General features: G+C 49.8%; 1 long non-coding RNA gene across 1 annotated transcript; it reads left to right on the top strand.

The window, feature by feature from the left end:
• Window positions 1-28,475: 28,475 nt before the first annotated feature.
• Window positions 28,476-59,369, top strand: LOC115475166. The gene is made up of 2 exons (XR_003942959.1): window positions 28,476-28,604; window positions 59,255-59,369. It is a non-coding gene; the product is annotated as an uncharacterized LOC115475166 (long non-coding RNA).
• The last annotated feature ends 12,366 nt before the right edge of the window (window positions 59,370-71,735 follow it).

The following is a 71,735-nucleotide window of genomic DNA, read 5'->3' as shown; positions in this document are numbered from 1 at the left end:
AAATATATTTTTTATCAACCTGAGCAGTTGAAGGCATTTATAAATATAAGAAACTTGGTCAACCGCCGATCTAGATGAGATATTTGAATTAATAAGATAGGTAGCATGCAATGCATATTACTACTTAATTTTTTTCCTCCTTTTAGCAGTCTTCTTAATTTTGGACTAACTCCCCCATTATAGTGGTCTAAAGAAGAGAGAGAGAGAGAAAAAAAATAATTTTTCCTCTTTATTTTTCCTTAGGGAAAAGTATGTTTTCTTACAAATATTGTTTGTCTGTATTACCTGTTCAAATGTAACAAATGTTTAATTTGATTTAAAATGAATAAACAAAAACAACAAAAAAAAGAATATGGATTCCTTCTTCAAACTAACATTAGACGTGGAGGGGAATAATCGAATGGCGCCGGCGAAATACATGGCCGGCGATGTATTTTTTGGTGGCGCCGCAAACAGCTGGCCAGACCCGTATTTTTGAAAAAGATCGCCGGCCATCTTTTATTTCGATAATATGGTTCCGGCCAGCCAAATGCATTGGATTTGGCCGGGTTTTGAGATGGCCGGCTTCGTTTTTTAGCAATAATGGAAAGTTATGTCGGCCATCTCAAACCCGGGCCAAATTCAAGGCATTTGGCTGTGGGAGGAGCCAGCATTTTTAGTGCACTGGCCCCCCTGACATGCCAGGACACTACTACTACTACTACTTAACATTTCTAAAGCCAACCGGGCTCCCTAGTGGTCACTGCGGTGGACTTCAGAAAAGCTCCCACTTGCATAGCTCCCTTACTTTGGGAGCTGAGCCCCCCAACCCCCCCCCCAAAACCCACTACCCAGAAATGTACTGCACCCACTAAAACTGCTCCAGGGACCTGCTTACAGCCTCTAGGACTTATTGCTGCTGTATAACTTTGGCACACCAGTTCACACCTGAAGACTAATCTCTCTAAAAAAGTCCTCTTTTGAAATAACCACGTTTACTCACAGTTAACTGCAGATCAGAGGTTGTGCCCCACTGGCAAAGAGTCCCCTGGTACTAAGATTAGCAGTAGGTCAGAGCTGGCACAATGGTGTACAATGCCCTCTTTCAGCACCGTTCAAGGTAAGAACTACGTTCTCTGAAGTGGGTAACACAGGAAAGGGATCTAAAACTGTCTTACAAAAATGGCCACTACCGCTTGGACTACAACAGGAAACAAAACAAGGCACACTCTGACCCAGTAAGCAGGGGGAAAAGCAGAGCCTACCAACTACCAATATCTATACCCACCACAATGCATTGCTGATGTGACTCTTTAGTGCAAATAACAGACAAGGTGCCACACTCACCCCAGAGCCACATCACAAACAGGTAAAGGCTGTCGGAGGACAGAACACATTCTGCTGTCATGGAGGTGGGTACGGCATTTGAGGCTGGCATAGAGGCTGGCAAAAAAGTATTTGTAACCTGTTTTTTATGCTGGGAGGGGGTTGGTGACCACTGGGGGAGTATGGGGAGGTCATCCCCGATTCCTTCCGGTGGTCATGTGGTCAGTTCGGCCACCTTTTTGAAGCTTGGACCTGAAAAAAAAGGGACCAAGTAAAAGCGGCCAAATGCTCTTCATCGCCGGGTTTCTTTTTTCCATTATGGGCTAAAGCCGGCCATTTCGTAACCCCGCCCATGCCTGCCCGTGTCCTGCCTTCGCGTCACTGCCAACACGCCCCCTTGAACTTTTGCCGGCTCTGTGACGGGAAAGCGGCGATGGTGTCAAAATAGCGGCTTTCGATTATACCGATTTGGCCGCCTTTGCGAGATCGCCGGCCATCTCCCGATTTGTGTCAGAAGATGGCCGGCGATCACTTTCGAAAATGAGCTGGTTAGTCAAACACTATGTACTAAAATATGTATCCTCTCAATGTATACTTGACTCATATCCCAGCTACCTCTTAAAATCAGCTCTTGAACTATGCATACAATGCTTACAATCAAATATAACATTTATGCTATCTCATGGAATTCTTCCTTTAAAAAATTGAAAAATAATCATAACCCCCATTCCCAAAAACCCCCACAATCCAGCTTGAATGAAATTTCAAACTACAGGCCTGTAGCTTCTATTCCACGTTTAGTTAAAGTAATGGAAGGCCTGGTTACCCACAACTCTTTCGCGATATTGCATACCTGCCAATCAGGTTTCAGGTCTTCTTACAGCACCAATACAGTCCTAACAATGCTTAAGGCCGAAAGATCATCATCTTACAATTCGATATGTCCAGTGCTTTTGATACAGTGGACCATGTCATTCTACTCAGTCTTTTAGAATATATTGGTATATCCGGCAATGTGGTTCAAGGGCTTTCTCACCTCTAGACTCTACCAAGTAAAACAGCCAGGCCTCATCTCAGATCCCTGGTCCCATAATTGCAAAATGCCACAAGGCTCTCCTCTCTCCCCCATCCTGTTTAATATAATGATGGTGTCTCTAGGTTATCTAGCACCTCTTCTCGTCTGTCCATCCCCCCTACTCTAGGGCCAGTGTCTGTCCCTCTCTCTTCCATTCTATCCAGTATTTTCCCTGTCTCTTCTCCCCTAGTCCAGCCTTTTTTCCTGTCCCTTCCCCACCCCAGTCTATGACAGCAGAGCACAGAAACAGTTCTGAGCCTTGGCACATGGGCAGGAGAAGCTATGGCTGAGTTCAGCTAGCTAGGGGGCCCTTTTACTAAGACACGTGGAGGGGCATAATCGAACGGGGCCGGCCATCTATATGGGTGGCCATCTCTAAAGGCAGCCCCAGAAAGCAGCATACCCGACCATATTATCGAAACAAGATGGCCGGCCATCTTTCGTTTCGATTATACAGTCAGGGCCAGCCAAATCTCAACATTTGGGCCAGCATTAGAGCTCGCCAGCGTTAGAGATCGCCGCCATTGGTTTCCCACCGATAATGGAAACTAATGGCGACCATCTCAAATCTGGCCAAATCCAAGGCATTTGGTCGTGGGAGGAGCCAGCATTGATCTGTTTAAGTGCAATTCTGTAAAACATTTGTATATTAGAAGCTCTCAATTTTTCAGCTAACTAACTTACACTGTAGCCAATGCATGCATAAAACATTCTTTGGTGCAGGGGTTCCCAAATTGTGACCTACAGGCTACACCAATACCGTAGAGCTTTGAGGCCCACAAATCAAGTTTTATTTTTTTTTTCCCCCAGCCCTCCTCAAATACACTGCACAGGTAAATGCAGCAAGGCTGTTCTTGTTAGATTCTCTCATTTCTCTCCTCACAAATACACTGACTGTGCACACAAGGAAGGATGGGAAAGCAGACTGGTACGTTACAAGGATGTCTCCTCTCATAGCACCACCATGCCTCCACAAAGCGTTGCAGAAACCCGGCAGTGGAAAAAAATCATCAGAGGAACGGGAAAGCTGGTGGGGGAAGAGAGATTCATGTGGGGAAATGCCAAAGGGGCTCCAACACTCCTGAAGGAGTAGCCTAATAGAGCAGCAAGCTATAGTCCAGGGAAGCCCAGTTCAAATCCCACTACAGCTCCCTGAAATCTTGAGCAAGTCACATAATACTCCATTGCTGCAGATACAAATTTAGAGGCCCTTTTACTAAGCTGCGCTAAAACAGTGTCCTGCACTACTTTTAACACATGGGTTTCCCATGCACTGATACCACTTTTACTTCGGCAATAAAATAGTCGCATTTGTCTTTTTTCCCATAATGGCCACATGCTAATTTTCCAATTAGCGCGGGATCCCTTACCGCCACCTATTTACTAGATGGAAGGGCACCTGTGCTAATCCCATGCTAATTGGGCAGCACACGGCAATATACACGTGCTACCTGATTAGCACAGGGCACGCCTACTCTCCGTCCATAAACACACCTCCTGCACCAAAAAGTTAAATCTAATTTTAGCACGGGATTAGAGCATGATGATCGGCACTCTACTGCAGGATACCTCAGCACATCCCGCAGCAGTGTCTACCGTGGCTTAGTAAAAGGGTCCCTCAGATTGTAAGCTTTCCAGGGACAGGAAAATATCTACTATACCTGGATGTAACCCACTATGAGCTACAACTGAAAAAGGTGTGCATAAAATCCCTTTCAATGATTTGAAGTTTTCCCTATTTTTAATGCACACTTTGTTGAGCTATTGCTTACTTGTTTTGCATCATGCATTAATGTTTCTTTGTTCAATTTATGAAAATGCATAGCTTGAAACTTTGGAGCAGCTACAGCTTGTGCAAGTGCAGGTACAGATTTGGTGGTACTTAAGCAGATGTTTGTAAAAAGCATGCTTTTAGTGTCATCTTGTGGCTATTTCATATATTACATGAGTCACTGTGGTACACAGGCACTAATGTATCAAAATAATTGGGGGTGCCAACACAATACAAATTATTCCTCTTTGGGCATAAATGAAGGAGCTTGCTCAATAATGGGGATGCTTAGCACCTACAAAGCTGGCTTCTGTGCTGTTGTACTAACAAGTCAGATCTGGTGGGAAAAAAATTCCCCCCCCCCCCCCCCCCCCAAAGCACATAACAGCAGCCATGTAACAAATCCCTGGGAAAAATGTTTTATGTATTTATTTTTATTTATTTGAAAATATTTATGGCCCTCATTATTTTACAATCTAGCAGCCTGATGGTCAATTTCCCTGCAATCTTCAAAACAGCACTGCAAAATTAGCGCTGGAACAGCGTAGGGAAATAACTCCCCTATGATCGAAGCTAATAGCATGCAAATTTAGGCACGCTATTAGCTTTGACCATGGGGAGAAAGTGCACGAGGATTGTGCCTACCAGTGTTAACAGGTTTGGGCTGTCAAAAAAAAAAAGCCCGGACCTGTTAAACAGGAGGGTCTCCTCCCCCCCCCCCCCCCCCCGCACCCTGCAGGCAAGTGGCTGGAGGTCTGCTAGACCTCAAGCCACCCTAACCCCAACCAGGGACAAGTTGCCCTGGTGACCCAGTGGCCTTCTCCTCATACCCCCTCGGACACGGGGGGGTGGGGGAGGTTGGAGATCCACTAGACCTCCAGTCCCCCAAACCCCCAACCACCAACACAAGCGCTCAAGGGGGCTGGAAGTCTGGTGGACCTCTAGCCCCCCTAACCCCAACACAAAAAAACTCCCTGGTGGCCCAGTGGGCAACCATACCCCCTACCCCCCTGGTGATCTAGCGCCCCCCAAACCCCCTCCCCGTATCTTGCAATTATGGAGGGAGTAGGACTCCCTCCTCCTTCCAGCACCGCCTCCAAAATGCCCAGTGCATTCTGGCATGCGCTGGATATGGCTTCCCCACCATATAAGCACGAGGAAATTGATCATTGGGCTGTTAAGATCTGCAAAGTTCCACAGATTACTATTAGGCTTATTTTCGAAAGAGAAGGGCGCCCATCTTTCGACACAAATTGGGAGATGGGTGTCCTTCTCCCAGGGTTGCCCAAATCAGCATAATCGAAAGCCGATTTTGGGCATCCTCAACTGCTTTATGTCGCGGGGACGACCAAAGTTCACAGCGGCGTGTCGGAAGCATAGCGAAAGGCAGGACTGGGGTGTGCTTAACACATGGGCGTCCTCGTCCGATAATGGAAAAAAGAAGGACGTTCCTGATGAACACTTGCCCCTAAATCTAATCCCGTGCTAAAATTAGATTTAACTTTTTGGTGCAGGAGGTGTGTTTATGGACGGAGAGTAGGCGTGCCCTGTGCTAATCAGGTAGCACGTGTATATTGCCGTGTGCTGCCCAATTAGCATGGGATTAGCACAGGTGCCCTTCCATCTAGTAAATAGGTGGCGGTAAGGGATCCCGCGCTAATTGGAAAATTAGCATGTGGCCATTATGGGAAAAAAGACAAATGCGACTATTTTATTGCCGAAGTAAAAGTGGTATCAGTGCATGGGAAACCCATGTGTTAAAAGTAGTGCAGGACACTGTTTTAGCGCAGCTTAGTAAAAGGGCCTCTAAATTTGTATCTGCAGCAATGGAGTATTATGTGACTTGCTCAAAGCTTCCAAAGCAGTATGGCAAACTGCAATAGGAATAACATGAACTTTCCTCACAGCGAACGATGGCCCCTTAACAAGGGCATAAACTCCAAAAAAGGGGGGAATGAACTCATCCTCCTAGAGGAAATAAACTCGTCCTCCACTTTGTATAAACGGAGGGAATACTTGCATCCTCCTGGAGGGAATAAACTCATCCTCCCAAAACATGAACTGGAGGGAATGAACTCATCCTCCTATAACTGTAACAAGAATCCTGAAGACTGTTTTCCGACTCCCCAAGGAAAGAATATAACTTCAGGAAACAAGAACAGCACCTAAAATCAGAATCACTGCAATACAGACAATCATACAGGGAGAGCTCATGGCTTCATCTGCTATGACTAAAGGAAAGAAAATTATCATGGTAAGAACCTAATTTTCCCTTCCTTGTCATCAAGCAGATGAAGCCATTACGTATGGGATGTAACAAAGCAATCCCTAAATAGGGTGGGACCAAGCCACACCACGCGCTAGCACCTGTGCTCCAAAACGCGCATCCCTCCTGGCAGCCACATCCAGCCTGTAATGTCGGGCGAAAGAGAGCTTAGAAGCCCATGTTGCAGCACTGCAAATCTCATGAAGAGATAGTGCTCCAGTTTCCGCCCAGGAAGAGGAAATCGCTCTTGTGGAATGTGCCTTAAAGGCTTCAGGTGGAGCCCGACCAGACAGCAGATATGCTGAAAAAATAGCTTCTTTGAGCCAACGGGCAATAGTGGCTTTAGACGCTGAAGACCCTCTGCGAGGACCTGCAAACAGCACAAAAAGATGATCAGAGGTCCTGAAAGAATTTGTAATTCGCAGATACTGCAATAGAGTCCTGCGCACATCCAAAAGGTGCAACTGCCCAAATGAATCTGGAAACTCCTCCTCAACAAAGGAGGGAAGAAAAACAGACTTGCACGTTGCTCTGACCTGCAATGTAAGCTGCTGACAGGGACTGTAGATGCAGCTCGGCCCAGTGGCAAATTTGTTCGGCCTGCGCGGCTAGAGCTCTGCACTGAGTGCCGCCTTGTGGATTTATGTAGGCCACTGCTGTCGTGTTGTCCGACATCACTCGGACAGCCAATCCTTCCAGGGTCACTTGAAAGGCCAGAAGAGCCAGAAACACTGCTTTCAACTCCAGGCGATTGATAGACCACTCCGACGCGTCGGGCGTCCAGAGACCCTGGGCATGCTTCCCCTGGCAATGTGCACCCCAGCCCTTCAGGCTGGCATCTGTCACCACTAGGCACCAATCGGGGAGCGCCAGCGGCATTCCCCGCCGCAACATGCTGTCCGAGAGCCACCACTCCATACTGAGGTGGGCCGCAGGGAGCCAAGAAAGTCTGCACTGATAATCCTGAGATACTGGAGACCATTGTTGAAGTAGAGAATACTGTAGAGGTCTCAGGTGCGCTCTCGCCCATGGCACCACTTCCAAGGTGGCCGTCATCGATCCCAACAGCTGGACAATGTCCCAAGCTCGCGGGTGGGGCATCCTCAGGAGCAGACGGACCTGATTCTGAAGCTTGCACCGCCTTTGCTCGGGAAGAAACACATAGCCCGAGGCTGTGCCGAACCTGGCCCCCAAATATTCTAGAGATTGTGAGGGGGTCAGGTAACTTTTGGCCATATTGACGACCCAGCCCAGAGATTGAAGGACTGAAACCACTCTGGCTGAAGCAAGATGACTCTCTTTTTCTGAGTCTGCTCTGATGAGCCAGTCGTCTAGGTACGGGTGACCCCGGATACCCTCTCACCTGAGAAAGGCAGCTACTACCACCATTACATTGGAGAAGCTTCGGGGAGCTGTGGCGAGGCCAAAAGGCAAGGCCCGAAACTGGAACCCAACACCGCAAACCGCAGAAACTTCTGGTGCGGGGGCCAAATTGGTATATGCAAGTAAGCTTCTTTCAGGTCCAAAGATGTGAGAAACTCTCCTGGCTGTACCGCCGCAATGACGGAGCGCAGGGATTCCATGTGAAAATGCCGCACTCTTAAGGACTTGTTTAGCTCTTTTAAGTCCAGGATCGGGCAAAAAGACCCGCCTTTTCGTGGCACCAAAAAGTAAATGGAGTAGCGGCCTAGACCTTGTTCGGCGGGAGGCACCGGGGTCACAGCCCCTATCCGGCACAGACTGTGCAAAGTCTCCTCTATCGCCGCCCATTTGGCGGCAGAACCGCATCGGGACTCCACAAACACGTCTCTCACCGGGGCATTTAATTCTATTCGGTATCCGTCCCTGATCAGGTCCAAGACCCACTGATCTGCGGAGATTTTGGCCCACTCCTCGAAAAAGAGGAAAAGTCTTCCTCCGATGACAGGAAACGAGGAAGGGGCCAGCGCACCATCATTGAGAGGGTCGCCCCTGAACTCCAGGCCTTGAACCGGCAGCTGCGGAACATTTGTCCGAGTGAAAGGAGTTTCTCTGCTGAAAGCGGGCACGCGAAGTGAACCCAGCAGCACGCCCCAGGCGGTACCCTCTAGCTTCACGGAAGTGAGGTCTGTAAGAGGAGCGGACCGCCTGACCCTTAGAGGAAGGCTTTGGCCTATCTTTGGGCAAGTGCTGAGGTTTGGAATCCCCCAGGCCTTTAACAATGTTTTCCAGCTCCTCACCAAACAGGAGAAGGCCTTGAAAGGGCAACTTCATCAACCTTTGCTTAGAGGCCATGTCCGCCGCCCAATGTCGTAGCCAAAGAGTGCGGCGAGCCGCCACTGCTACAGCCATTTGTTTAGCCGAAGCTCTGACCATATCATAAAGGGCGTCAGCCAAAAAGGACAAGGCCGACTCCATCCACGGAGCCACTTCATCACCGGGCTGTTCCACTGCCTGCTGTAACCAAGCCAGGCAGGCTCTAGCAGCATAACAACTGCATGCAGACGCCGGAACAGTGAGACCTGCCAAATCAAAGGACCGCTTCAGAGCTGAATCAAGCCTGCGGTCTTGAATATCCTTCAGGGCAACACCTCCTTCAACAGGGAGGGTAGTTCTCTTTGTCACAGCCGTGACCAGGGCATCCACTTTAGGCATTGCAAAGCGAGCCAAATGTTCCTCACTCAGAGGGTATAATCGCCCCATAGCCCTGGCAACCTTCAAAGGTCCCTCAGGGTCAGCTCATTGAGCCGAAATAAGCTCTTGGATGGAGTCATGCAAAGGAAAAGCTCGAGCAGGCTTTCTTGTACTAGCCATCCTTGGATTAACAGAGGAGGCTGTGCCACTCCCAGGATCTTCAATCGAGAGGGCTTGTAAGGCATCTGAAATAAGCGCTGGCAGCTTCTCGCGGTGGAAAATCCTCACCGCAGACGGATCATCAAGCTCCTGTGGCAATTCTGCACCCGACTCTGGCTCCTCAGCCCAAGAAGTTCTGCCAGACCCCTCAGAATCCTCGTAGCCCGACCACGGGGAGGGGGGAAGGGGGTGCGCCACACTCAGAAGGGGAATTAGCCCTTCTGCGTTTATCAGGAGGATAAGAAACAGGCAAAGCCAACACCAAAAGGCCAGGATCCACCGGGGGGGGGGGGGGGGGGCAGGCAGAGGGTCCGAAGAACCCTGTGGAAGAGCTCTTTTAAGCATGTACGCCCTATGCAGCATTAAAACAAAATCAGGGAAGAAAACCGCTCCCTGACCGCCTGGATCCTGCCCAGGGCCATCAGCTCTATTATTAGCCTCACTCAGAGGACCCCTCCCCCGGATTCAGGGCTCTCCGTCGCAACAGAGGCCGCGCCATGTGGAAAATCCAAAATGGCGTCCGCTGCCAGCTCAGAGCGCAAAAGATCACCGCTCGCCATGCTCGGGCCGGCTCTACCGTCTGTACAGGATAAATTACAGAGCCCCGCTGCTGATTTGCGCTTGCCACATTTAGAACAGCGCTTTACAGTCTCTGCAGCCATCGCCGAAAACGGCGGTAAAATTCAAAAATGGCGGTTTGCGCCAAAAACGTCCCGATCGCGGGCCCACCCCGGAGGAGTCAGAAAACACTCTTACCTCACTAGACCGAGTATCACAGATCCGGTCCTGCAGAAGAATCTCAAGAAAAAAAACCTCTTTTCTTTTTTTTTTTAACGCTGTGAGGAAAGCAGAGGCAAAAAAGGTAAATAAAAACACTCCGGAGGCTCAGATAAGTGGGAAAGGCGAACCAATGTGCCTGCATCCACTGAGTGGGAAAGGACAGGGAAAAGCAAGCTAATATGTCCACATCCACGGGGGCATGGGTAAGGCAGGGAAAGGGCTGACCTATGTGCCTTCAAAGTGAAGCTGCTATAGCCTCTAACACCCCGGCTAACAACTGGCAAGCCAGGAGCCACCCCCAGGCAGATTTTTGATGGAGCTCGAAGAAGCTGCAGCCACCCTGCTTGGGGAGATAGAGAATACTGAAGAGGCAGTGGAGCTAGCTGGCCATGAGGCACTGTGAAAAATTGAGTGCTCTCTATCTCCCCCTGCTGGTTGATGGACACAACCCATACGTAATGGCTTCATCTGCTTGATGACAAGGAATTTGCTGATGACACAAAGTTATTCAAAGTCGTTAACTCGCGACAGGATTGTAAAAAATTACAGAAGGACCTTACGAGACTGGGAGACTGGGCGGCTAAATGGCAGATGACGTTTAATGTGAGCAAGTGCAAGGTGATGCATGTGGGAAAAAAGAACCCAAATTATAGCTACATCATGCAAGGTTCCACGTTAGGAGTTATGGACCAAGAAAGTGATCTGGGTGTCGTCGTCAATAATACACTGAAACCTTCTGTTCAGTGTGCTGCTGTGGCTAGGAAAGCAAATAGAATGTTGGGTATTATTAGGAAAGGTATGGAAAACATAGTAACATATAACATAGTAACATAGTAGATGACGGCAGAAAAAGACCTGCACGGTCCATCCAGTCTGACCAACAAGATAAACTCATATGTGCTACGTTTTGTGTATACCTTACCTTGATTTGTATCTGCCATTGTCAGGGCACAGACCGTATAAGTCTGCCCAGCACTAGCCTCGCCTCCCCCCACCGGCTTTACTACTACTACTACTACTCAACATTTCCAAAGCGCTACCAGACTCACGCAGCGCTATACGGCCACCCAATCTCAGCTAAGCTCCTGAGGATCCCTTCCTTCTGAACAGGATTCCTTTATGTTTATCCCACGAATGTTTGAATTCCGTTACCGTTTTCATCTCCACCACCTCCCGCGGGAGGGCATTCCAGCTCAGTTGTTGGCTAGTCCTTGACAGAGGAGGAAGTGCTGCCGGAGGCTCTGCCAGTACCAGGAGGGAGGGGAGCGGGGCCTAGCTCCTTCCCCAGCAATGAGGAGGGTCCCTGGGGAGAAGTCCTCAGGAAGGTCCCAGGCCATGGGGCCTACTGGGGCCAGGGACCAGAAGGCCCGGAGGAGTAGCTCTCTTTTTGGATCAGCCCCAGAGAGGAGGGAAAGGAGTCCTGTGGACCGCAGAGTGCAGAAGTCCAGGGGTGGAAGCCGGATCGTTACCCCCTCCACGACTCAGCTGCTCATGGAAGGTGAGCGTGAAGAATGTGGAGAGGGGAGGAAGTTGGTAAAGACCCCTGAAAAACTCTCTAAGGGGATGGTTGGAGAGGAGGGAATGGAGGTGAGCCAGGAGCCTCTGCCTGTTCCTGATCAGGTAGAGAGCGAGGATGGCTGGTCAGAGGAGGAGGAAGAGGAGGAGGTCCAGTTAGAAAGCTGTGATCCAGAAGACACGGCTAAAGGCGTGGTAGAGAGGGTCAGGAAAATCAAGGCCCTGGAAAAGGAGTGTGCAGAGCTGGGGAAGAAGCAAAAAATGGCTAAGGCTTTGAGCAAGTTAGCCCCAGCTGAACACAGGAAGGCTTACAAGAAGGAGGAAGTCCGACTGGTAAAACAGCTACAGCAGAAAGAGAAGCTGTTGGGCTCCTTAAAAAAAGGCAGTGATAATCCCTTGAGGGAGCTTTATTTGAATCAGGAAAGAATGGCCTCTGCTTCTGAACATTTGTGTCCTGAGAGAGAAGTGTGCCAGAAAGAGGCTACAGTGTCTATGAAAGCAGGAGAAAAGGCAGAGTCTGGCTCTGCTTGTATGTTTAAACGTCAGCCTGTAACAGAGGACTTGTCAGGGTCTGATAATCAAGCTACTTTAACTTTTATGAAGGCTTTGGCAAGCCAGCCAGATGTACTCACTGTGGAAAAAGGCTCCAGACAGGAGGTGGTTGGACTTGGTTCTGGTGTCTTTTCAGAACCTGTGATACCACCTAAGGGACAAGAATCTGAAACAAGACAGATTCCTAAACTGGTGCACATTGTAGAAACTGAGAAAGGAGACTTGGGAGACAGTCTGCTTTCCAAACAGGTGTTAGTAGAAACATCCAGTAAGGAGGAAAGCAGTTTACATGTTAAAGGAGTGGATACAGCTTGTGCAGAGATGGCAGGAGGACTGCAGTACTCTGGAAGGCTGGCTCAGGTGCAGCCAGTTGACTCTCTGATTGCAGCAACCGATTTTTCTCAGTCAGGTGTTCAGCTTGCTGTGCAGCCAGGTTCTGAGGAGCTACGCCCCAGAGGGTTGGATGGACAGGAGTTCCCATCCAATCAGGAGGAAGAAGGGGGAAAGCCTAAGGTGAAACTAACTACCAGTCTCCTGCAAGACCTGCCTGTGTGGAGAGGACAGCATACAGACAGCCAGCAGGGGTCAGAAGATGCTCTGCAGACAGAACTAAACACCAGATCTTCAGCCCAGGCCTGTGGGGTTTTGCTGCAGGATAAGGACAGCTCTGTAGGGGGATTGAGTTTGGACTTGGGGGGGAGGGTTGCTATGGATAGAGAATGTTTGAAGGAGGGGGGCATATCTGATGTGATAAATATGTGTATTGATAAGAGGGGGGAGGGGGGTGAAGGGGTATTTTCTGAATTGATACATTTGTCTGTTGGGGAAAAGGGAGGTGGGGATCAAGGGGGAGGGGGCACGGCACGGCAGGGGGGGGAGGGTGAGGCAAGTGAAGGGATAGCAGGGGGGCAATCGGAGGGGGGGACGGTACGAGATGGGCAGGATGCACTGAGTTCAGGGAAAGGTGGGAGAGGGCGGTGGGAGCAGGGGGCTAAGTCCTTTGCTGCTGTAGTAGGTAGTGGGGGGAGAAGAGAGGGGGGAGGGTTTCCATGGGGTGGTAGGGCGGGGGCAGGTTTTGGGGAAGAGGGGAGAGGTCGTGGGCAAGTACCCAGGAGGCGGAATGTGGTACAAGTTAGATGGGTGGGGGAGGGGGGGATGCCTTCCAGGGACACAGTATTGAGGTTGGTTTTGGGGCTAGGGTTTATCCCAGAGGACCTTTATGCATGCATACATCCGGTGAACATCCCGGAGTACGATGTCAGTTTCTTGACACAGAGAGGAATGGAGGTCTTCTGGGAGAGGTATGAAGGGGTAAGGGGGAGAGGGGAGTGGAAAAATTATAAAGTGGTCCCGATCAGCAGACCTGACCTGGTGCAGGTGACTCTGTTGGTGCGGAACGAGTCCATTTCAGGGGCAGACCTGGCTTTCTGGTTACAGAGGTATGCAGAGTTGAGAACTCCGTTGACTAAACTCCCGGACCCCAGTAGGGTATGGGCGGGTGGATGGGGGGCTTTGGTTAAATTAAATCAAGTGGACCAGGTGATACAGCACATTCCCTCAGCGGCGTTCATAGGGAGGGACAGAATTTTGTGCTTCTATAAAGGACAGCCGAGGCAGTGTTTTAAGTGTGGGTCCTTTCGGCACTTTAGCATGTCCTGCCCAGTAATGCAGTGTGCAAAATGTGGGGCCAAGGAGCATTCCACGGAGGATTGTACCTCCGTTAGATGCAATCTTTGTGGGGGTCTGGGGCACGCATTTAGAGATTGTCCGCAGGCTTCTCATAATGGGGGAGAGGATGGCACGGGAAGGGATAGTCAAATGCAGGAGGGGGGGAGGGGAGAGGAGGGACAGGGGACAGGGGTCCAGGGTACGGATGGTGTGGAGGAAGAGTTGACAAGTCAGGGGGGGGAGAAACGGGGGGGAGCTCAGAGGCAGGAGGGTGAGGACGAAGGATGGTTACGGGTCTCAAAGAAACAAAAGGGAAAGGGAAGGGGGATGGGGATGCGGGTAGCTGCTGGGAGGGGGTTAGAGCAAGGGATAGAGGTTGGGAATAAATTTGGGGGTTTGGAAGTAGAAGGAAGGGAGGAAGAGATAGTAGAGGAGGGAAGAGGGGATAATAGAGGATGGCAGGAGGGGGAAGGAAGCAGGCAGGAGGCAGTGAGGGAGGGAGGGGGAAAGGTGAGGGGTAGGAAGAAGGGGGGAAAGGTTAGGATGGAGGAGGGTTGCTTGGAAGAGGGGGGGGATATGGAAGTTGAGAGTGTGGAGGAGGGAGGGGGGAGGGGGGAAGGGGGTATAGGAAGGGGAGAAGGGGGGAAGAGGAAATCTGGAAGAAATAGTGTTTTTCAAGCAGTAGATAAGGGGGGGGAAGGGTCGGAGGACGAAAGAGAGGGGGAGGAGGGTGGGGAGGAGGGGGAGCGGGGAGATGGTTGTGCCTTAGGGGGAGGAGGGGTTGTAGGTGAGGAGAAGAAGAAGAAGGGGAGGAAGAAAATAAGGGGGGAGGGGGGAAGGAAAGAGAGGATTTTTGAATTTGGAGTGAGGGACTGGGCGGAGGAGGAAGATGTGGGGGATGGTAAGGTACAGGATTTAGGTGGCGGGTTAGAGCAGAAGGAAGGGAAGAAGGAGAAGTTTGTGCAGGGGAGGCGTTTCTCTAGATAGAGGTGATGGCGGGAGTGCTGTTATTCTTTGCCACGCTTAATGTGGCTAGTGTCTCCTCCCAGAGGGCGAGATGTGTGGCCTTCGATGGCCTCTCTGCTATACAGGCAGATTGTTTCTTGATTCAGGAGACGAGATTGCAAACATTGGATGCTGTCAGGCGGGCGAAACAGGCATGGAGATGGGGTCCTTCAGTTTGGGGGCTGGCAGGGGAAAGGTATGGGGGGGTAGGTATTTTGTTCAAGACACATAAGGTGGTAATTCAACGGGTGGTGGAGTTAGGGGTAGGGAGGTGTTTGGTGGTGGATGTGTTATTGCACGGGGTGGCTTTAAGAATTATTAATATCTATGGGCCCCAGAGTAAGAGGGGGAGGTCACTGTTGTTCGGGAAAATCAGGCCATATCTGTATACGTCCCGTCAGTTGGTGTGGGGAGGGGATTTTAATACGATCCTGAGGAAAGAAGATAGTGGGGGTAGGTCAGCACAGGTGCGTTATGATGGGGTGAGGTTGGCATGGATCATGAAGGGAGCAGGGTTGGTGGACGTGTTTTTGGAACATTTTGCAGGAAGGGAGGGTTTTACGTTTTCCAGGGGTAGTTGTAGAAGTAGGATAGATAGGTTTTTGGTTCGGGGAGGGGCATGTGGGCAGGGGCCTAGACTGGTGGAGGTGGATTTTTCAGATCACAAGTTGGTGTTAATTAAGTTAGGAGGTGCGGGAATTCACAGGTCAGGAAGGGGTATGTGGAGACTAAATTTAAAATGGCTAAGGGAGGGGCCGGTACAGAGGGAATTTTTGGAGTTTCTGATAGATCAATCGTCTTTACAGGGTATTTTTTCATCTCCAGGGGATTGGTGGGAGGAAGTGAAACGGCGCACGAAGGTCTTTTTCATACGTCAGGCGAGACGGGAGGGACGGGAGGTAACCCGGCTAGGGATGGCATTAAAGAAGAGGAGAGATAATTTAATTTCTAGAGGGGGGAGGAGGGAGGATATAGAGGTGGTGCAGTCAGAAATGGAGAAGGTGCAATATAACAGGTACGCCTCTTTGGTGTACGAAAGGGATTTTGGGAAACTGTTGAGCCCAGATCCTTTCGTATGCTGCAAGGAGAGAAGGGAACATAGGATAATAGAGGGGTTAAGGGATGAAAGGGGGGTCATCAGAGATTCAAGGGAAGGGATCCTGGGGGTGGTGGGGGATCATTTTGAGCAGTTTTTTTTCTGATCAGAATTTGGACAAGGAAGTCATGAAGAAGTATGTAGAAGGGACCCCGGGGGTGGGAAACTGGGGGCCTCATCTCCAGGTTCTGGAACAGCCCTGGACGTTGAAGGAAGTGGAGGAGGCCATCGGGGCCTTGCGGAGCAGGACCTCGCCGGGACCTGATGGGCTCCCAGCGGAGTTTTATCAGGCATTCAAACACCAGCTGGCTCCGATTTTGTTGGAGGTCTGGGAGGTGGCACGGAGGACGGGTTCCTTGCCAAAGTCTTTTTCAGAGTCAGCACTGGTTCTCCTTAGTAAAGGCAAAGATTCTCGGCTTATGGCTAATTGGCGGCCTATAGCATTGTTAAATAGCGACCGGAAGGTCTTTGCGCATATGCTCTTAGCACGGATGAGACAGGTATCTGGGGGGGTGCTGGCGATCTCACAAGGTTGTGGGGTTCCGGGCAGGGGGGTGTTGGAGGCAGTGGCATGGGTACGGGAGGGTCTGGAGCGCAGTCGGGAGGATCAGAAAGGGCGGTTACTGGTAGCCCTGGACCAGGACAAAGCCTTCGATAGGGTACAGTGGGATTTTTTATGGGAGGTGTTAATTCATTATGGGTTTCCAAGGGGATGGGTAGAACAGCTTCGGTTATTGTATACCAATGTGCGGTGTTTTCCATTGGTGAATGGCTGGAAGGGGAAGGATTTTGGGATTACGGCAGGAGTGCGACAAGGGTGTCCCTTGAGCTCTCTGCTGTATACCTTCGCCATTGACCCATTTGTGCGGCGTTTGGAGTTGAGTGGTGAAGAGGGATTGCAAGGGGTGGAGGTGAGCAAGGGGAAGCAACTACGGGTGGTGGCCTATGCGGACGATATTACGGTCTGGGTAGCAGATAAGGCAGAAGGCAGGAAATTGCAAGGGATGATTTCAAGGTATTCGCAGGCGTCAGGATCGCGGGTGAATTATCAGAAATGTAAAAGCTTATGGGTGGGACCGGCAGGGGCAAGGTTTGAATTGGAGGGTGGGTTCCCACAGGCTACAGAGAGGATAAGGGTTCTGGGGATACAGTTTGAGGCAGGGGACTATGGATTGATTAATTGGAATCAGAAGATTGAAGAGGCAAGGGCAAAGGTAGAGAGGTGGAAGGGCTGGAGGATGTCGATGGCAGATCGGGTTCGTTTGATCAAATCCCATGTAGTGCCAATGTTTTTATTTTTAAGTTACATCTGTCTGTTACCAGAGCGTTGTTACACGGCACTTTACAGTGTGTTTTTTCAAATGTTATGGGGTAACCGGATGAATCCAGTCAAAAGAAACATCACATACTTGCCAAGGAATGAGGGAGGGGTAGGTATGGTTAACCCAGTGTTAGTTTTCAGTTCTTTGTTTCTTCAATTTAATTTGGGTCGGGCAGTAGATCAAGAACCCCCGGGGTGGGCAGAGAGTGTTATTCAGTGGTGGAAGGAATATTGGGTCCCCTGGCTGGGAGGGGGGAGGGTGAGGGTTTTGAGGAAAGGCTTTCCGGAGGGGGTAGGGTATTATCGGACCCTGGTCAAGTTAGTACGGTTGTGGGGTGTTATGGTAGAGGAAATAAAGGAAGGGAGGAGGGAGGATTGGGTGGAAAGGGTGCGCACTCAGAGATTTTCTTCTCCACTGGTACTTAGGGATGCTCCTGGGCCGGTATTGGAGCGGGGTTTGCGGTTAGTGTCATCAGAAAGGATCCCACACAAGTACAGGGACATTGCTTGGCTGTCCTTGCATGGAAAGCTATATGTAAGGGGAAATCTGAAGGACAGGAACATGAAGGACCGTGACTGTCCGAGGGGGGAATGTGTTGGAAAGGTAGAAACCATGAACCATTTTTTAAAGGAATGCCCTTTTTCCATTCAGGTGTGTGACAGAGTGGCTTCTCTGTTACAAATTCCTAGTTTTCGATCTTACACCTACGCGGATTGGGTTTATGGGAGACAGCAGGGGAAAGGGCAGCTGGAGCCGGTAACGGGGTTTCTGATCTCTGTCATTGTCAGGTTCTGTCTTTGGATGGCGCGCTGCGGGGTTTCCCTGCGTCAGGAGTACAGGTCTGTTGAGGGGGTCAGTTGGGATATAGTAAGGGCGGTCCAGGAGGTAGCACGGTGGGAAAGGGCGGAGGTAGGGATTGGTAAATTTTTTATTTGGTGGAAGCATGTTAAGTTAAAACTGTCATGATTTTTTGGTTTCAGATGGGTATTGGTTTTATTAGGGTTCCCGGGTAGGGGGGGGGGACTTGTGAATATGTATATAGTGGGCTGATTTGTATTTATGTATTTTTAATGTACGGTTGTCTATTGATTTCCGTCTCTATAAATAAAAGAGTTCTCCAAGTATCCACCACTCTCTCCGTAAAAAAATACTTCCTGACATTTTTCCTGAGTCTGCCCCCCTTCAATCTCCTTTCATGTCCTCTCGTTCTACCTCCTTCCCATCTCCGGAAAAGGTTCGTTTGCGGATTTATAACTTTCAAGTATTTGAACTTCTGTATCATATCACCCCTGTTTCTCCTTTCCTCCAGGGTATACATGTTCAGGTCCGCAAGTCTCTCCTCATATGTCTTGTAACGTAAATCCCATACCATTCTCGTAGCTTTTCTCTGCACCGCTTCTATTTTTTTTACATCCTTCGCAAGATACGGCCTCCAAAACTGAACACAATACTCCAGGTAGGGCCTCACCAATGACTTATACGGGGCATTAAAACAGGTGTGAGGATGTTATAATGCCGTTGTATCACTCCATGGTGCGACCACACCTTGAGTATTGTGTTCAATTCTGGTCGCCGAATCTCAAGAAAGATATAGTAGAATTGGAAAAGGTGCAGCGAAGGGCGACTAAAATGATAGTGGGGATGGGACGACTTCCCTATGAAGAAAGACTAAGGAGGCTAGGGCTTTTCAGCTTGGAGAAGAGACGGCTAAGGGGAGACATGATAGAGATATATAAAATAATGAGTGGAGTGGAACAGGTGGATGTGAAGCGTCTGTTCACGCTTTCCAAAAATACTAGGACTAGGGGGCATGCGATGAAACTACAGTGTAGTAAATTTAAAACAAATTGGAGAAAACTTTTCTTCACCCAATGCATAATTAAACTCTGGAATTCGTTGCTGGAGAACGTAGTGAAGGCGGTTAGCTTAGCAGAGTTTAAAAAGGGGTTAGACAGTTTCCTAAAGGACCAGTCCACAAACCACTACTAAATGGCCTTGGGAAAAATCCACAATTCCAGTAATAACATGTATAGAATGTTTGAATGTTTGGGAACCTTGCAACATGGTGAAGACTATTATTAAGAACAAAATTACAGAGCATATTCAAAATCATGGATTAATGAGACAAATTTTTAGTGAAGGGAAATCTTGCCTCACCAATCTACTACATTTCTTTGAAGGGGTGAACAAACATGTGGATAAAGGTGAGCCAGTTGATATTGTGTTTCTGGATTTTCAGAAAGGCGTTTGACAAAGTACTTCATGAAAGACTCCAGAGGAAATTAGAGAGTCATGGGATAGGAGGTAGTGTTCTTTTTTTTTTTTTAATTTCAACGTTTTTTATTGATGACAAACCAAAATAGGAAGCATTCAACATTTGACAAAAAAAAAAAGAAAACCAGAGTTGCCAACAGCAAAACAGTCATAAACATATTAACTGTGATAGTTCATCATCAAACATTTTAGCAATTTTCTCCCCACCCAGGAGGTAGTGTTCTATTGTGGATTAAAAACTGGTTAAAAGATAGAAAACAGAGAGTAGGGTTAAATGGTCAGTATTCTCAATGGAGAAGGGTAATTAGTGGGGTTCCCCAGGGGTCAGTGCTGGACCGCTGCTTTTTTAACATATTTATAAATGACCTAGAGATGGGAGTAACTAGTGAGGTAATTAAATTTGCTGATGATACAAAGTTATTCAAAGTTGTTAAATCGCGGGAGGATTGTGAAAAATTACAGGAGGACCTTACGAGACTGGGAGACTGGGCATCTAAATGGCAGATGACGTTTAATGTGAGCAAGTGCAAAGTGATACATGTGGGAAAGAGGAACCCGAATTATGGCTATGACATGCAAGGTTCCACATTAGGAGTCACGGTCTAAGAAAGGGATCTAGGTGTCGTCGTTGAAGATACGTTGAAACCTTCTGCTCAGTGTGCTGCTGCAGCTAAGAAAGCAAATAGAATGTTAGGTATTATTAGGAAAGGAATGAAAAACAAAAATGGGGATGTTATAATGCCTTTGTATCGCTCCATGGTGCGACCGCACCTCGAATACTGAGTTCAATTCTGGTCACCGCATCTCAAAATAAAAATATTGTGGAATTAGAAAAGATGCAGAGAAGGGCAACGAAAATGATAAAGGGGATGGGACGACTTCCCTAAGAGGAAAGGCTAAAGCGGCTAGGGCTCTTCAGCTTGGAGAAAAGGCGGCTGAGGGGAGATATGATAAAGGTCTATAAAATAATGAGTGGAGTTGAATGGGTAGATGTGAAGTGTCTGTTTACGCTTTCCAAAAATACTAGGACTAGGGGGCATGCGATGAAGTTAAAATGTAGTAAATTTAAAACGAATCGGAGAAAATGTTTCTTCACTCCACGTGTAATTAAACTATGGAACTCGTTGCCAGAGAATGTGGTAAAGGCGGTTAGCTTAGCGGATTTTTAAAAAGCTTTGGATGGCTTCCTAAAGGAAAAGTCCATAGACCATTATTAAATGGACATGGGAAAAATCCACTATTTCTGGGATAAGCAGAATAAAATGTTTTGTACTTTTTTGGGATCTTGCCAGGTATTTGTGACCTGGATTGGCCACTGTTGGAAACAGGATGCCGGGCTTGATGGACCCTTGGTCTTTCCCAGTATGGCAATACTTATGTACTTATGTAGTGTATATCAGCTGTGCTTGCTGCCAGTGAAGATCTGCTATTTAAAATGCATGTGGGGGAGGGGGGACGGCAGAGAGTTGTTTGAGAGTCTGTATTGCATGTGGGCAGGCGGGAGAGACTGAATTGCCTGTCAAGTAACATACTTAGAGGCATATTTTCAAAGCACTTTGGGAGGCTAAGTTCCATAGGTTTCTATGGAACTTTGGGAGGCTAAGTGCTTTGAAAATGAGCTTGCTAGTAACATAGTAGATGACGGCAGAAAAAGACCTGCACAGTCCATCCAGTCTGCCCAACAAGATAACTCATATGGTAAAATTATGTATCATACCTGATAATTTTCTTTCCATTAATCATAGCTGATCAATCCATAGACTGGTGGGTTGTGTCCATCTACCAGCAGGTGGAGATAGAGAGCAATCCTTTTGCCTCCCTATATGTGGTCATGTGCTGCCGGAAACTCCTCAGTATGTCGATATCCAAGCTCCATCCGCAGGACTCAGCACTTAGAGAATTACACCCACAAAGGGACACTCTGCCCAGCTCACCACCGCCGAAACGGGGGAGGGGAATTAACCCAGCTCATCCCCACACAAGTGGGAGAGGGGAATCCGTCCAGCTCATCCCCGCGGAGCGGGGGAGGGACACCACCCCGCCGATGCAGGGGGATCTGGCTTATCCTGCAACCGCAACCGCGGGAGGAGCTGACTGACCCTAACGCCGCCGAAGCGGGAGGGGTACAAAGCTGCCCTACAGCCGCCCGAAGCGGGAGGGAGCGCCGGCAGAATTTATGTCTCAATCCAGCCCCGTAAGACGGAGGGGAGAGGAATGCAGCAGCTCACTGTAACACAAACTCGTCTCAACTCTTGAAGAATCCAATTGAAAAAACTTGAACACGAAGTCCTCCTGAACAGGAACTGAAGACTAAACTTGAACCTGAAATGCAACCAGAATATAAACAGTACAGATATCTGGGAGGGGCTATGGATTGATCAGCTATGATTAATGGAAAGAAAATTATCAGGTATGATACATAATTTTACCTTCCATATCATCATGCTGATCAATCCATAGACTGGTGGGATGTACCGAAGCAGTACTCACCCAGGGCGGGACACTGAAATCCCTGACCGCAACACTGAAGCTCCAAACCGGGCCTCCGCCCGAGCAGCCACAGTCAAGCGGTAATGCCTGGAGAAGGTATGGGCCGATGCCCAAGTTGCCGCCTTGCATATCTCTTCCAAGGAGACGGACCCGGCCTCTGCCATCGAGGCCGCCTGAGCTCTAGTGGAGTGAGCCTTCAGCTGAATAGGCGGCACCTTCCCCGCGGCCACATAAGCCGCTGCAATGGCTTCCTTGACCCATCTTGCCACTGTAGGCTTAGCAGCCTCCAGACCCTTACGAGGACCTGCAAACAGGACAAACAGATGATCCGATTTCCGGAAATCATTGGTCACTTCCAAGTATCTGATGATGACTCGTCTCACATCCAGATATTTGAATATTCCTCTGGGTAGTCCTCCCTATGAAAGGAAGGGAGACAGAGCTGCTGATTCACATGGAAGCGAGAAACAATCTTGGGCAGGAAGGAAGGCACTGTGCGAATAGTCACTCCTGCCTCAGTGAACTGCAGAAAAGGCTCTCGACATGAGAGTTCCTGGAGCTCGGAAACTCTTCTGGCTGAAGTGATAGCCACCAAAAAGACTGCTTTCAACGTCAGGTCTTTCAGAGATGCCCTCGACAAGGGTTCAAAAGGCAGCTTCTGCAAGGCTCTTAGCACCAGGTTGAGATTCCATGCAGGCACCACTGAGTGCAGAGGAGGGCGCAGGTGATTAACTCCCTTGAGAAAACGTACCACATCTGGCTGCAAAGCCAGGGAAGCTCCCTTCAGGAGGCCCCTGAAGCAAGTCAGAGCCGCTACCTGGACTTTAAGGGAACTGAGCGACAGGCCTTTCTCCAGACCTTCTTGCAGGAACGCCAGCACTGAAGAAATTGGAGCAGTGAAGGGAGAAAGTGAGCCTGCTTCACACCACGCTGCCAAGGTACGCCAAACCCTGGCATAAGCAGTAGAAGTAGAGCGCTTCCTCGCTCTCAGCATAGTGGCGATGACCTTGTCTGAGAAGCCCTTCTTCCTCAGACGCTGCCGCTCAATAGCCAGGCCGTAAGACCAAAGGGGGAGGGATCCTCCATCAGCACGGGACCCTGATGCAACAGGCCCTGCTCCACTGGCAGCCGCAGAGGGTCGTCCACTGAGAGCCTGATCAAGTCCGCATACCAGGGACGTTCCCGTCCTCTGCAGAAAAAGTGCTGCACTTGGCAATTGGCCGATGACGCCATCAGATCTAGGCTCGGCTGGCCCCAGCGCTTCGTGATGTCCAAGAACGCCTGAGCCGATAACTGCCACTCTCCGGGATCCAAGGTATGGCGACTGAGAAAGTCCGCCTTGACATTCATGACTCCGGCAATGTGGGCCGCTGACAGCTGTTCTAGGTTCGCTTCCGCCCACTGGCATAGATTCATGGCTTCCTTGGCTAGAGGGGCGCTCTTGGTACCTCCCTGGCGGTTGACATAGGCCACAGCCGTGGCATTGTCCGACAGGACCCGTACTGGTTTCAACGCCAGTACCGGGAGGAACTCCAAAAGCGCCAACCGAATGGCTCTGAGTTCCAGGAGGTTGATAGACCACTTTGCCTCTGCAGGATACCAGAGCCCCTGCGCTGTCCTTCCCAAGCAGTGGGCTCCCCAGCCCGTCAAAGAGGCGTCCGTCGTGACGACAATCCACTCCGGGGTCACAAGAGGCCTCCCTGCAGACAACTTGTCTGTCATCAGCCACCAGCTCAGCGCCTTGCGCACTGCTGGGTCCAAGGGAAGGCGCACAGCATAATCCTCCGACACCGGAGTCCAGCGCTGCAGCAGAGAGTGTTGTAGTGGTCTCATATGAGCCCTGGCCCAGGGCACTACTTCCATCGTGGCCGTCATAGAGCCCAACAGCTGCACATAGTCCCAAGCCCGAAGCGGAGAGGCTACTAGGAACTGGTCCACCTGAGCCTGAAGTTTGACAATCCGATTGTCCGGCAGGAACACTCTGCCCACTTGGGTGTCGAATCGAACTCCCAGATACTCCAGGGACTGAGTCGGGCGCAGCTGGCTTTTCTCCCAGTTGATGATCCACCCCAGGGAGCTCAAAAGAGCAATCACCCGGTCCACAGCTTTGCCGCACTCTGCATAAGAGGGGGCTCGGATCAACCAGTCGTCCAGATAAGGATGGACTTGTACTCCTTCCTTTCGCAGGAAGGCCGCGATGACCACCATTACTTTGGAGAAGGTCCGCGGAGCAGTAACCAACCCGAACGGGAGGGCTCTGAACTGGAAGTGTCGGCCCAGGACTGCAAAACGCAGAAAGCGTTGATGAGGAGGCCAGATGGGAATATGCAAGTACGCTTCCTTGATGTCCAAGGATGCCAGGAACTCCCCTGCCTTCACTGCCGCTATAACAGAGCGGAGAGTCTCCATGCGAAAGTGCCGAACTTTCAAGGCCCGATTGACCCCTTTGAGGTTGAGGATAGGCCGTACAGAACCTCCTTTCTTTGGTACCACAAAGTAAATGGAGTAACGTCCCTTGCCAAGCTGATTTTCTGGCACCGGAACGACCGCACCCAGGCGGATCAGATTGTCCAAGGTCTGCTGCACTGCCACAGCTTTGACCGGAGACTTGCAGGGAGAGAGTACAAACTCGTCTCTTAAGGGTCGGCAGAACTCTAGCTTGTAGCCGTCTCTGATGACTTCCAGCACCCAAGCGTCTGAAGTTACCCTGGTCCACTCGCCCAGAAACGAGGACAGGCGTCCTCCAATCTGCACTGGGCCATGGACCCGGACCCCGTCATTGGGTACGAGACCCTGGGGAGGACCGGAGGGCGCACCTCCGGGACGGCGGTCTCTGCGAAAGGAATGCTGCTTGGGGGAGAAGTTCCTCTTGAAGGAAGAGGGGGCAGAGGAGCCCGACTTGCCCGGGCGGTACCGACGGGCTTCCTGAAACCGTCCTCTGGAGTTACCGGGGCGAGCACTGGCCCGAGCCCTGACCTCTGGTATCCTCTTGCCCTTAGACGTGCCGAGATCGGTCACAATTTTGTCCAGCTCGACCCCAAAGAGCAGCTTGCCTTTAAAAGGCAACTTAGCCAGGCGGGACTTAGAGGCGTGGTCAGCAGACCAATGTTTCAGCCAAAGCCACCGCCGCGCAGAGACTGTCTGAGCCATACCTTTAGCCGAGGCTCTCAAGACATCATACACAGTAAGTCTGCCAAATAAGCCAAGCCCGATTCCAGGGCCGGCCAATCAGCCCTTAAGGAAGGATCCGAGGGGGAAGCCCGCTGCACAATCGTCAGGCACGCCCTGGCCACATAGGAGCCGCAAACTGAGGCCTGCAAACTTAAGGCAGCCGCCTCGAAGGACGACCTTAAGGCCGCCTCCAATCTTCTGTCTTGGGCGTCCTTTAGGGCCGTGCCACCTTCCACCGCCAACGCCGTTTTCTTAGTCACCGCAGTGATTAAAGAATCCACGGTAGGCCAAAGAAAGGCCTCACGTTCACTTTCAGGCAAAGGATAGAGGCGGGACATAGCCCTAGCTACTTTGAGGCCCGCTTCCGGGACATCCCATTGAGCCGAAATTAAGGTGTGCATGGCATCATGCATGTGGAAGGTTCTAGGCGGGCGCTTCGTCCCCAGCATAATGGCGGAGCCAACAGGGGCTGAGGGAGAGACATCCTCTGGAGAGGAAATCTTCAAAATGCTCATGGCCTGCACTAACAGGTTGGGCAAATCCTCTGAGCGAAAGATCCGCGCTGCAGAGGGGTCATCCGCTCCATCCGAGCGGGAATCCGTCTCCTCCAAGGAATCCCCAAAGGACCGTTGGGAGAACTCAGATACGCTGCCCTCATCTACATCCGAGGAGACAAAGTCCTCTAAGGCCTGGGAATCCACCCGAGGGCGTTTACTTCCGGGGGCCTCAACCCATTTATCGGACAAGGGAGAAGGGGCAGCGTTTTGCTTAAGGAAGGCCTGATGCAGCAGCAAAATAAACTCGGGGGAGAAACCCCCCAGACTGTGCACTTCAGCAGCCTGGGCCACAGCCCTAGACGCACCCTCAACCGGCGCTCGCAAGAGCGGGGGAGAAACATGCTGCGCATCCAAGATGGCGTCCGGCGCGACACTCCGCGAAGGAGCCGCGCGGGAAGAACGGCGCTTAACTTTAGCCGCTTTTTTGCCGTCGCCCAAATCAAGGGCGGCCATGGCATTAACGTCTCCCAGCTCAAGGGCGGCCCAAGAAGAAGCCGTCCGAGCAGAGTGGCCGGCCAAGATGGCGGAGGCGAGCAGCGGGGGATGGGCGTTTATGGCGGGAAAAACCGCCGCACCGGAGGAAGACCCGGGACACTGACCGGCCTCCAAACTGACACCCAACAAGGGCGAATCAGACTTTAAGACCCCCGCATCCCCGCTAGAAGCGCACACGCGGTCCGGGGAGCGATTCTTCGCGCCCTCGCCCTCCGACGCCATAGGCCACGTGGAGATCGATCGGGGAACCCCCTGCCCGCTATAAAAAGGTAAAAATTACCTGCTTCTCGCTCCGAGCTGTAACGAACTGGTGTCCCAGTGAGTCGCTGCAATAAACGTTTAAATAAACGTTGAAATAAACGCCCTTAAGGACGTCCAAAATTTTTTTTTTTACGCGGGAGGGGGGAGAAAAGGAGGGACCTGGCGCCACCAGGTTTGCACTTGCTCAAGAAGAGCCCTCAACCCCAGGTACTCAACAAAACCTAAAAATTAGGCTTGGAGACCTAGCCAGAGCTGCTGCTGTGTGTGACCACCACCTGCTGAGATAGAGAACATACTGAGGAGTTTCCGGCAGCACATGACCACATATAGGGAGGCAAAAGGATTGCTCTCTATCTCCACCTGCTGGTAGATGGACACAACCCACCAGTCTATGGATTGATCAGCATGATGATATGGAAGTGCTACTTTTTGTGTATACCTTACCTTGTGGGAGTGGAGTTCTTCTGCCCATCCACCTTGGGCCAAGGACTACCAAAAATTGTGTGTCTAGCTACACCCCTGGTTTGGCTGTGCTTCTCAAGCGGCTTCTGGAAGCATATCTAGTCAGTTAGGTTTTCAACAAAAGCTAGATTTGCTTAAAATGGGTCTCCAGTATATGCAGATTTATCTCATGCATATGCATTGCAGTATCCCTTAAAATTCAACTAGCTAGCTGTGCCTTCAGAAGAGAATTGAGAAGCACTGGTTAAGAGACTGGGGATCTTGAGGTGATTTGAAGGACCTGTATGGCTGGGGAGGGTGTGAGGCAAATAAGAGAGGGAGATGGGGACTGTGTTCAAACAGTGAGAAAAAGTAGAAAGGGATGTCCATGAAGGGGGCAGAATAAAGGTGAAAATGGATTTAGAGAGGCAGTAAATGATGGGTAATGAAAGGCTGGGTAGAGGGTGAGATAGAAGAAATGGATTGGAGGTAGGCTGATTGACAGGGAAGCAGCTGGGTCTGACGAGGCCGAGGGCATGAGAAGCAGAGGAAAGTAAATGAGGGCAGGATGGTGGTCGTGGGTAGAGATGCCAAGATGGGGGGAGAAGGGCAGGCTATCAGGATTTGGTTGGGGGGGGAGGGAAGAAGAGCTGCCATGATGGTGGTGGTGGTAGGGGGGGCGAGTCAGAAAGAGATGTGAGGATGGTTGGGGAGGGGAGAGAAGAAGAGCTGCTGGCCTTCAGTAAGGAAACAGAGAGGTACATTTACTGGACGCCTGGGAAGGGGGTCAGAGGGAGGGAAGAGAAGGCGAGATGCTGGTCTGGCAGGAGACAGGAGGGAAGAAAGAAAGAGGGAGAGATGCTGGCATGTGACACAGAAGAGTTATGTTGGACAGGGCAAGAATAGTGACACAAGAGTGCCGAGATGCTCAACATGGCGGGATGGTAGGGTGGATGGGGGTACAGAGAGAAGATGGATGGTGGACATGGTGGAGAGAAAAAAAGTGTCAAATGTACAAGGAGACCCTGGCAAGACAGTTGAGTAGGCAAAGGAACGCTAAAACCAGAAACTGGAACCCATGCAATTCGAAAAATGAAATTACCAGACAACAAAGGCAGAAACAACTTTTCTATTTGATTAGAAGTTGTCAGTTTTTGGGATATAAATAAGACACGGCACGGGCCTGCAATCACTCATTCGCCGTAAATCTCCAGCTTTTGGGATGGGCCACCCGTGGTGTTTTATATTCTTTCTAGGCCTGCAGGGATTAGGCAACCTGGAAAAGTGCTGTACTAATCTGTCAGTCCCCTGTCAAGAAGGGACTATTTTATCATTCTGTAATTGTCTTTCGAAGCCCCGCCCCCGGCGGCAGTCAGCGCTGAGGAAGATAATGGGCCGCCTTTCTCGACAGCGTACTTTTATTTTTCAGCGAATTTGCAGGATTAACTTAATTTAAAAAGCAACAAGTGGACCAAAATCGAAATGAACACAACCCGTAGAAATGAACCGAAACTCGCAGCTTGTTTATGAAGCGAGTAAAAGGGAAACGCACCTCTTGAGGGCGCTAAACCTCCTTCCTTCCTTGACCGAGCCCTTGAACTTCGTATTCGCTGAAGGGTGAGATATGGCTGCTGCTGTCCTATTCCGGCGCTCGCTTCGTAGTGGCTTCCCTCTCCGCCCATGGAAACCGGCCTTCCCCGACTCCAGCCGGGCCAGTACTGGGGCAAGGTGAGCAGCGGTGTCAGCACCGGGCTGGTCTCAGACCAGATTGCTTGTCGGGTCGCGGTATCTAAGAGAGGACACACACACTGTATGGCGGGGGAGTGTTTCTGGGTGAAAGGGTAACGGTCACTATGTTCTTGGGCAGGAACTAGTGTGTGGAGGCAAGTTGTGGTGGTGGATCTTGTACTGGTTGCCCAGTGACTTTATTAGTTAAAGGGATGCTCTGTGTCATGACATTTGGAGGAAACAATGCCTCACTGTGCTTTAATTCCTCTTCAGGAACCACACTGAAAGCCAGTTGGACTTGGGAAAACCCACTGCTTATTTCTAGTATAAGCAGCATAAAATCTTGTTTTACTGTTTTGGGATCTTGCCAGGTACTTGTGACCTGGATCATAGGAGCCAACTTTTCAAAATGATTGGGGGTGCTGAATTTTTTTTTAAACAGGTGGCGCATTGCCCCGCCCCCTCCCTCCCCCTCGCTGCCCCCCTCCCCCAAGTTCCAGGCCCCCCTCCTCCGAATGCCAGTCCCAACCCCAGCCTGATCTCTTCTCCCACAACAGTCCTCCGCCGGTCCATCTTCGCCTTCCTGCGTGCCGCCCAGAATTTTAAACTCATCTTGCCTCGGGGTCCCCGCGGCAGCAGTGAAAGGCGAGCAGGCTCGGTGCTTCAGCCTTCCCTTCTGTCTCAGCTCTGGTCACGTCCTTGCGGAAACAGAAAATGAGAGCGGGACCAGAGCTGAGAGAGAAGGGAAGGCTGAAGCGCCGAGCCTGCTCGCCTTTCACTGCTGCCGCTGGGATCCCGAGGTAAGATGAGTTTTAAAATTCTGGGTGGCACGCAGGAAGGCGAGGACGGACTGGCAGAGAACTGAAGGAGAAGAGGGCAGGCACCGGGCAGGTGGGCTGGCTGGGAAGGGAACTTCCGGCGGGTGCAGAGCTGGTCCTAGGATTTCTGGCACCCTCTTGCAGCCTATTAGTCGGTGCCCCTACCCATCCAGGGGTGGGATCACAGTAGTCACACCCCTTTTACCAGCCATGGCGTCATTGAAAATATTACACCAGTAAAGAAGAAAAATAACTTGTTTCTTTTTTGTTTTCATTATAAATAGTTTCTGTAAGCTGTTACAGCTCCATTATACTCTAAATGACACAAACCAAATTAGCATACGAGAACAGTCTTGCCAACTCTGAAAAACAATGTGTTAGCAAAATCTCAGAATCTAACAAACAGATCCCTATTCAGACACTTGGCCTTGCAGTCACACATGAAGAACAGAGCGCCCTCTTCAAATTCTTCAAAAATTAACCTGAAATCCTAAGAAGTTAGACCCTGCATGCAGCACAATACCAGACAAACAGAAAGAAACACATTGCTATACATTGCAAAATAAGACAGCAGATGTAGCAGATGTAAATTCTCAAAGTGGACATATTACAAACACTAAAATGAAAATAAAATGATTTTTTCTACCTTTGTCTGGTGACTTTGTTTTTCTGATTATGCTGGCCCAGTATCTGATTCTGCTGCTATCTGTCCTCTTAACTCCGTTTCCATGGCTTCATTTCCATTTATTTCTTTACTTTCCTCCTTTCTTCTTCATTTCTTGCTCTATATCCATAAGTAAAAGCTGGGTCCTCCTCTCTCCCTTGTCCTCCTCCATCCATCCATCCATATCCAGCAATTCTCCTCTCTCCCCTGTCCTCCTCTCCACATCAAGCAATTTCTCCTCTCTCCCTGGGCCCTCTCCTCCAAGCCATGTCCATCTATGCTCCTCTGTCCCCTGCCCACCTCCATCCAGCCATATCAAGCAATTTCTACTCTGTCCCTGGGCCCTGTCCTCCAATCCATGTCCATCCATGCTCCTCTGTCCCCTGCCCACCTCCATACAGCCATATCAAGCAATTTCTCCTCTCTCCCTGGGCCCTGTCCTCCCATCCATGCTCCTCTGTCCCCTGCCCACCTCCATCCAGCCATATCAAGCAATTTCTACTCTCCCTGGGCCCTGTCCTCCAATCCACGTCCATCCGTGCTCCTCTGTCCCCTGCCCACCTCCATCCATCCATCTCAAGCAATTCTCCTCCCTTCCCTCCCTGTACAGCAATTTCTCCACTCTCCCTGGGCCCTGCCCTCTCCTCCCATCCAGATCCATCCATCAATGCTTCGCTCTCCCCTGCCCTCCCGCTCCCATGTCCATCTGCCCTACCCGCCCCTCTTCTCTAAATATTTTAAATTTACCACCGTTGCAGCAGCTGAGCCTGCGCAGCGTTAGTGAAAGTGCTGCCCCCTAGCCTTCCCTTCGCTTCGCTGGTTTGTTCGTTCCCTGTCAGTGTCCCGCCTTCTTCTGACATCATTTCTGCGAGGGCGGGACACTGACAGGGAACGAACGAGCGAAGGGAAGACTAGTGGGCAGCGCTTTCACTGACGCTGCGTAGGTGGTACGGTGCTGCGACATCGGAGGGGTAAGCGGCGCCCCCTGCCCCTGCCTGGGCGGGTGAAAACATTGGGGGTGCTCGAGCACCCACAGCACCCACGGAGTCGGCGCCTATGACCTGGATTGGCCACTGTTGGCAACAGGATAGTGGGCTTGATGGACCTTCGATCAGTCCCAGTATGGCAAGTTTATGTAGTACTAGCCGTTAAGCCCGTTAAAACGGGCGCGTATTGGAATGTTTTTTTTTCCCAAGGACCCCTCCCGTTGCAGCTGCAAGGCCCCCTGCCATCCTCCTTCCCTGCCAGCTCCAAGGCCCCCTCTGTCCCTCCCTCCCAGCTCCAAGGCTCCAGTCCTCCCCCCTTCCCAGCTGCAAGGCCCCCTGCCCGCCCTCCCTCCCAGTTCCAAGGCCCCCTGCTCTCCCTCACAACTGTAAGGGCCCCATTCCCTCACAACTGTAAGGGCCCCCCTGCCCGCCCTCCCAGTTCCAAGGCCCCCTGCCCCCCCCCGTGCCTTCTTCCCAGCCAGCTGGAAGGCCCCCTTCAGTCCAGCCCTCCCAGCTCCAAGGCCCCCCTCCTTCTGAGACCTCCCATGTCCCCTCCCCCCCCAAGGTAGCCACTACCGCCCCCCCCACCCCGGAGTCGCCCCCGCCCCCCCTTCACCCGGCCCGGGCCCTCTCTTCGTTATTCAACTTACAGCAGCGCCAAAACAGCAGCAAGCAGTAGCTCCCGTTGGCCTTCCTTCACTGCCTGTGCCTCGCCCTCGTGTGACGTCACGTCGGCGAGGGCGGGGCACAGGCAGGGAAGGAAGGCCGACGGGAGCTGAAGCTGAGCTGCTTGCTGCTGTTTCGGCGCTGCTGTAAGTTGAATAACGAAGAGAGGGCCCGGGCCGGGTGGGGGGGGGGGGGGGCGGGTAGCGGCTACCTTGGGGGGGGAGCGGTAGCGACGTCAGCGGTTCCCTCCCTCCCCTTCCGCGCAGTTTCCCTCTCTGTCCCGCCCCCCTCCCCCCGTCATCACGTCTTGACGCGGGGGCGGGACAGAGAGGGAAGTCTCTACTGCACATTTGCAGGTGAGTCGGTCACTTGCCATTTATAGGTTTGATTCTTTCTCAGATTATTCAGGTTTTTTCCCCCAATAGAAATGTAGAAGGAACACCAATGGTTCCTTTTCAAAGTTTCCAATACTGTGGGGATTTTTTGAATGCCCATGGATCCTGGCTTTTTGGACTATTTTTGTCACAGCAGTGGCATAGCTAGGTGGGGCCACGGGGGCCTGGGCCTCCCCAATTTGTTCTGGGCGCCTGGTTGGTTGGCGGAGGTCCACAACCCCCGCCAGCTGAAGATTTTAGCCAGCGCTAGTCTGCGGTGCTACCGCTGCCGCATTGCCTGCCCTGCTCTCTCTTCCCCTCACGTCAGGCACGCTCCTTTTAGTGAAATTGAGTATGCCAAGATATTTGCGGCGGTGGTGCTTCAGCTGGTAGAGGTTGGGGACCCCCACCAGCCAAGATGTACAGTGGTAGTGGAGGGGGGACGGTAACTAAAATGTGCCTCCCCCCCCAATCTTGAGCTATGGCCCCCTCCCACCTCTAGTCTGGCTACGCCTCTGGTCACATGTTGGGTGATTTTTTTATTGCCGTGGGATAGCTGCTCCTTAACTGCTCACCTTTCAGCATATGCCTCTAACTCACTCCTCCACTCCTTTGCACATGGTGGTTGAATAATTCGGGAACGATGGGGTTGTTTTTTCCAGGTCCAAGAGCGTCGACGCTCCTTCGCCGGCGCTAATCAAAGGACTCGCCAACACTTTCATCTGTGGGCAGTTCGTCGCGCAGTGGTCTCGCATTTGCTGCTCAGGGGACAAAATGCTGGCCATTGGCGGCTGACCGCCAGTTGTCCCCTTCCTCTCAGTTAAGGTAACTGCAATTGCAGAGAGGAAATTTACGTAAAGAAGACGAAACTTCAGAGGGCAGCTGGGCCGTTGGGCATATGAACTTCAGGTCACCATCTTTCCACTCTCCCAGTTTGGGACATTCTTTGTCTGGTTTCTCCTCAGAGGCCTGTCTGATATGGGTAACCCTTCAGCACAGCCCTCTGAGTCATTGAAACACAGATGCCCCTCCACCACTACAAGGTGGTGTCCCTTCGGAGGGGACAATGGACTGCAACTTAACAGTAGAGAGCCAAGTAACATCCACAACAAAGAAAATGTTCCACTCATTGTGGAAACTCAAACGTGTGAAACAATTCTTCCTGAGGGGAACATTTCGCAACCTGATACAATCAGTGGTACTAAGCCATGTAGACTACTGCAATGGAATTTATGTGGGATGCAAAGAACAAACCTTAAAGAAACTTCAGACCGCTCAAAACATGGCAGCTAGGCTTATCTTCGGAAAAATGCGATTTGAAAGTGCAAAACCTCTTCGCGAAAAACTACACTGGCTCACAATCAAAGAACGCATAGCTTTCAAAATCTGCATTCTGGTTTACAAAATTACAGTGGGGGAAATAAGTATTTGATCCCTTGCTGATTTTGTAAGTTTGCCCACTGACAAAGACATGAGCAGCCCATAATTGAAGGGTAGGTTATTGGTAACAGTGAGAGATAGCACATCACAAATTAAATCCGGAAAATCACATTGTGGAAAGTACATGAATTTATTTGCATTCTGCAGAGGGAAATAAGTATTTGATCCCCCACCAACCAGTAAGAGATCTGGCCCCTACAGACCAGGTAGATGCTCCAAATCAACTCGTTACCTGCATGACAGACAGCTGTCGGCAATGGTCACCTGTATGAAAGACACCTGTCCACAGACTCAGTGAATCAGTCAGACTCTAACCTCTACAAAATGGCCAAGAGCAAGGAGCTGTCTAAGGATGTCAGGGACAAGATCATACACCTGCACAAGGCTGGAATGGGCTACAAAACCATCAGTAAGACGCTGGGCGAGAAGGAGACAACTGTTGGTGCCATAGTAAGAAAATGGAAGAAGTACAAAATGACTGTCAATCGACAAAGATCTGGGGCTCCACGCAAAATCTCACCTCGTGGGGTATCCTTGATCATGAGGAAGGTTAGAAATCAGCCTACAACTACAAGGGGGGAACTTGTCAATGATCTCAAGGCAGCTGGGACCACTGTCACCACGAAAACCATTGGTAACACATTACGACATAACGGATTGCAATCCTGCAGTGCCCGCAAGGTCCCCCTGCTCCGGAAGGCACATGTGACGGCCCGTCTGAAGTTTGCCAGTGAACACCTGGATGATGCCGAGAGTGATTGGGAGAAGGTGCTGTGGTCAGATGAGACAAAAATTGAGCTCTTTGGCATGAACTCAACTCGCCGTGTTTGGAGGAAGAGAAATGCTGCCTATGACCCAAAGAACACCGTCCCCACTGTCAAGCATGGAGGTGGAAATGTTATGTTTTGGGGGTGTTTCTCTGCTAAGGGCACAGGACTACTTCACCGCATCAATGGGAGAATGGATGGGGCCATGTACCGTACAATTCTGAGTGACAACCTCCTTCCCTCCGCCAGGGCCTTAAAAATGGGTCGTGGCTGGGTCTTCCAGCACGACAATGACCCAAAACATACAGCCAAGGCAACAAAGGAGTGGCTCAGGAAGAAGCACATTAGGGTCATGGAGTGGCCTAGCCAGTCACCAGACCTTAATCCCATTGAAAACTTATGGAGGGAGCTGAAGCTGCGAGTTGCCAAGCGACAGCCCAGAACTCTTAATGATTTAGAGATGATCTGCAAAGAGGAGTGGACCAAAATTCCTCCTGACATGTGTGCAAACCTCATCATCAACTACAGAAGACGTCTGACCGCTGTGCTTGCCAACAAGGGTTTTGCCACCAAGTATTAGGTCTTGTTTGCCAGAGGGATCAAATACTTATTTCCCTCTGCAGAATGCAAATAAATTCATATACTTTCCACAATGTGATTTTCCGGATTTAATTTGTGATGTGCTATCTCTCACTGTTACCAATAACCTACCCTTCAATTATGGGCTGCTCATGTCTTTGTCAGTGGGCAAACTTACAAAATCAGCAAGGGATCAAATACTTATTTCCCCCACTGTATCTACAGTGAAGCTCCGGGATACATGACAGACTTGATCGACCTACCAACTAGAAACACATCCGAATCAACACAAACGTACCTAAATCTGCACTACCCAAGCTGCAAAGGACTCAAATACAAATCAACTTACGCGCCCAGTTTTTCCTACTTAAGCATACAACTGTGGAACGCATTACCAAAAGCCTTGAAAACTACGAACGACCACCTAAACTTCCGGAAAACACTAAAAACTAACCTGTTTAAAAAGGCATACCCTATCGATCCAACATAAATGCCTGATCTCTGCAACACAACAAAACTAAAGAATGTAATGGACATAACACAACTCTTCCATTGTACGATTCCATAGTGTGGCTTTGTCTTACCACAATATCACTTTGTATTTGTTTACACTGCTTCTCCAGTACAATGTAAGCCACATTGATCCTACAAATAGGTGGGAAAATATGGGATATAAATGTAACAAATAAATAAAACTGTAGCCCAATCTACTATAATAAAACTCACCCTCAACATTCTGAAGACAACATTCTGAAGTCACTCAGTCACTCACTGAAGGGTTCATGGATTCATGGTGTTGAAGCCACAACACTGACCATGTCTCTCTGCCCTGCCCTCGCATGACGGACCAATCAGAAAAAACACCCTCAACATTCTGAAACACAAAGGACCATCACAACACCGTTCCCAGGCAACACTAGGCAACGTAAGACGGACCAATCAGAGGAAACTACGTGACAATAAGGGAGGAGCATTCCCCAGCAGAATGGCTCATTATCTGTGCAGCACGGAGAGCACAGAACCACTGCTGGAACGAGAGAAGAATATTCCTGCCAGTACTGAAGAGTGCCAGAGGGCCTATAGCACAGACTATATTTGGGATCGCTTGACATGGAGTCAGAGGAGCCGGAAAACAACGTGCCCGTCACCATCTGGGACGTGGGCGAACAGGACAAGCTGCGGCCCAGCTGGATTACCCGCGACCCAGCCAGCAGCAAACAGCGACCAAGGAAGGGGGAGGAGTACTCCTTCCCTGCCTAGGAATCGCTGGAGACTGGCTGCCAAACTAACGAAACAACCACACACTGACGCACCACCTCCATCATCAACAACCTGCACACACACCGCACCCTCACACACACACACACACACACACACACACACACACACAAAATAACTCTGTGACACACACACACACAAAAAAAACACATGCTAGCGCCCGTTTCATTGGTTTCGGAAACGGGCCTTTTTTACTAGTTATAAATAAGCCGCTGTTCCTTTTGAACTAGGATAGTGGAAACATCCCCATCCCAGTATAAGCGTACCTGTATTAAAATGTCAAATCTTAAATCACTCTCTAAATGATTACAAGGTAGCCAATGGTCTACTAAAGGAGCTTCATTTTTTGTGTGTTCTTAAATTGCTGAGATGTTCAGCTATCCTCTGTTTAATGTTACGTTTAGTCTGCTCTATGCTCCATTTTAGGCATGGTCATTAGATTGCATACACTATCTGAGTTGAATCACAATCAGTATGTGATTTTAACTTAAATTCTCGACCTATGTTAGAGTTAATAACTGACTGTGTTATCATAGCATACCTGCAGTAAACACATTTATAACAAGTGTGACCCCCTTCCTTTGTGATGACTGAATCTATGTTCCTAAATATAGATAGCATCTCACCCACATTACGAGCTTTAGTGTATGCAAGCTGGGGAACTTGATCAAACTGGGAATGTAACTGTAAAATGGACCAATGTTTACATATTGTTTTATTGCCTCCCCTTGACTGGAATAAGGCAAAATACACTTGATGGCCTGTTCCTCTGTCTGCTTCTGCTGATGAGGTTGTACTAACTAATATCTATGGGCATTAAATGCCTGTTTATAGGCTGCCTGGATCACTTTATCTGGATCACTTCATCACCCTCCCCCTCAGTCCCACCCAACTCTAACCACTACTTCCAGGAATCTCCAAGCTATCGACCCTCCCACCTTATCTTCTAGTATTTCTGATCTCCTCCCTTCCATCATGTCCTCTGAGTCTGTTGACAAGGCTGTCTCCACTTACAATGCCACTCTCTCGTCTGCTCTGGACGCCCTTGCACTATCCATCTCCCGTCCCACAAGGCGTACTAATCCCCAGCCCTGGCTGACCCCTTGCACCCGATACCTTCGCTCCTGCGCCCGTTTGGCTGAACGCCTCTGGAGGAAATCTCGCACCCATTCTGATTTCATTCACTACAAATTCATGCTATCCTCCTTCCAGTCCTCCCTAATCCTCGCCAAACAGGACTAATTGACTAATTCCCTCAGCTCTAACCCTCATCGTCTCTTCACCACCCTTAACTCCCTCCTCAAAGTGCCCTCCGCTCCCACCCCCCCTCACTCCTCAATCACTGGCTGACTACTTCCGCGACAAGGTGCAGAAGATCAACCTCGAATTCACCACCAAACCATCTCCTCCTCTTCACCCTATAACCCACTCCCTCAACCAACCAACCCAGGCCTCCTTCTCCTCCTTTCCTGATATCACCAAAGAGGAAACCGCCCATCTTCTTTCCTCCTCGAAACGCACCACCTGTTCCTCAGACCCCATCCCCACCAACTTACTTAACACCATCTCTTCTACTGTCACCCCCCCCCCCCCCCCCCCCCATCTGTCATATCCTCAACCTCTCTCTCTCCACTGCAACTGTCCCGGACACTTTCAAGCATGATGTAGTCACACCACTCCTCAAAAAACCATCACTTGACCCTACCTGTCCCTCCAACTACCGCCCCATTTCCCTCCTACCCTTCCTCTCCAAGATACTTGAACGCTGTTCACAGCCGTTGCCTTGATTTTCTCTCCTCTCATGCCATCCTCGATCCGCTTCAATCCGGCTTTCACCCCCCTACACTCAACTGAAACGGCACTATCTAAAGTCTGCAATGACCTGTTCCTTGCCAAATCCAAAGGTCACTATTCCATCCTCATCCTCCTTGACCTATCCGCCGCTTTTGACACTATCAATCACAATTTACTTCTTGCCACATTGTCCTCACTTGGGTTCCAGGGCTCTGTCCTCTCCTTGTTCTCATCTTATCTTTCCCACCGTACCTTCAGAGTATACTCTCATGGCTCTTCCTCCACCCCCATCCCACTCTGTTGGTGTTCCTCAAGGATCTGTCCTTGGACCCCTTCTTTTTTCAATCTACACCTCTTCCCTGGGCTCCCTAATCTCATCTCATGGCTTCCAATATCATCTTTATGCCGATGACACCCAGCTTTATTTCTCCACACCAGACATCACTGCGGAAACCCAGGCCAAAGTATCGGTCTGCTTATCCGACATTGCTGCCTGGATGTCCAACCGCCACCTGAAACTGAACTTGGCCAAGACCAGCTTCTTGTCTTCCCACCCAAACCCACTTCTCCTCTCCCTCCACTCTCTATCTCAGTTGATAACACCCTCATCGCCCCGTCTCATCTGCCCACAACCTCGGAGTCATCTTTGACTCCTCCCTCTCCTTCTCTGCGCACATCCAGCAGATAGCCAAGACCTGTCGCTTCTTCCTCTATAACATTAGCAAAATTTGCTCTTTCCTCTCTGAGCACCCCACCCGAACTCTCATCCACTCTCTCATTACCTCTCGCCTTGACTACTGCAACCTACTCCTCACTGGCCTCCCACTTTGCCATCTATCCCCCCTTCAGTCCGTTCAGAACTCTGCTGCATGTCTTTTTTTTTTTTTTAACTTTTCCAAATTTTTATTGAATAAAGATCCAACATACAACCATAAATTCAAGTACACATTCGTGCACCCTCCAACATATCAGTATAACATCTTCAATACATTTTTTAACCAACTGTTTATGTCCCCCTTTCCCACCATCCCCCTCCCCCACCCTCCCTCCCCCCTATTGAATTGTCAGGGTAGAGTCTGGTCGTGCCAACCACTCCGTGTAGGGGTCCCAAATTCGGTGGTATGGCAGCAAACGACCCAGACGCATCGCAGTCAACTTAGACATCAGCTGAATATAGTCCAATTTACGCAGAATCGGCTTCAGTCCCGGCAGAGTCTGCTGCTTCCATGCCGCCGCCAGCACCAATTTGCTGGCCACCAATATCTGAGTGGCCAGTTGGTGCGCATATTTTTTACTGCCCTGAAGTCTTATGTGTAACAAGCAGTGGTCCATTTTCATGGGAAAAACAATTTTTGTTATACTCGCAATCAACTTCAGAACCCTCGTCCAATACTGTTGGGCCTGCGGGCAAGCCCACCAGATATGGACCATATCACCCTCCATGCCACATTGGCGCCAGCAGAGAGCAGACCCCCCCCCCCTTAAACATCTTGGCTAGTCTCTGTGGTGTGTAATACCAACAGTATAATATTTTATAGCCATTTTCTACCAACGCATTAGAGATTGACACTTTAAGTAAAGATGTAAACACCCTTTCCCACATATGGTATTCATAAGACACCCTGTTATGATTGGGGTCTGAACCCCTCTCAAACTTACCTCTTTCCTGGGGGTCAGCTTCTTAGCTGGCTTCTGTTTCTTTGTCTGTCCTTTCTGAGCTGGCTCTGTCTCTCTGTGCTGGCAGCTTCCAGCAGCAGGGCTCTAATTGTTTCACTATACTGCACCTGTGTGGGTAGTCTGAGTTGCTCTAACTCTCTTTGGGTGTACTGGCTTCAAGTGTTTCACGGTGTTGCATTGGTGTGGGTTGGGCCTCTATGGTTTTCAGTGTGCTCTCTGGGTTAGTGTGCTGTTGCCTGGGTCTAGGGAGTGTGACATCATCAGGGAGGGCCTTGATAAGGAAGTGGGTTCTTTCCTTCGGGGCCTTCACAACGTTTGCTTCTGGCTACTTGCTTTAGGTCCAGGTTAGTTTAGTGCAGTGTGCACTTGTGACTTGTGTGTTTGACTTCCCTTTTGTTACGGTGTGTAGCACTGCTGTTAGTGCAGTGCTGGAGTTTGGTGCTGGGAGCTCCCTTGTGAGTAAGTGTTTAGGAAGCACCTTTTGTTGTTGGGGTATTTGGCTTTCCTGCTTGTTTCCTTGTGCTTGCCCCGCTTTTCCTCATGACCTGTGGTTAGCTGCTGTAGCTGGGTGCTTTGGAAGCACCAGGGTGAGAACCCATGGTTAGCTGCTGCAGCTTGGAGCTTAGGAAGTACCAGTGTTAGGTCTGGCATTTGTCTTCCCTTCCTTTTCCCTTGTGGTTTCCCTGCACTTCTGTTAGTGTAGGGCGTAGGGGCACCCCTGTTAGTTTCTGTTGGGAGCACTGCTGTTAGTGGAGGGCTTGGGAGCTTTTCTGTTGGTGCTGGGCTTAGGAACACTTTTGGTCAATCTAGGAGTTAGGTGCACTTCAGTTACAGCTAGTCCTGGTCCCTGTGTCGTCCAGTAAGTCCTGCCGGCTACTCGAACCCATGAGCTCAACTCTTGGGGGGCTTAGTAGCTAGGTACAGGTGAAGCCGTGTGGACCAGTCCAGTGTGCTCCAGTCCCGTGTTCCAGTCCTGTGTCCTCCAGTCCGGGGGACCAGTCCAGTGTGCTCCAGTCCAGTGCGTTCCGGTCCGGTATGTGTTCCAGTCTGGTGTGCTCCAGTCCAGTGTGTTCCGGTCCGGGGGATTGCAGTCCAGTGTTCCAGTCCTGGGTCCTCCAGTCCGGGGGATTCCAGTCCATGTGTTCCGGTTCGCTGGGCAGTGCCTGCAGTCCCTGCCGGTGTGCTTACCCAGTGTTGGTTGGTGGGTTTTGCCTGCTGCTGTCGCTCCTCGTCAGCAGCCCAAGGGCTCACGTTTGCTCCAGAGCCCAGCCCCGCGGGCTCTGAACCTGAGAACCTGACATACCCCCAATAGTTTTTCCCACTTCTGTGTGTAGTGCAAGATGGGCTGCGAGTGTAATAGGAGCGCTTTATATAATCTAGATACTCCTCCTCTTCCTCCTCCTCCAGCCAGTGCCCGCTCTAATTGTGTTTCCTCCAAACACAGCTCTTCTTTTGTACGCCTCAGGATAAAATCTCTTAATTGGCGGAACTGAAAGGCGTTGGAGGCAGGAATCCCATATTCCTCCTGCACTTCCTCAAAAGTAAGAAGTTCCCCATCGTCCCATACCTGACCCAGCTCCCACAGTCCCCTCTGTTCCCACTTCTTAAAGCAGTGATCTGAGGATCCCGGGCCGAATCCCGGCGCGCATCTAATCATCATGTGTAGGAAAAAAGTTCACCCACGAAAAAAGCTAATGCGAATTTTACTCCATGTAGTAAGTGGCCCCCCCACCAGTGGAGGGGCCACTTTTATTATCTCTTTTAGCTCCCTATCAGGCAGCCAGGGTATGGCTTTTAACGGGTGAAACTCGCACCAGGACTGCTCCATAACTTTCCAAGCCTTCGCTTTCCCATTATGCCACTCAGCTAGGATACGGAGGTGAGCCGCTCTGTAATAAAGCAGAAATGAAGGTACTCCCATCCCCCCATGTGCCCGTGGCTGATGCATTACTGACCTACGCACCCGTGGTGGCTTCCGCTTCCAAATGAAGGAGAAACCTCTCCGCTGCAGGCCTCTAAAGAATTTGTCGGACAACAGGATAGGTAGCGCTATGAATAGATATAATATTTTGGGCAGTAAAATCATTTTAACCGCACTGATCCGCCCCATCCACGAGATCGTCAATCCCTCCCATTTATCTAACTTCTGAAATAACTCCCGTACCTTTGCTGGAAAGTTGGCCTCATATAGGCCCTCCCATCGTTTCGTAATATTTACTCCTAAATATTTAATTGATTTAGGCGCCCAACGATAGGGAAAATGAGCTTGCAGCTCCCCCACTTGATCTGCTGGTATAGTAATATTTAAGGCTTCTGATTTTTCCATATTGACCTTAAATCCAGCCACCCAGCCATAGTCCCGCAGGGCCGCCCCTACAATGGGAAGTGACTTAACGGGGTCTGTTAGTGTGAGAAGAATGTCATCCGCAAACAACAAAATCCGAGTCTCTATTGGTCCCAACCTCACTTCCCTAATATCCGGTTGTGATCTAATGTATGCTGCTAGTGGTTCCACCGCCAAGGCGAAGAGGAGAGGCGACAGGGCACAGCCCTGCCGTGTTCCTCGTCTCAGTAGGAACGGGGATGACTGGCTCCCATTGACCCTGACCGATGCTGTTGGAGCTCTATACAACAAGGATAGCCAATGTAAATAATCCCCTGAGATACCCACCCTCTTCAAGGTTGCAAATAAGAATGGCCAGTGCACCCAGTCGAATGCCTTTTCTGCATCTAGTGAGATTATACAAAGTGGGATTTCCTTAAGATTGGCATACTGAATAAGGTGAAGTGTCCGGCGGATATTATCAAATGTCTGACGCTCCCGCACAAAGCCCGCCTGATCTTCGTGAACTAATTGTGGAAGGTATTGCTGCAGGCGAGCTGCCAATATTGAGGTGAAAATGTTATAGTCCACCCCCAATAGGGAGATGGGCCTATAAGAACTGCTCAATTGAGGATCCCTGCCTAGTTTAGGCAAAACAATTATGTTCGCTAGATGCCAAGTCTCTGGCAGAGATCCTCTCCTTCCTAGGTCGTTAAATACCCTTTGCAGCACCGGAGCCACCAGAGATGCAAAGGTTTTGTAGAACTTATTAGTGAAGCCGTCGGGGCCTGGGGCCTTACTAGGCGCCAACTCTTTAATAGCACCTATTACCTCCTCTAGCTCAATTGGCCTGGAAAGCCTAGCTTGTGCTCCCTCCGTAAGTGTTGGCAGATACACCCGGTCCAAGAAAGCGGTGATCTCCCCCTCCTCTGGGTTAATGTCCGGGGTATAAAGTTTCTCATAATAACGCTGAAAAACTGCTTGTATGGACCCCGGATCTGTGGTACAGTCACCTTTTTCGTCTTTTAAACGGGGGACATGTGATCTAAGTGCTTAATGTTTTAATTTATATGCTAAGAGCCTACTGGCTTTATTTCCAAACTCAAAATGTGACTGGCGTACCCTTTGTAACTGCTCTGAGATGTCTGCCAACTGAAGCTCGCGAATCTCTTGTCTAATTTTATGAGCTTGGTCTAGCAACTTTTGTGCGGGGACTCCCGGGCCCTGTCTGCGAATTATTTTCTCCACCTGCATTAGTCTCCTGCGTCCAGTGTCCTCTGCCTGGGTTTTTTCTCGGCGGATATGGGCTTTTAACGCAATAAAGTGACCCCTCATGACTGCCTTGAAGCCCTCCCAAAGCACCCCTGGTGAGACTTCCCCATTATCATTAAACTGGAAATATTCTTTAATAAGCCTTTCAAATTGGAGCACCTGGGTCACCTCAGCCAGCAATGCATCATCCAACCTCCACTGTGGAGCAGTCTGTCGCCCCTTTGATGTCCTCAGCACAAGCATGACCTGGCTATGGTCCGACCATGTACGGGGCTCAATACGTTGGTCCCTGATATTTCCCATGACAGTCGCGTCCCCTAACCAAAAATCAATACGGGAAAACGAGTTGTGGACCGAGGAAAAATATGTGTAATCTCGTTGGGTGGGATGGGCCTGCCTCCAGGTATCCCCCAAGTGCCATCTAGCCAAAAAAGCCTGGAGTGCCTCTCGTCCCTGTCAGGCGTATTTTACTGATGTAGAGGAATTGTCCAGCTGTGGGTCAGGGGTAATATTAAAATCACCACCTACTAACAAATTCCCCTCCCCGTATGCTAAAAGCACCCGATCTAGGTGTTGAAAAAATTCCGCATGATCTTCATTGGGCCCGTATACATTCAATATAGTGTACTTTTGTGCCCCCATTTGCATAGTTATCAAAAGAAAGCGACCTCCTTTGTCCCTAATAACTTTTTGAAACTGCCAAGGGCGAGAATCATTAAATGCCACCATGACCCCCTTACTTTTAGTGCCCAGTGTGTTTGAGGCATAGAAGATATGTGGATACTGGCGGTGCTTGCACAGCCCCTCATATTGTTTCTTTAAATGGGTCTCCTGTATCAGGGCTATATCTACTTTTAAGCGGGTCAACTCCCTAAACAGAAGCTGCCGTTTCATTGGCACATTTAAGCCCCTGACATTCAGGAGCGCCAGTGTTACTTCCTGCATCCCTTCATCATCTTTAAGCGCCCAAAGCCCCCCCTGGCACATTTGTGTTTTTTGTCATCCACCCAGTCCACGCTGCTATCCAAACCCTTTCCCTGTAACCTCCCTCCAGATGTCCCTCCCCTCCCTCCCACCCGCCTCCCCCCAACTACTCCTTGATCCTCCCTCATGTCTGAGGAAGTATCTAGTGGAGGAATCGTCTCCCCTCCCCCCCCCCCCCCCCCCACCGCAGTGTTATAACATTATAACTCCCGTACAGGTCTCCCGCCAATAATTATCCAAACCATTGTAAACTTAACTGACAAGAACTACAAGGCTATTACCTTTAAACAAATGTCAGGTCTCCACCCGACATATAGTAATATTGCATTGACCCCCCCCTTACCCGCAGTCATGTAAGATGACCAGCAGATTGCTGGCGTTGTAGGCGCTTGTGCCCTTTACCCACACGCTGCCACTTCGAGTGGGGCGTCTGGGTCTTGTTCTTGTTAACTCTCCCAGGGGTCTCCGAGGAAGCCTCCTGCTGTGCCTCTGGTAACACTGCTCGAGCTTCAGCCAGTGATCTCACCTGATGCATCCGCCCATCTTTATAAAATACTAGAGCAAAAGGGTGTTTCCAGCGGTATCGGATCCCCAATTCCTGCATCCGCCTTGTGACTGGTTTCAACTCCGCGCGGCATTTTAAGGTAGCCGCCGCCAAATCTTGATAGATTTCTATTGGGAATGTGTCCCATTTAAAACTTTGGAGGCGTCTTGCCGCCTGGAGCACCCGTTCCTTCAACTTGTAGTCTTGAAAGCAGGCAATAATATCACGGGGTAGATTTTGTCTCGCTGGACCCAAAGATCTGTGGGAGCGTTCCAGGCCTACTCCCTCGGCCCCCAGCGGATTTCCTGCCTCTTCCAAGATGGCGCTCACCACTTTCTGGACCACTGCCTCGCAATCAATATATTCCGGGGTTTCAGGTATGCCCCTGAAGCGTAGGTTATGCCTTCTACTTCTATTCTCTAAGTCCTCCAACTTATCTGTCAGTTGTTGCTGGCCCAAACGAACATCTGCGACCGCTCTGTCCAGTGCCCCAATCTCTTCCGAGTGTTCTTCTATCCGGGTTTCCACCTTCTCCACGCGACCCCCCAAGTCTCTGATTTCACCTCGGAGGTCGGATCCCAGCGTTTCCAATTCCGCCCGGACCGCTTTTACATCAGTCCGGATCTCCTGCAGCCATTCTTTTAACTCCGCTAAGGGGTCCACCGCTGACGACTCCGGTTCCTCCCCGAAAAGGCATGGGCTGTTCTGAGTGACCTCAGCCGTTCGTTTTCCGGCGCATGGGGGAGGGTCGCCTGCTCCTGCCTCGCGGTTCGCCGATGCTCCGCTTTTAAAGCCGAATTGGCTCAGGTCCGCTTGCGTGCTCATCGCGATTTGATGCACGCACTTTGTGGCTATCGCTGGGGGTAAAAAAAATTGCAGCAACGCTACCCCTGTCGGGAGACCTCGTGCTTTTTGTGCTGTGATGAGCAGGAGCAAAAGGGCTAAACCGCCATCTTCATGGGTGACGTCACTTCCTCCCTCTGCTGCATGTCTTATCTTCCGCCTGGACCGATATACTCATACCACCCCTCTCCTCAAATCACTTCACTGGCTTCCGATCAGGTTCCGCGTACAGTTCAAGCTTCTCCTACTAACCTACAAATGCACTCGATCTGCAGCCCCCCCCCCTTACCTCTCTAACCTCATCTCCCCCTACGTTCCTACCCGTAACCTCCGCTCTCAAGACAAATCCCTCCTTTCAGTATCCTTCTCCACCACCGCCAACTCCAGGCTCCGCCTTTTCTGCCTCGCCTCACCCCATGCTTGGAATAAATTCCCTGAGCCCATACGCCAAGCCCCCTCCCTGCCCATCTTCAAATCCTTGCTCAAAGCCCACCTCTTCAGTGTCGCCTTTGGCACCTAACCACTATACCTCTATTCAAGATATCTAGACTGCACCAACTTGACATTTCCCCCTTTAGATTGTAAGCTCCTTTGAGCAGGGACTGTCCTTTTTGTTAAATTGTACAGCGCTGCGTAACCCTAGTAGCGCTCTAGAAATGTTAAGTAGTAGTAGTAGTATAACACTTGCTGTTTAAACCTATCAACCATTTAATAAGCATAAGAGACTGGGGAGTGATAAAAATAAATAGTAGTGATTGTTTAAAATCTGTAAATGTTCTGGCTGGTTGAAAGTTTGTTTTGAGCATATACACTGAGAGGAGAGCATGCCTGCAGGGAAATATACTTGACAACTATCAGGTGACCTGGAGACAGCTGTAGCTAAAAGCCGTTTAATTGGCTGATGGCTTAAAGCGATAGGTTCAAAGAGGAAGTTTAGTTGAGATGGTGTTGAAAGAGCTTGTGAACTTGCCAAAGTTTAGAGGAAAGTGTCAGACTCCTATGGATAATCTGGACTCATGAGCCCTTGGACCACTGCCGAGGAGCGGCAGCAGCAGGAGAACCACCCAAACACGAGATAAGGCAGAACAGACGGACTGGTAAAAACAGGACTGGAACCACCGGACTGAAGCTGCAGCTGAGGCAGTGCAAGATGGAACAGGTAGGGCAGGAACAGCTAGACTTCACCTGTGCTTGACCGCCGTTCCCCAGGGGTTGAGCCCCTGGGTGCGGGCAGCCGGCAGGACTATGGGAGAGAAGGGAAAACCAGAACTGCAGGGTCCAGCAGGCAGCCAGCAGTCAAGTAGCCCAGGAAACAAGCAGGAACAAAGGCAGGCAGTAACAGTAGAATACTCCACAGAACAAGCAGGGTAAAAGGCAGGCAGCAACAGTAGAATACTCCAGGAAACAAGCAGGGTCAAGCCGGAATAAGAAGTAAGCAGGGTAGCACTTCAACAAACACTCACCGACGAGCAACTCTTCAGACGACCTCTGTTGCAAAGGCAAAGCCTGAAAGGTCCCAGGTGCTTAATGAAGGCACTACAGATGAGGTCACCAGTAAGGGTGGGTGGGGCTTGGGAGCAACAACAGCAGAGCATGGCTTGTTTGGAACAGGATCCCGGAATGGACTAGCCTGGACTGGAACGGATTTCAGGATTTTCACAAGGCTTCAAGATTTACAAACAGACTTGGCTTGGCTGGAGGAACCCCAAAGGAAGTCCGACAGGGAATATAGTCACAATCGTGACAGAGAGGACTTATCAGTGAGGGATAATTATATAATTCTCACATACTGAAATCTGATGATTTATCTGTTTCCTTCTAGCTGAAGTCTGTTCAGACCTTGTTGAAATCTGTGAAGCTGTGGGCTATAGGAAGGGAGGGGAATGTGGTGGGTTTGGGAAAGGCAGGAGAGATATTGGAGAGGAGAGGGAGCAATGTGGGACCCAGCCTTGACATATAAGGGTCACAGTATTTCTGGCCATTTTTAGTCCTAAAACTGCCCGCCACTAATACATGAGATCGACTTATAGACGAGTATATACAGTATGTGTCTGATTCAGTCCTGTTCATTGATGGTAAAAGCAAAATTGCTTACCCATAACAGATGTTCTTTGTAGTGAGCAGATTAAATTGTACATCCCCAAGGGTTGTACCTCTTGTGCTATAGAAATACCTGTGGAGGCATGCATTTGGGAAGGGCTGTGTATGCTCATAATTTTACACCAATTCTGAGCTCTGGGAGTATTTGTCACAGTACCAGCCAATGATTTCAGATACTTGTGAACCTTATTAACCTTGCTATGATGAAAAAAAAAAACCACACATGTTGGGGCATCCTAATTCTGTATTTGTTCTTTGAGAATTCAGAGCATAATTGTTCCCTTTCCCAACAGAAACACTGCATTACTCTCTTCAAAGATGCCTGAAAGAAATAACTGTAAACATGGTGGTGGTCTGGGTAGTGTCTGGGTAGGGACTATGGACTCCACTTATACTGATCTCTAGGGCAGTGCTTCTCATCCCAGTCCTTGAGACATACCTAGTCCCATCAGGTTTTCAGGATATCCACAATGCATGGGCATGAGATAGATTTGCATGCACTTCCTCCTTGGTATGTAAATCTATCTCATGCATATACACTGTGGATATCCTGAAAATCTGATGGGATTAGGTGTGTCTTCCTAGGGGATCACATTCTTACATCCTGATGAGCAAGTCTCCTAGAGATGTCTTCCAAGACAACCGGAGGAGGCTCAAGCAGGTTTCTACTCCAAATATTTTTCGAAGAATCTTAGACATCTGAATATATTCCTCTAAAGAGAAATTCATTATGAATTCTGTTCATACCATCCTTTTTCTCATTGATGTGAAGCACTGGTTATGTTCACTGGATTTTATTCATCACACTTGTTGAAAGTTTGAGATTCTTTCAGAAGATGCCACCTACTAATATGCTATTTATCCTGCTGTCTCTAGACAACCACTCCAGCAACTTCAGTTTACATGAAAAGGTTTTGTTTCAATAATAGGTCCCCAAAGGAATAGAATACTGGGTAATAAATGTTTTAAATAGACTGGTTTCTTAAGTTACTTTTCTGTTTTAATTTTCTGACTGGGGCATGAGCAGTTGATTATAAGCTGCTTATCTATGATGCAAGAGTCCAAGTTCCAGGGGCAAGGCCAAGCCTACAGCAACCTCAGGATAAAGCATCTGGGTGGAAGCAGTCTCAGGAGCAGGAATTAAGGTATTTGCAAAATCAGGGTAAAATGATGGCTCAGCTGGTGACTTCAAGGCACATTTCAGTTCACAGTGTGTGTTTCATCAGTGATAGAGAGGCCTGTTTTCATAGTACTTACAAAGTTGTATAGTAACCTATGGAACTTTGTGTTTTTGCAAATGAGCCCCGTTGTGTGCATAGGCAGTGTATTCTTTAGCAATTTAAATAAATCACAGTAGATTAATTTAAATCATCAGTTTCAGTTGGTTTTTCATGTTTTGTTTTTATGTTTTAAAGAGAATGATGCATTCAGTGGTTCATATATAAATACAGCACATTGGTGTATTTATATACTAGCCGTTAAGCCCGTTAAAACGGGCGAGTATTGGTATGTTCTATTTTGATGTCTAACTCCCACCCTCCCTCCTTTACTCCCAGCTCCAAGGACCCCCCTCTGTCCATCCCTCCCAGCTCCAAGGCCCCCCTCCTTCTGACCTCCCATGTCCAGCATCCTCCTTCTTTCTCTGCCAGCTCCAAGGCCCTCTGTCCCTCCCTCCCAGCTCCAAGGCCCCCCCTCCGTCCCTCCCTCCCAGCCAGCTCCAAGGCCCCCCTCCTGAGACCTCCCATGTCCAGCATTTCTCCTGCCCGTCGCCACCCCCCCCCCCCCCCCCGAGGTCGCCGCTACCGCTCCCCCCTCCACCCGGGCCGGGCCCTCTCCTCTCCATTAAACGTACAGCGCCTCACCTCCGAAACTGCAGCAGGCAGAGCGCCTCCCGTCGGCCTTCCTTCCCTGCCTGTGTCCCGCCCTCGTGTGACGTAACGTCGGCGAGGGCGGGACACAGGCAGGGAAGGAAGGCACAGGAGCTAATCTGCCTGCTGCAGTTTTGGCGCTGTAAGTTCAGTGGAGAAGAGAGGGCCCGGCCCGGGTGGAGGGAGGCTGGCAGCGACCTTGGGGGTGGGGGTGGGGGAGGGGAGCGGTAGTGACCTCGGCGGTTCCCTCCCTCCCCTTCCATGTGGTGCACTCCTCAGCGAAGTTTCCCTCTCTGTTCCATCATCATGTCTTGACGCGGGGGCGGGACAGAGAGGGAAGGCTACGCATTTGCAGGTGAGTCGGTCACTTGCCATTTATATGTTTGATGAACCATATATAAATAAGACCAATAACAACCCAGACACTTGCGGTTAAATACCTGATTAACTTTGCTATGATTCCATATATATATATATATATATATATATATATATATATATATATATATATATAAATAAAACATCTTCTTACTATAATAAAAAGCACATCCAACGTTCTGAATCTGACTCCGTGGCTTCACTCAAGGGTTCGTAACGGTGTAGATCTCTCTCTGCCCATGTCTCTCTGCCCTGCCCTCGCGTCTAAACGTGATGACGGTTGCGGTTGCAGGCTAAGCCAGATCCCCCCGCATCGGCGGGTGTGGTGTCCCTCCCCCGCTCCGCGGGGATGAGCTGGACGGATTCCCCTCCCCAACTTGTGTGGGGATGAGCTGCGTTAATTCCCCTCCCCCGTTTCGGCGGTGGTGAGCTGGGCAGAGTGTCCCTTTGTGGGTGTAATTCTCTAAGTGCTGAGTCCTGCGGATGGAGCTTTGATATCAACATACTGAGGAGTTTCCGGCAGCACATGACCACATATAGGGAGGCAAAAGGATTGCTCTCTATCTCCACCTGCTGGTAGATGGACACAACCCACCAGTCTATGGATTGATCAGCTATGATTAATGGAAAGAAAATTATCAGGTATGATACATAATTTTACCTTTATTGCTTTGTGCAGAAATAACCTTGGCTTCCATCTGCAGACTTCATGTGCAAAAGTGCTTATTTTAAGACTATCATGGATACACCTCTGCAGATTGTCAGTGTAATTCAAGCTGTCTAAGCTTGATATGTGGTATTTTGCTTTCCAAAGTGCCATCGGCTCAGCGAGGAAAAAATATTAATGTTTTCAAGATCACCAACTTGTAAACAGAGCACTGTTGCCCTTGAACTTCAAGGCAAGGACAAAACTCATGCATAGTTGGTTGGATCAGTGAATAATGCATTTAGAACTAAAACTACTTAGCAGACTTAGAGGGGTATTTTCAAAGCACTTCCATAGGTTACTATGGAATTTTGTAAGTCTAAGTGCTTTGAAAATGAGCCCCTTAGAGAAGGAGCAGAAAGAAAATAACAAACCTATGGTTTAAGAAGTTGAAAACTTTAAAGAAGATCTGACTGACTGACCTTGAAACAGTGAGGGGCTGATACTGTTACCTTGCATTAGAGTTTTACGCATGGCTTCTGTCACATCTGTGGCCGTGACCACCCTCATACTTACCCTGTTTCTGGGAGTCAGTGGCTGTGCTGGCTTCTGCTTGTCTCTGTGTCTGTCTTAGTTTCTTTCTGGCTCTGTGTGCTGATTGCCTTACTGGACCTCACCTGTGTGGGCTATGCCTCTTCCAAGATGGCTGCCGCCTCCTCTGTGCCAGCTTCCAAGATGACTGCTGCTTGTTTTTCCTGTGGGCTCACTTCCTATGTGTGTCAAGCCTCTCTTTGGGGTCAGTGTACTTCCTGTTTCTGTCCTACTGCTGGTGACTCATCAGTGAGAGCCTTCATAAGGAAGTGCTGGGCTGGCATTCAGTGCCTTTGCATTGAAGTGTTATGCTCTTAGGCCAGGTCAGGTTAGTAGGTGTCTGCTGCACTACTGCTTAGCCTCTCGCTGGGTTCCAGACCAGCTTCTTTCTGTGTCTGTTGTCTTCCCATGGGGGGTCTTCCCTGCCTCTGTTCCTGGCTTACTCTGTGTTTGGGGTGAAGCCTCTGTTCCTGGCTTACTCTGTGTTTGGGGGTGAAGCCTCTATCCGTGTTTGTTCTCTGTCTGCATGTGAAGCCTCAGCCTTTGTGAGTTCCACTAGGTGTGTGGAGCGGCTGTGGCTTCAGACCCTTGGCTTGATATTCCTGGTTTACTCTGTTTGCTCTGCTGCCGGCCCAAGACCCTTGGCCTGTTCTTCCTGGTTTACTCTGTTCGCTCTGTTGCCTATCCTGCCTTGCCTAGTCTGTGTGCTTACCCTGTTTGTATATCCTGAGTCCTGCCTTGCCTAGTCTGTGTGCTTACCCTGCTTGTATTTCCTGAGTGTGTATCCTGAATCCTGTCTCTGTCTAGCTAGTGTTTATTGCCAGGGCGTGGTTCCTGTTTCCTGCTGCTTCCTAGCTAGTGGGTTTACCCGCTGGGTATTCCCTGATCCCCAGTCTGCCTTGCTGGCATGTTGCCCTAGTCTTTGCTCCTGCTAGTCTGCGTATGTCTTGTCTCCTTGATCTGCCTTCTGGTTCTTGCTAGTGGCGGTGCAGCAGCTCCCTGTCTGAGTTTAGTTCCTAGTCTAGTCTCCCTTGTGTTTCCTAAACCCAGGGTGGGTCCTCTAGTTCTCCTGTTCCGGCCCTGTCCTACAAGTCCTGCCGGCCGCCTTCACGCTAGAGCTCAACTCTAGCGGAACGGTGGTCAAGCGCAGGTGAAACGGATCCTGTCCTGCCGGTTCCAGTTGCCTTCTTCCGATCCCGAGTTCCAGTCCTGTTCTTCTGTATGTCCGGTTCCAAGATGGTCTTGCGTGCCTCTGCCGCTCCTCGGCAGGGGCCCAAGGGCTCACGATTCCCAGTGCGGCCCCGAGGACCTGACAGCATACCAAGGGCCTCGAGAACGCGACAGTTTCCTAGCATTAGCATAACACAAAAATTCTGCACCCCAATTCTGTAAGCAAAAGCATGTGCAGAAAATATGTGCTAACATGGGAGAGCATACCGGAAGCATTTGTGCATGGTTCTGTGCTAGTGGAAACTGCTTTGTGCACAAATTTGTATCGGTTTTCATCAGATTGCATGCATATATATCGAAGTGGATGCTAGAATGTCATTGTATGCATAAATGCCAATATTTATGCACAAAATAGCTTTTAAGCGTATGTACTAGTAGTGCTAGTACTGATGCTCTTTTATCAACAGTCCAGCACTTTACTCTTTTTTCAGCATGCCTCCTCTCAAGCTGTGATTTTTTTTTTTAATTATGTATGGATCCTTGTACTCAGAGCAGTAAATGGAAGAAAGAGGTGTGAAATATTTCTTAACACCATCGTGGAAGAAGGAGCAAAGCATTTATGCCTCCTCAGATCTGGGTTAAAGCTCCAGTGTTGTGCTCAGCCTCCTTTTGTGCACTGTGTGCATCTGCACAGAATAGCCAATAGCTCTATTAAGATGGGTTTGAATGTGCTGCCAAAGACTTTGCACACAAATCTGCGCAAAAGTCCTTTCTGTCTAGGGTACATACAAAATCATGTGCAAACAACTGTTTTAAGAATCCATCTGTCCAGTCTTTGGTTTTCCATGGTCAAACATCCCACTTTCTCCCAGAGGTAGTTCAAGACATTGTTTGCCATATTCTACAAGCTGAGGATCCAGTACCGGAACACTCCCTGGCATTAGGTTGGACAAAGTGCATAGGGCTCTTGGTATTAATCAAGACATTTTGCCCCGAGATATAGTGGTGTAGATTTTTCACTTAAAGAGAAAGTACTGAGATTATTGAGGCTGCAGTCCGCTTTACAACGGCACTAAGGATTGAGATTTTCCATGCTTTGGTGGAGAAGAGAGTTCTTGGGTGTGATGACCTTTCTGTGAGAGGCAAATATCAGATATGTCGACCTTTCCCTGTGGCTTGCAATTCACTTTTAACGGCGTCATTAAAAAGGCCCAATCCCTGGCAGATGCGTGGAAAGCTTTGCAGCAGTTGCAAGTAGCTAATCTCCCGGAAGAAACGCTAGCAGAGCTGCATAAAAAGGACCAGAGACAGCTGGCCCCAAAGTGGAAACAAGTACAGTGGGGCAAACCTCGAGACCACAAGGACCATCACCTGTCCGGTTCGTCAAAGGAAGCGCCTGAAGGATTAACCACTTGAAGGGGCTTTCTTGTTTGATTGTCTGAACAGAAGGTGCTGTTTGGAGATCTGCCTACCCTGAGAGTGCTGGACATTCGTCATGCAGGCTTCATGTTACGGGGATCTATATTTTTACCCTGTTCTGTTGGATGAGTGGTCTGGTTGTGTTTGTGGATTTTATATGAGCATGGGGGGAGGGGTTATCTAATGCATAGCTCCACAGGGGGATGTATTGCTGTGTGGGTGTTGTTTTAATGTGTTGTCATGGTCCTGGTGGGTGGGGGGAGATCACTGAAGCTGTTGAGCTAATGGGCACTGCCTCAATTATTTATGCCCATGTTCTTGGAATATGGGAAGGGTTGGAGGGTGAGGGAGGAGGGCTGGGGGAAGTGGGGAGCTTGAGGGAGGGGGAGGGCAGAAGGCACGGGTAGCGGGAGATGCATGTTAATATTAGTACATTGAATGTGAAAGGCTTAAACTTCCTTGTCATCAGCAGCAGATGAATCCATTACGAATGGGTTGTGTCCACCTACCAGCAGGGGGAGATAAAGAACACTGAAAACCATAGTGCCTCTGGGATGGCTAGCTCCATCTGCTTCTCAGTATTTCTCTATCTCCCAGCAGGGTTGGACGCAGCTTGTTCAGCTCCTTGAAGATTCTGCCTGGGGTGGCTCCTTTGCTTTTGCCAGTTGTAGCAGGGGTGTTGTGGCTAAGTGGAGCCCACTTTAAAGGCACATAGGTTCGCCCTTTCCCTGCCTTACCCTTCCCCCTGTGTGGATGCAGGCATATAGGTTTGCCCTTTCCCTGCCTTTCCCACCCTCTTCTGCCTCCGGAGTGCCTTTGTAGCTGTTTGCCTCCAACTTTCCTCACAGCGTTAAAAAAAAAAAAAAGCGCTTTTCAGCGCTGCTATTTCTGAGGCTTTTCCTGACTGTGCAGCGTGACCAGAGCTCGTGGACTCAGTCCTTTGAGGTAAGAGCGGTACTCAGCTCCTCCGTGAAGGGCCCGCGGACGGCGTTCCAATCGAGGTGATTTTGGCACGAAGCCGCCTTTTTGAATTTTATTACGCCTTTTTCGGCGATGGCTGCTGAGGGAGTTAAGCGCTGTTCCCATTGTGGCAAGTGCAGATCAGCAGTGGGGCTCTATAAAACGTGCTGTTTAGACGGTAGAGCCAGTACAAGCATGGCGAGCGATGATTCTTCCCGCTCGATGGAGCTGGCAGCAGGCGCCATCTTGGAAGCGCCGCATGGCTCGACCCCTGCGGTTGCAGAGGAGTCTGAGAGCAGAGGGGCACCTCGGGCCGAGGCTACCAAAGGAGCTACGTTCCCCGTGGCTCCTAATTCGGAGACGGGAGGTCAGGGTGAGTTTTTCTACCCCGAGTTTGTGCTTATTTTACATAAAGCCTTCATGCTGAAAAGAGCTCTGCCGCAGGTGTCTGACACTGCATTGCTACCTGGTTCCCCTCCGACTGATGATGGCCCGGGGCTGATGGCAGACGTGGATGCCCCTGAGCGTTGGATGCACGCTAAGCATAGACGGGTAAATTCCCCGTCGGAGAGTGGCGCTCCAAGGGTCAAGTGGTTCCCCCCTCCAGACCTCGCTTCCGTGAAGCTAGAAGGTATCGCCCGGGGCGCTCTGCTGGGTGTACTCAATGTGCCCGCTTTCAGCAGAGGAACTCCTTTCGCTCGGACAAATGCTCCGCAGCGGTAGGCTCAAGGCCAGGAGTTCAGGGCCGTCCTCCACAATGATGGGACGTCGGTCCACTCCTCCTTTACAGCTGTAGGAGGACGCCTTTCCCTCTTTCTCGAGGAGTGGACCAAGATTACCTCAGATCAGTGGGTCTTGGACCTGATCAGAGAAGGTTACCGATTGGAATTTGGTGCCCTGGTGAGAGACGTGTTTGTGGAGTCCCGATGCGGTACTGCCGTCAAACGGGCGGCGGTAGAGGAGACTTTACAAGTCTTGTTGCACCTTGGTGATCCCTGTGCCTCCCGCCGAACACGGCTGCGGACGTTACTCCATTTATTTTGTGGTGCCTCGAAAAGGCAGGTCTTTTCGGCCCATTCTCGACTTAAAGAAAGTTAACGAGTCACTAAGAGTGCGGCATTTTCACATGGAAACCCTGCGCTCCGTCATTGTGGCGGTACAGCCAGGAGAATTCGTCACATCTCTGGAGCTAAAAGAAGCTTACTTGCACATTCCTATATGGCCCCCGCATCAACGGTTCCTCCGGTTTGCAGTGTTGGGAAAACATTTCCATTTTCGGGCCTTGCCACAGCTCCCCGAACCTTTTCCAAGGTAATGGTGGTAGTAACTGCCTTTCTCAGGCGAGAGGGTATCCAGGTTCTCCCGTACCTCGATGATTGGCTCATCAGAGCAGACTCTGCAGAAGAGAGTTGTCATGTAAGAGCCAGAGTGGTCTCAGTACTGCAATGTCTGGGCTGGGTCGTCAATATTCCTGACCTAATGCAGTGCAAGCTTCAGAATCAGGTCCGTCTGCTCCTGAGGATACCTCGCCTGCGAGCTTGGGAACGGGCAGAAATTTAACTTTTGTCATCTGGAGCTGGACTATTCTGATCGAATACATGCTATCCCCTCCTACCAGCAGATGGAAGTGAAAAAAAAAAAGATCTTTTCCAATGAAGTCACTGGTATAAGGGGCTGGTGCTCGGTGGAAAACTCCAGTATTTTCTCTTCTTTTAGCAGATGGTAAGTTGTTCAGGCTGGTGCTCCTGGTCCCTGGCCTAGCTCCCTGATCTCCAGGCCAAGGCTGCACAGCATAATAGAGCCTAACAGCCGATCCCCTGATTCCGAGGACTGGACCTGGTTGAGCGTGGCGCATAGCTCTGCTGCCCTCCCAGTTCTGCATTTTACTGGCCACTGGGTGAGGCGTTAGATCAGCTCCTTGGGACCCTGCCAGAGGGGTCAAGGTCCCATCCTCCCTCCCTTGTTACTGTATGCCCTGTTTTGGGTGTCCTTCCTCCAGACTCCTCTGCAGCTCCCTAAGTAGGTCAACAACAAAAACATTGGCTTTTTCTGGTTTAGATTTATTTCCTTCTTAAGGGAATAAAGCTAAATGAGTTTTTTTTTTTTTAATCTGCCTTTTCTTTTTTAAAAAGAAAAGAGAGTGCACACCCACAGTGAGCAAGGGAATAGCGGAGATGCCAGTGTCCCAGGCCTAAATCAGCCCGAGCGAAGAGGCATGCTTGCACGTGCTACCCACAAAGTTAGTCATGCCTGCCGGCATATGCTGTTTTCTCTGCAAAAGTTGGCAGCTGGGAATAGCTGCTGGCTCTGTGCTCCTCCTGTGATGAACCGTTTCAAACTTTGGTGATGGTCCCAGGGTTGGGGAGCCGTCCAAACTGCTGTGCAGGATCCCTGCATGAAGTCCTTGGGACCCTCGGTCCCGATGTCTATGGCAGCCATGTTGGAAAATGCAGTTTATTCTCCTTCTGCAATTTCCTTGCAGCAGGATACCTCACAGCACCCATCGGGGATTAAGGGTGTTTCTATCCTACTCATCCTGGGTCTGGCTGTTGGGAGGAGGGTCCCTAGCCCCTTTTGGCTCTGGAGCTTAACTCAAAATTTTAAGCAAGCCCTGCAGGTGGAGGCTGGCACTTTAGCCAGCGGAGGGGCCTCTGCTAGGGCCCCACTGTACGGGCCAAGCATAACGGGGGGGGGGGGGGGGGACCAGGTTGCACAGAGTGGCCGCTGGAGGGTCTCTCAAACTCATTCTGCTTCAGATTTGAATTGCAGCTGGATTCTCCTCCTAGGGAGGAGATGGAAAATCAAGAGCGGTCCCATTTGAGCCAGCTTTTTAGACATGAAGAGCTTGTTTTACTGATGTTTTGGAGTTCCTTGGGCTCTCCAGATCTCCCACAGCCAACCCCAATGAAGTGACCCTCTTTTGGAAGGACTGGCAGGGCCCATGAAGCATTTTCCACTTCACAAGATACTCTCTTGCATGATGTTGATAGAGTGGAAGGCCATGGATGGGTCTTTTGAAGGGGGCAGGGCCCTGGATTTGCCTGTATCTATTTGCCCTTGAGGAGGTGGAAAGGTACTGGAAGTACCCCAAAGTAGTGGTGACAAAAAAGACTGCTGTTCAAGTGCAAGGGGGCTTAACTCTCAGGAAACTCATGAGAAGCGAGTGGAGCAGCAACTTAGGCTGGGGTTCACCTCTGAGGCAGCAAGCGTGAAGGCTGCCATTTGTGGAGGTTACATGGCTGGGTGATGCTACTTTGGTTTTATGTCCCTTAGGTGTCTCAGCTGGAGTCGGGCATGGCCTTTCTGGCTACCATCCTTCCATCCTGGTTGGTGGTGTCCTATGTGGTGGGTCCGTCATTTGTTGTGGTTGTGCCATTGAGCTGCAGACGCTGCTTCCAAGAAACTTCTCTGTCAGCTGTCCTTTCAGGGCCTGCTGCTGCTGTTCAGATAGGACAGGGAAAAGTTGGTGAAGGATATGGATGAGGCTTGGCCTCTCTGGCTTCCTGAACTCCAGTAGTGACAGACTTGAGAACTGCAGTCCACAAAGATACTCAGCCAATTTGAAAGCATTTGAGCTAGTCTACCGAAAATAATAGGCAAAACTGCACCATCCTTCTGTGCAAACTGATTTATCCTAAATGACTCATGGCTGTTACTGCTACATTTGGGGCTTCCAGCAAGTATTGAGTCAAGGCATGTGAAGACTTATGCAGTCAAAATGTTTTGTCTTATTCCTAATTTTTGAATATTTCTGTGATTTTTCTTTTATCTTGAGAGTATATTGTGTAGATCAGTGAAGGATTTTTAATGCATTTCAAATAATATTTTCTAAACAACAGAATATAAGGTACAATGATATAAAGATTTTATAAAGCATTATGGAGAAAACCCACTTTTTATATGAAGTCCTAAACATTATAACTCTAATATGTTTTTGTTAAGCATATAGAATCCTTTCCTGTGTCAATCATACATTCGTCTCCCAGCTTTATTTCCTAGTGTGTCATCTCTTGATTACTACTTTGCCATATACTACTGGTTGCTCCTGAGGAATTTTGCTGCAGGTCTGCTGTTTATTGCAGTTGTCATTGACATGTTAGACAGATTTTGTAAGGTGCTAAAATGATTGGAAGCCAACCACAACTAAAGTCAGAATGCCAGAGCTAGCAGAACTGGAGGCTTGGTTATTATGGCCCTAGGTGCTTGCATTGTATATCTGAACAATTGGGAGAGGTTTTTGGAGTAGTGTGAAATTGACGAGTATATCTGTTGATTTGGGCAGGGAACTTAGGGCCCCTTTTACTAAACTGTGCTAGCGATTCCCAGCACGGCAAATGTTCTGCAGCCTGTTGGGCCCTGTTGCATTGGGCTGTGTCGCATTTGCTGCACAGGAATCGCGCGGTTTAATGAAAGAGTCCCTTAGTGGGCTTTACAGTCTTTTCATGTGCTCTAATCAGTAATTTGGATCTCCTATGATATAGCCATTCTAATATTATTTATTATGTCTAGATTCCAGCACAGCCAGAAGCATCAAGATGAGGACAAGAGAACGAGCCGCTTGGAAACCTCATCTGCCAGAAATTTAATGGACATCGGAACACGGCGGATCTTCTCAACAGACCATGATATATTCAGACAGAGTGTGCGGAGGTTCTTCCAGGAGGAAGTGGTTCCACATCATACACAGTAAGGACATTGCACAACATCACATTTGTCCAACTTTACATTCTTTTATCTTATCTGCCATGCCTGGCCAGTTAAATAGGTTTTTGGGGTTTTTTTTTTTTTTTTTGGGGGGGGGGGGGGGGTAGTTTTTATAGTTCTATTGTTTTTCGTAAGAACATAAAAGTGGACCTACTGGGTCAGACCAAGGGTCAGTCCAGGTCACAAGTACCTGGTAGACTCCCAAAAAGTAGCAAGATTCCGTGATACTTGACCCTAGGAATAAGCAGTGGCTTTCCATAGGTCTACTTTAGTAATAGCTTATGGACGTTTTCTCTAGAAACTTGTCTACACCTTTCAAAACAAAAAAATAACACGCAGTAGCATTAACTGCTTTTACTACTTGCTCCAGCAATGAGTTCCAGGGCTTAACTATACACTGAGTGAAAAATATTTTTTCTAATTTGTATTAAAAATGCTAAATGTAAATTCATGGAGTGTCCCCTAATCTATGTACATTTTGAAAGAGTAAACAATCTATTTGCATTTACCCTTTCCACTCCATTCAGGATTTTATAGACCTCTTATCGTATCTTGCCTTAGCTGTCTCTTCTCCAAGCTGAAGATTCTTAACATCTTTAGCCTTTCCTCGCACGAAAGTCAATCTATCTCCTTAATCATTTTGGTTGCTCTTCCCTGTTCTTTTCCAGTTCCACTATGGTGCTCATTTTCAAAGCACATAGACTTACAAAGTTACATAGGGGCTTATTTTTGAAAGAGTTTAAAAACATCCAAAAAGTGGCATAAACCTTTTTCTCTCGAACATCCAAATCGCTGTTTTCAGAACCCATTTTTTAGATGTTTTTCTATGCTGTTCGTTTGCAGTGCGTCCAAATCACAAGAATGTGTGTCACGGGCGTGTTAAGGACAGGATTTGGGCATTCCTAACACTTGGACATTTCTCTGCCATAATGGAACAAAACAAAAGCATCCAGAGCTAAAAATTGGATGTGTTGGTCTAGACCCGTATTATTAATTAAGCCACAAAAAAGTGCTCTAAATGTCCAAATGACCACTGGAGGAATAATGGAATAACACCCCCTTACTCCCCCAGTGGTCACTGACCCCCTCCCACCCCCCAAAGATGTGACTGAAACAGTACATACAATCCTCTACGAAAGCTTCAGATGATATAGTCAGTCCAGTTAGAGCAGCAAGCAGGTCCCTGGACTGGTCTAGTGGTTGGTGCAGTGCACTGTGGAGAAGGGGACCTAGGCCCATAATTCACTCTTAACTGTTACAGTTATGGTGGAAATTGTCAGCCCCCAAAACCCACGAACTTACTGTACCCACATATTGGTGACACCTGCAGGCATAAGGGCTATTGTAGTTGTGTACAGTAGGTTTTTGGTGGATTTTGGAGGGCTCAACATACAGTATAAGGGGGTGAGGGTGAGATGTGTACCTGGGACCTTTTGTGTGAAGTCCACTGCAGTGCTCCACTGCTCTGCCTGGATGTCTCTGTGGCCAGTCTACTAAGAATACTAGTTCCTCCTACATCCCAGTGGTTGATTTAGTGCATTTTTCACTTGGACATTTTTTTTTTTTCAAAAATGATCCAAAAAGAGAGAGAGACTAAGCACAAAATATCTAGGACATGGCTGTTTTTGAAACAAAAAGATAAGATGTTTTTCAGGTTTGAAAATGCCATGTTTACCACTTGATTTTTGGAGGTTTTCAGCAAGACATCCAAAGTCTGATTTAGATGTCATATTGAAAATGTCCCTCATAGTAAGATATGTAAGTTTGTAAATCTGTGTGCTTTGAAAATGCATCTCTATATCTTTTTTTGAGATATGGTGACCAGAATTGCACACAATACTCATGGTGCAGTCTTACAGTAAAGCTTTACAGAAGCATTATTATATTCTTTGTTTAAATCTGTATTTCTTTCCTAATAATTCCCAATATTCTGTTTGCTTTTTTTGCTGCTGCCGCACACGGAACAGGAGATTTCAACATATCATCCATGATGACATCTATATTCTTTTTCTCAGTGGTGATTCCTAATGTGGAACCAAGCATCATATAGCTATAGTTTGGGTTGTTTTTCAAAGTGTGCATTACTTTGCACTAGTCCACATTCAATTTTATCTGCCATTTGAATGCCCATTCTTCCAGTCTCCCAAAGTCCTCTTGCAATTTCATGAAATGTGCATGCAGTTTAATAGCTTTGAATAGTTTTGTATCATCTGCAAATTTGATCATCTCATTTATCATTCCCATTACTAGATCTTACCAGACTTGGCGAATGCCATTATGGTACTATGTAAGCCACATTGAGCCTGCAAATAGGTGGGAAAATGTGGGATACAAATGTAACAAATAAATAATAAGATAAGATCATTTAAAAATATTTTATTTGTTTGTGAAAAACCACAACATATGATAACCCACTACTATCGGACCAACTCATCTACCTTTGACATTAAGTGGTAGGATTAGCATGTATGGTATGGTGCTTTTCCCCATGTGGCAATGGGGCTCATTTTCAAAGCACTTAGACTTACAAAGTTACATAGAAACCTATGGAACTTTGTAAGTCTAATGCTTTGAAAATACACCTCTATATGTCCTAAGACACTTACCACTCTATATTCAAAATAAAGAACTTCGACAACTTAGCAAGCTGGTTTCGCATTTTTGCTGGGGGGGGGAACCCAAATTCAAGATGGAGAAACTTTATGGTGGGATGGAACTTGGGGGGTTGGGGATGCCACACTTAAGAAGATATAATTGGGCTTGTTTGATGAGACACATGGCAGATTGGATAATGGGAACGGAAGTATATACGCCGTGGGACTTAGAAAGAACGCTATTTAAACCACTCCACCCATACTACTTATTACATGCGACTACACAAAGAGTACCCAAAGACTGGAAACGACATATATTATTAGCGCCCATGAGACGCACATGGAGGTTTCTGGTACAGCTACTGGATAGGAATCCACACTGCACGGACATGATACCACTAATAGGGAACGGGGAATTTGAACCGGGGCTAACAGATAATAGGTACTGGAAGTGGGCACGGGCAGGGGTAGTAGTAGTAGCAGACCTAGTACAACCAACAGGAGCAATCAGAACTAAAGCGCAAGTATAGACATTAGTGGGGGGAGATAATATAGATTGGCTTTCATATATGCAGATATATAAGTACATAAGTACATCTAATATAATAAAACGCACCCTCAACGTTCTGAGGACAACGTTCTGTGAAGACATGAAGCCATCTGACGTCACTCCCAGGCTGAAGGGTTCGTGGATTCGTGGTGTGAAGCCTTCAAGCCAGCCAGCCAGCCGTCTCTGCCCCGCCCTCGTGTCAAACGTCATGACGTCTAGGGCGGAAAAAAAAAAAAAACAAATCCGGAAGCGAAGCGTCAGGGAAGGAGGCGGCGCTCCCGACGTCTAGCCTTCCCTTCGCTGTGTTCCGCCTTCTTCTGACGTCAAGGATGACGTCAAAAGAAGGCGGAACACAGCGAAGGGAAAGCTAGACGTCGGGAGCGCCGCCTCCTTCCCTGACGCTTCGCTGCCGGAACCGCCACGGAGGTAAATTTAAAAAGAAGAAAAAAAAACAAAAAGGGATGCATGGATGCGAAGGGGGGGGGGGGGGCATGGATGCGAAGGGGGGGGGGAGAAGAGGGCGGGCCAGGCTGGGACATGGGAGAGAGAGGAGCATGGATGCGAGGGGGAGTCATGGAAGGGAGAGAGGGGACTTACTGGAAAAGGATGAATGGAGGCGGCAGGGGACAGAGGAGCATGGATGGGCATGGATTGGGAGGGCAGGACTCAGGGAGAGAGGGAAATTGCTGAATAGGGATGAATAGAGGGGACAGATGGGCATGGATGGATATGGATTGCAGGGCAGGCCTCAGGGAGAGAGGGGAATTGCTGGATAGGGATGAATGGAGGGGCCAGGTGACAGAGGAGCATGGATGGGCATGGATTGGAAGGGCAGGACTCAGGGAGAGGGGAATTGCTGGATAGGGATGAATGGAGGGGACAGATAGGCATGGATGGATATGGATTGCAGGGCAGGCCTCAGGCAGAGAGGGGAAATGCTGGATAGGGATGAATGGAGGGGGCAGGTGACAGAGGAGCATGGATGGACATGGATTGGAAGGGCAGGACTCAGGGAGAGGGGAATTGCTGGATAGGGATGAATGGAGGGGACAGATGGGCATGGATGGATATGGATTGCAGGGCAGGCCTCAGGGAGAGAGGGGAATTGCTGGATAGGGATGAATGGAGGGGCCAGGTGACAGAGGAGCATGGATTGGAAGGGCAGGACTCAGGGAGAGGGGAATTGCTGGATAGGGATGAATGGAGGGGCAGATGGGCATGGATGGATATGGATTGCAGGGCAGGCCTCAGGCAGAGAGGGGAAATGCTGGATAGGGATGAACGGAGGGGCCGGTGACAGAGTAACATGGATGGCCATGGATTGGGAGGGCAGGGCTCAGGGAGAGAGGGGAAGAATGGAGGGGGCAGGGGACAGAGGAGCATGGATGGGCACACACACACACTCTCTATCACACTGTGTCTCACATACACACTTGCACACACTCTCATTCTCACACACACACACTCACAAACACACTCACACCCAGACTCACTCTCTCTCTCACACACTCACACTTTCACTCTGACTCTCAAACAGTCACTCTCACATACACTCTCCCAAACATACACACTCCGAGGAAAACCTTGCTAGCGCCCGTTTCATTTGTGTCAGAAACGGGCCTTTTTTACTAGTAGTACATAAGTAATGCCAAACTGGGAAAAGACCAAGGGTCCATCGAGCCCAGCATCCTGTCCACGACAGCAGCCAATCCAGGCCAAGGGCACCTGACAAGCTTCCCAAACGTACAAACATTCTATGCATGTTATTCCTGGAATTGTGGATTTTTCCCAAGTCCATTTAGTAGCTCTTTATGGACTTGGCCTTTAGGAAACCGTCTAACCCCTTTTTAAACTCTGCCAAGCTAACCGCCTTCACCACGTTCTCCGGCAACGAATTCCAGAGTTTAATTACGCGTTGGGTGAAGAAAAAGTTTCTCCGATTTGTTTTAAATTTACTACACTTTAGTTTCATCGCATGCCCCCTGGTCCTAGTATTTTTGGAAAGCGTGAACAGACGCTTCACATCCACCTGTTCCACTCCACTCATTATTTATATACCTCTATCAAGTCTCCCCCCAGCCGTCTCTTCTCCAAGCTGAAAAGCCCTAGCCTCCTTAGTCTTTCTTCATAGGGAAGTAGTCCCATCCCCGCTATCATTTTAGTCGCCCTTCGCTGTACCTTTTCCAATTCTACTATATCTTTCTTGAGATGCGGCGACCAGAATTGAACACAATACTCAAGGTGCGGTCGCACCATGGAGCGTAATAACGGCATTATAACATCCTCACACCTGTTTTCCATACCTTTCCTAATAATACCCAACATTCTATTCGCTTTCCGAGCCGCAGCAGCACACTGAGCAGAAGGTTTCAGTGTATTATCGACGACGACACCCAGATCCCTTTCTTGGTCCGTGACTCCTAACGTGGAATCTTGCATGACGTAGCTATAATTCGGGTTCTTTTTTCCCACATGCATCACCTTGCACTTGCTCACATTAAACATCTGCCACTTAGCCGCCCAGGCTCCCAGTCTCGTAAGGTCCTTCTGTAATTTTTCACAATCCTGTTGCGAGTTAACGACTTTGAATAACTTTGTGTCATCAGCAAATTTAATTACCTCCCTAGTTACTCCCATCTCTAAATCATTTATAAATATATTAAAAAGCAGCGGTCCTAGCACAGATCCCTGAGGAACCCCACTAACTACCCTTCTCCATTGTGAATACTGCCCATTTCCATATCATCATGCTGATCAATCCATAGACTGGTGGGTTGTGTCCATCTACCAGCAGGTGGAGATAGAGAGCAATCCTTTTGCCTCCCTATATGTGGTCATGTGCTGCCGGAAACTCCTCAGTATGTTCTCTATCTCAGCAGGTGGTGGTCACACACAGCAGCAGCTCTGGCTAGGTCTCCAAGCCTAATTTTTAGGTTTTGTTGAGTACCTGGGGTTGAGGGCTCTTCTTGAGCAAGTGCAAACCTGGTGGTGCCAGGTCCCTCCTTTTCTCCCCCCTCCCGCTGACTCCGTTTAAAAAAAAAAAAAAACTGGACGTCCTTTAAGGGCGTTTATTTTAACGTTTATTTCTACGTCCATTGCAGCTGCTCACTGGGACACCAGTTCGTTACAGCTCGGAGCGAGAAGCAGGTAATTTTACCTTTTTATAGTGGGCAGGGGGTTCCCCGTTCGGTCTCCACGTGGCTTATGGCGTCGGAGGGCGAGGGCGCGAAGATTCGCTCCCCGGACCGCGTGTGTGCGTCTAGCGGGGATGCGGGGGTTTCAAAGCCTGAATCGCCTTTGTTGAGCATCAGTTTGGAGTCCGGTCAATGTTCCGGTTCTTCCTCCGGTGCGGTGGTTTTTCCCGCCATAAGCGCTTATCCCCCGCTGCTCGCCCACTCCATGTTGGCCGGCCACTCTGCTCGGACGGCTTCTTCTTGGGCCGCCCTTGAGCTGGGAGACGTTAATCCTATGGTCGCCCTTGATTCGGGCGACGGTAAGAAAGCGGCCAAAGTTAAGCGCCGTTCTTCCCGCGCGGCTCCTTCTCGGAGTTTCGCGCCGGATGTCATTTTGGATGCGCAGCACGTTTCTCCCCCGCTCTTGCGAGCGCCGTTTGAGGGTGCGTCTAGGGCCGTGGCCCAAGCTGCAGAAGTGCACAGTTCGGGGGGTTTCTCCCCTGAGTTCATTTTGCTGCTGCATCAGGCTTTTCTTATGCAAAACGCTGCCCCTGCCCCCCTGTCTGCCAAAGGGGTTGAGGCCTCCGGAAACAAACGCCCTCGGGTGGATTTCCAGGCCCTAGAGGACTCTGTCTCCTCTGATGTAGATGAGGGCAGCGTGTCTGAGTTCTCCCAACGGTCCTTTGGGGATTCCTTGGAGGAGACGGATTCCCGCTCGGATGGAGCGGATGACCCCTCTGCAGCGCGGATCTTACGCTCAGAGGATTTGCCCAACCTGTTAGTGCAGGCCATGAGCATTTTGAAGATTTCCTCTTTGGAGGACGTCTCTCCCTCAGCCTCTGTTGGCTCCGCCATTATGCTGGGGACGAAGCGCCCGCCTAGAACCTTCCACGTGCATGAGGCCATGCGCACCTTGATTTTGGCTCAATGGGATGTCCCAGAAGCGAGCCTCAAAGTGGCTAGGGCTATGTCCCGCCTCTATCCTCTGCCTGAAGGTGAACGGGAGGCCTTTCTTTGGCCTACCGTGGATTCTTTAATCACTGCGGTGACTAAGAAAACGGCGTTGCCGGTGGAAGGTGGCACGGCCCTAAAGGACGCCCAAGACAGAAGATTGGAGGCGGCGTTAAGGTCGTCCTTCGAGGTGGCTGCTTTAAGTTTCAGGCCTCAGTTTGCGGCTTCTATGTGGCCAGGGCGTGCCTGATGATTGTGCAGCGGGCTTCCCCCTCGGATCCTTCCTTGAGGGCTGATTGGCCGGCCCTGGAATCGGGCTTGGCTTATTTGGCAGACTTGCTGTATGATGTCTTGAGAGCCTCAGCTAAAGGCATGGCTCAGACAGTCTCTGCGCGGCGTTGGCTTTGGCTGAAGCATTGGTCTGCTGACCACACCTCTAAGTCTCGCCTGGCTAAGTTGCCTTTTAAAGGCAAGCTGCTCTTTGGGGTCGAGCTGGACAAAATTGTGACCGATCTCGGCACGTCTAAGGGCAAGAGGTTACCAGAGGTCAGGGCTCGGGCCAGTGGTGCTTGCCCCGGTTCCTCCAAAGGACGGTTTCAGGAAGCCCGTTGGTATCGCCCGGGCAAGTCGGGCTCCTCTGCCCCCTCTTCCTTCAAGAGGAACTTCTCCCCCAAGCAGCATTCCTTTCGCAGAGACCGCCGTCCCGGAGGTGCGTCCTCCGGTCCTCCCCCAGGGTCTCGTACCCAATGACGGGGCCCTGGTCCATGGCCCAGTGCGGATTGGAGGACGCCTGTCCTCGTTTCTGGGTGAGTGGACCAGGGTAACTTCAGACGCTTGAGTGCTGGAAGTCATCAGAGACGGCTACAAGCTAGAGTTCTGACGACCCTTAAGAATCGGGTTTGTGCACTCTCCCTGCAAGTCTCCGGTCAAGCTGTGGCAGTGCAGCAGACTTTGGACAATCTGATCCGCCTGGGTGCGGTCGTTCCGGTGCCAGAAGATCACCCTGGCAAGGGACGTTACTCCATTTACTTTGTGGTACCTAAGAAAGGAGGTTTTGTCCGGCCTATCCTCGACCTCAAGGGGTCAATCGGGCTTTGGAAGTTCGGCACTTCCGAATGGAGACTCTCCTCTCTGTTATAGCGGCAGTGCAGGCAGGGGAGTTCCTGGCATCCTTGGACATCAAGGAAGCTTACTTGCATATTCCCATCTGGCCTCCTCATCAACGCTTTCCGCGTTTTACAGTTCTGAGGACACTCCCAGTTCAGAGCCCTCCCTTTCGGGTTGGCTACTGCTCCGCGGACCTTCTCCAAGTTATGGTGGTCATTGTGGCCTTCCTACGCAAGAAAGGAGTCCAAGTCCATCCTTATCTGGACGACTGGTTGATCCGAGCCCCCTCTTATGAGAGTGCGGCAGAGCTTCAGACCGGGTGATTGCTCTTGTGAGCTCCCTGAGGTGGATCATCAACTGGGGAGAAAAGCCAGCTGCGCCCGACTCAGTCCCTGGAGTATCTGGGAGTTCGATTCGAACCCCAAGTGGGCAGAGTGTTCCTGCCAGACAGTCGGATTGTCAAGCTTCAGGCTCAGGTGGACAAGTTCCTAGCAGCCTCTTCTCTTCGGGCTTGGGACTATGGGCAGCTGTTGGGCTCTATGACGGCCATGATGGAAGTAGTGCCCTGGGTCAGGGCCCATATGAGACCTATACAGCTCTCTCTGCTGCAGCGATGGACTCCAGCTTCGGAGGATTACGCTGTGCGCCTTCCCTTGGATTCAGCGGTGCGCAAGGCGCTGAGCTGGTGGCTGAGGCCAGACAAGCCGTCCGCAGGAATGCCTCTGGTGACCCCGGAGTGGGTTTTCGTCACGGCGGACGCCTCTTTGTGGGGCTGGGGAGCCCACTGCTTGGGAAGGACAGCGCAGGGGCTCTGGTCCCCTGCAGAGGCAGAGTGGTCTATCAACCTCCTGGAACTCAGAGCCATTCGGTTGGCGCCTTTGGAGTTTCTCCCGGGCCTGGCGCTGAAGCCAGTACGGGTCCTGTTGGACAATGCCACGGCTGTGGCCTATGTCAATCGCCGGGGAGGTACCAGGAGCGCCCCTCTAGCCAAGGAGGCCATGAAGCTATGCCTGTGGGCGGAAGCAAACCTGGAACAGCTGTCGGCGGCCCACATTGCGGGAGTCATGAATATTGCTCAGGCATTCTTGGACATCACGAAGCGCTGGGGCCAGCCGAGCCTAGATCTGATGGCGTCTTCAGCCAATTGCCAAGTGCCGCGCTTTTTCAGCAGAGGACGGGACCCTCGATCTCTGGGAGTAGATGTTCTTCTCCCACAGTGGCCGACTCAGGAGCTCCTCTTTGTGTTTCCGCCTTGGCCCATGTTGGGCAGGGTGCTAGGCCGGGTGGCAAAGCATCCGGGCCGGATAATCCTGGTGAGTCCGGATTGGCCCAGACGTCCCTGGTATGCGGACTTGATCAGGCTCTCAGTGGACGGACCTCTGCAGATGCCAGCGGAGCGGGGCCTGTTGCATCAGGGTCCCGTGGTGATGGAGGATCCCTCCCCCTTTGGTCTTACGGCCTGGCTATTGAGCGGCAGCGTCGGGGCAAGCAGAGCTTCTCAGACAAGGTCATCGCCACTATGCTGAGAGCGAGGAAGCGCTCTACTTCTACTGCTTACGCCAGGGTTTGGCGTACCTTTGCATCGTGGTGTAAGGCAGGCTCACTTTCTCCTTTCACTGCTCCAATTTTATCAGTGTTGGCGTTCCTGCAAGAAGGTCTGGAAAAAGGCCTGTCGCTCAGTTCCCTTAAGGTCCAGGTAGCGGCTCTTGCTTGCTTCAGGGGTCACCTGAAGGGTGTTTCCCTGGCATTGCAGCCAGATGTGGTGTGCTTTCTCAAGAGAGTTATTCACCTGCGCCCTCCTCTGCACGCAGTGATACCTGCGTGGAATCTCAATCTGGTGCTAAGAGCCTTGCAGAAGCCGCCTTGTGAACCCTTGTCGAGGGCATCTCTGGAAGAATTGACGTTGAAAGCAGTCTTTTGGTGGCTATCACTTCAGCCAGAAGAGTTTCCGAGCTCCAGACTCTATCATGTCGAGAGCCCTTTCTGCATTTCACTGAGGCAGGAGTGTCTATTCGCACAGTGCCTTCCTTCCTGCCCAAGATTGGTCCTCGCTTCTATGTGAATCAGCAGCTCTGTCTCCCTTCCTTTCGTAGGGAGGACTACCCAGAAGAGTACTCTGCTCTCAAATATCTAGATATGAGACGAGTCATCATCAGATACTTGGAAGTGACCAATGATTCCGGAAGTCGGATCATCTGTTTGTCCTGTTTGCAGGTCCTCGTAAGGGTCTGCAGGCTGCTAAGCCTACAGTGGCAAGATGGGTCAAGGAAGCCATTGCAGCGGCTTATGTGGCCGCGGGGAAGGTGCCACCTATCTGGCTGAAGGCTCACTCCACTAGAGCTCAGGCGGCCTCGATGGCGGAGGCCGGGTCCGTCTCCTGGAAGATATTTGCAAGGCGGCAACTTGGGCATCGGCTCATACCTTCTCCAGGCATTACCGCTTGACTGTGGCTGCTCGGGCGGAGGCCCGGTTTGGAGCTTCAGTGTTGCGGTCAGGGATTTCTATGTCCCGCCCTGGGTGAGTATTGCTTCGGTACATCCCACCAGTCTATGGATTGATCAGCATGATGATATGGAAGGTAAAAATTATGTATCATACCTGATCATTTTCTTTCCATTAATCATAGCTGATCAATCCATAGCCCCTCCCAGATATCTGTACTGTTTTTATTCTGGTTGCATTTCAGGTTCAAGTTTAGTCTTCAGTTCCTGTTCAGGAGGACTTCGTGTTCAAGTTTTTTTTCAATTGGATTCTTCAGGCGTTGAGACAATTTTGTGTTACAGTGAGCTGCTGCATTCCTCTCCCCTCCGTTTTACGGGGCTGGATTGAGACCTAAATTCTGCCGGCACTCCCTCCCGCTTCGTGCGGCTGTAGGGCAGCTTTGTACCCTTCCCGCTTCGGCGGTGTTAGGGTCAGTCAGCTCCTCCCGCGGTTGCAGGATAAGCCAGATCCCCCTGCATCGGCGGGGTGGTGTCCCTCCCCCGCTCCGCGGGGATGAGCTGGATGGATTCCCCTCCCCCATTTGTGTGAGGATGAGCTGGGTTAATTCCCCTCCCCCGTTTCGGTGGTGGTGAGCTGGGCAGAGTGTCCCTTTGTGGGTGTAATTCTCTAAGTGCTGAGTCCTGCGGATGGAGCTTTGATATCGACATACAGAGGAGTTTCCGGCAGCACATGACCACATATAGGGAGGCAAAAGGATTGCTCTCTATCTCCACCTGCTGGTAGGTGGACACAACCCACCAGTCTATAGATTGATCAGCTATGATTAATGGAAAGAAAATTATCAGGTATGATACATAATTTTACCTTGCAGCTTTGCTACGCAGACTAGATGATTGGCTGGTCAAGAGTACATAAGCACATAAGCACTGCCACGCTGGGAAAAGACGAAAGGTCTATCAAGCCCAGCACTCCGTCTCCAACAGCGGCCAATCCAGGCCCCAAGAACCTGGCAAACCCCCAAAATTTAATAACGATCAATGGACAATGGGCTTTTCCTTCAGGAATCTGTCCAGACCCCGTTTAAACTCAGCAAGGCCAGCTTCCGTCACTACCTTCTCCGGCAGTGAGTTCCAGAGTCTAACCATGCGCTGAGTAAAGAAAAACTTTCTCCAATTTGTTTTAAACCATGAAAGTCCATGTGGAGAACTATTCAGGTTCTAGAGATGCTGGGGTTTGTTATAAAGTACCCAAGTCACACCTGCACAAAGTATAACAATTGGAATACATAGGATCTCTGTTCAGTACAGTCCAAGCTCGAGCTTCCTGCCCTAGCGATTTTGGATGTCTTGATTGTGCTTGCCTCGCAGGTCCACAGCAGCAAGAAGCTCACAGCTCGATAGATGTTTAGATTACTAGGCCACATGGCCTCCACAGTGCATGTCATTCCTATAGCTCACCTCCATTTGAGA

Source organism: Microcaecilia unicolor, chromosome 7, assembly GCF_901765095.1.
Source record: "Microcaecilia unicolor chromosome 7, aMicUni1.1, whole genome shotgun sequence".
Lineage (NCBI taxonomy): Eukaryota > Metazoa > Chordata > Amphibia > Gymnophiona > Siphonopidae > Microcaecilia > Microcaecilia unicolor.
Note: the sequence above shows the minus strand (reverse complement) of the source record. Positions and strands in the feature narration are given on the sequence as shown.